Here is a 72089-nt window from a genome sequence, read left to right on the forward strand (position 1 = left end):
TCCTTTTAGAAAGGTAACAGTAAATTTCCTCGATTGGTAATGAATCCAAGAACGATTCACGGAAATGAGAGAAAGTGAGCAATTTAAAATGTACGTTTCTTATATCGACTTTTATGGTTGTTTTCGAGTATCAAAGTCGAATGGCAAACCGATTGGTGCTTGTGAATTCAAAATACAATGTGGTTTTGAGATCATAAAGCATTGAGTTTAAACGCTCAGCTTTACCAATGGTTAACAACCTAAAATCCTTTTTCCATTTAATTCTCGAATGAGTCTAGTTCCTAGACATTCGAATAGATCGATGCTTAGAGAACTTTAGAAGCTTCTGGTAAGATCATCTAGTTGAAACAGAATATTCAACATAAATTAAAATGGTAAAGAACCTTGTTGGTGACATTGGACATATCTAACAAAGTATAAAAGTCAACACTAAAGAATTCAATTCTTAAGACTATAAGAAAGGGTACAAGAAATAGGAAAACGAGGAACAAATGAAAGGAATTTACGATTCCGTTTGTACCTATAAATTTATGTTTAAAGAGAAGTGACCTAGCAATCAAACTTCCTTGGTATCATATACCGCTTGAGGTTCTTACTTCGGTAATAACTCAAATAATGGAAGCTAGGATACACTAATGACCTACAAGTGGGAAATGAAGCATGGCAATGCTACATTAGTTGTAGGGTCATCTAGTTTGTTTTAAGTCCTTTCAAAGGCTGGAACTTAATGGCTATTTTGTTCCATAATCAGCATACCTAAATTTCTGCTTCAAACACAGAAAGACTCACATTCAGAAGAACAAAAACAATGCTTGTTTGTTTGTTTATTTGAATGAAATGGTCAATTACTGGTTGAGTCAATATGCTTGATTAAAACAAACAACTCTTTAAAGAACTTTACTAGGTTCAAATCAAACCCTTGATTTGAGTTCCATTAAATCTTTGGCATTGTTGCTTAGACCATATCAACAAGTTAACATTCATAAGCTCTATTTTGATGGACTTTTGAAAGTTGGTTGATTTCTAGATCAACTTAAGACAAGCTAGTCTTACTTGTTGAAAGTAACAAAGAATATGAACTATTGTTAGAACGCCTAGACGATAGAGTTCAAAGCTAAAGAAAGGTTTTATGACTTTATTATTTCACATGGATTTGAGTGAATATAGGTTTATTTACTCAAATGTGATATAAGTTGAATCTGTTTGGCTAGTTCAAAGATTCAGAAGTATAAAATCCACTCGGCAAGAAATCATAAAGATCTAGGTTAGATCATGTTGATGATTACTTGAGACCAAATATGATCATCAATGATTGTGTGTTGTAATTTCACAATCTAGCTCCATAAGATATGGCATATCTACGTTGGAATGATCGAAGTCAATTAGTACTTGATTCGATCAATGATGAATCATAAAGACTTTTCCTATAATTTCTAAAACAAAATGCTCAACTACCACCAAACTAAACCAAATTCGTCAAAGCTATTGAAAAGTAATTTCAGGATATCTTTTCAATTATATATATCTAAAGAGTTGCTAAACTCAGTGGGAGCTTAGTGTTTGTTATTCAACAAACTAAGGCCCAAGTCTAGATATATGTTTCATTGTGATTTATTCAAATGAGACACAAGGGTATTGTTTCTACCACGAATTTTTGAGAACATAATGTTTGTTTGCTCGAAATAATGTCCTTTTGGAGATTCGTTTCCAAAATGACAAGTGGGAGAAAATAGACCTCGAAAGTTTTCGAGGCGAACAACAAACATAAACGGACATTCCGGAGGCTTTTCGAAGTGCTTCAGAAAATCCGAACTTATTCTGAAAGGACTTTAGAAGTAGCTTTTAAAGAATAGACATCTCTTAGAAGACTTTACAAGTGCTTCAAGGAGAATAGAATATTCAAAGGACTCTCAAAGTGCCTGTTGATATTCTATTGTTTGATGTTCTATACCCAAGTAGGCATAGAGTTCAAGTCACTGGAACTATGAGATTCTTCTATTAGATAGTAAGGAAACATAGAGTTCTGGTCAATGAAACTATGAGATTCTTCTATTCGATAGTGAAGAAACCTACAACTTGCAGTCAAACTATTATCATGTAGATTAATGAGTTTATGACTTGTAAGAAAGCTATGACGAAACCTAGATTCCCTAAAATGGTTAGAGGCCATATATAGACTCAAATGTTTAAATGGTTAGAGGCCATAAAACATACTCAATGTTTTGATGACAAAATTAAAATTTTGTTGATTTGCAAGAATAGTTTCACACCTATTGGTTGCAAGTTTGTTTTAAGGATAAAAACCATCAAAACATGGAATTGTGTTCACACACAAAGCTAGATTAGTTGCTAAAGGTTACAAGCAAATTCATGGCATGGATTGTGTTGAAACCTCATGCAAAATCGTAATGCTTAAGTCTATAATTCAAGCAATGATTTCATATTGGTACATATGGCAATTGGATGACAAAACGTATTCCTCAATCAAATGTTGGAATAAACTATGTACATGGTATGTCATAGGATTTGTGGATCCAAATAAATGCTTGAAAAGGAAAGCTAGCTTATAAAATCTAAGTACAGATTTAAGCAAGCAATTGGGAATTTGAACTGTATTTTAAGTGAAGCTAATAAGCATTTTAGTTTCATAAAATATACATGATTCTTATACATATATAAGAAGTTTAGTGGGAGTACCTAAAAACTTAATTGGTCCTATGTGTATTGTAAAATAACATTCAAATGCTAATGACTTAGATTTGAGATTATTCATCAATGATGGACCATGGCGAAACTTAGTACATACTGGGTATTAAGATCTATTTACAAAGATCTTATGATATTGTTTTGGATTAAGTAATGGCATTTACTAAATCAAACACGAAAGTCTCCATTGGAGATATTCGACCCATGTGAATAAATCTAAGAAAAGGATGTTTGAACTATGTATAAGCATTTACTAAGTTAAACATCAAAGAGTCTAAATGAGATTCTTAACCTATATCATATGTCAAAGAATTTAGCTGGATTCAGTATCTGCTGAAATTGAATAAGCTAAAGTTACATGAATAGAATTCAATTGGGAATTATTCTGCAAAAGAATTTATCATGTATGATATAATATGAGGATCGCCAAAAACGTATCGTATGACTTTAGCCATGACGAACATATACCAATCTCTATTGATCTAATTGAAGATCAACTAGATTGAGATCAAGAATACTTATGGTACTTGAAAAGGTACATAGGAATAGTTCTTGATTCAAGGAAATAAAGATATGCTAAATATTGATGCTACACGCATAAACACTGGCAAAGGATCAAGCAAAGACCCTTTGGAGTTAACCATTGACAAGGGCGAGCTAAAGAGCATCGTGTTTCGAAATGGCAACATGGATTGGAGACCATGAGTTGTTGCGTGGGAAATTAAAATATTAATTTCTATGTTCTAAGATACAGCTGGAGAGTCTTCCACATATCTATGAACTGCTTGGATAGGTAAATCCAAACAAAGCATCACTAGCAACCTATACAGTTGAAGTAAAAGTACTTATTGCCTAAGAAGCAATAAAACAGGGTTGTTTGTTTATGTTAAAGAGTTCTTCACTGAACTTGGATGGATCATATGTCTTCTGACTTGATGGTTCTTCATTGCAAGATGCGTAGAACTACTCTTGTAGCTAGAAGGAATAGATCACAAAACAAACACACTCAAAAGATCTTATCATCATATCTCGAAGAACATTCGATGAAAAAGATATTAAGATTGGCAAAGCATGATAACTAAACCTATGCAACAAGTGAGAAGCAACACTCACGTTGTAGCACTGGAAATCAAGCATAGCTTTGAATTCCATGAACTGTTTTAAAGATGGGTTTGAGGCCCATGGTTATAAAACATTGGTGTTGAACATTTATCATATATGAAATGTATTTTCATATTCCATTTAATCTTGGTTTAGTATTAAATGATGAGTCCCTTCAATTTGACAATATATTCAAGATAGACTGTCAGGACCAGTCCTGTGACTAAGAAATGTCTATCAAGTGAACTTGAATGTCAAAGGTTGAAAATGGTCCCTAGTCGGAGTTTTCTATAAAATCGGACGCATAGAAAACGTTAGACGACTAGAATGCAAGATGACTAGTAGTTCTGTTTCTTGAACTATGTGGACATGGCAATGTCATAATCATTTGCATAGATACTTACTTTGGGAAGACTAGTATCGGACAAGACCTATGAAACTTTACTGTAAGAGATGAAAATCTGTCATAAGTAAATTTCATTAAATTATTAGACACTAAATCCTCAATACCTGAGTGATTTGAGATTACTTGTTTGAGAACTGGTTGCTTTGACGTTGACCAACCGTCGCACCGTAAAAGGAGGCTATAAAGGCAACGCTCAGGTAATCACCTATCAAACGAAGTCTAATCTCAAGATCGCAAGATTGGGATTGTCCTCCCATAAATCGGGAAGAGATGCTTAAAAGTTGTACAAGGCCACTCGGAGAGCTAGAAACTGTGAAATGCATGGCCGTGCTCGGATGAATCATAGGCTATGATTATCTGTTTATTTGATCAGTTGAACTCTGAAACCGAGGAACACCTCTGGACATAATAAGGATGACAACTCTTACCTTATGTTCAAGAGCAAGCATCGAGCGACAAAGGAATTAGGAAATGCACACTTGTCCCTAAGGACAAGTGGGAGACTGAAGGAAATAATGCCCTTGGTCCAAGTATGCATTCTATGTTAAGTCTAATAAATGCGGTTCAGTATTAATTAACAAGTTAATAATTCAGTGAGATCAAGTGAGCTGAATGCCTAGCTAGAGGCCGCTTCAGTTCAAGTGGAATTAATGATATTAATCCACAGCTTACTCTTGACTGAACCCGTAGGGTCACACAAATAGTACGTAAACGGATCAAGTATTTAATGGCATTAAATACTCCATCTATGAATATTCGGAACCGACGGATCTTGGTTTCAGTGGGAGCTAAGATCGTCACAGGCAAGAAATGAATACTCCGGAAACGATGATATTGCCGGAAACGGAAATATGGATCGTATCGGAAATATGAATATTATCCAAGTCGTAGATGTTGCCGGAAACGGAAACATGGTACGTATCGGAAAATATTATTGGAAATGGAAATATTACCAGAATCGGAAATATTGCCGGAAACGGAAATATTGTCAGAATCGGAAATATTACCGGAATCGGAAAATAATTCCGGAAACGGAAATATTAAATATTTGTTCGAAACGGAAATTAATTCCGGAATCGGAAATATTAAATATTGTTCGTATCGGAAATAAATTCCGGAACTGGAAATTTAATCGGAAGCGTATCGTACGAATTAGCATCGGACGAGGCCTGCCGGACGAAGGCCCAGCACGAAGCCGGGCCATCGCCCAGCAAGCACGCGCGCCACAAGCCCAGCCAAGGCATCGCCCAGGCCTACCGCAAGGCAGGCCCAGCGCACGCCAAGGCCACGGATGCGTGGGCCGCGCTGCGTGGGCTGCTGCTCGCACGCGCATGGGCAGCCCTTGTGGCTGCCGTGTGTGTGTGAGTTTGTGCTCATGCGTGATTCCTAAATCTACAAGAGTCAGTGTATGATTAAATTTCTATTCCTAATTGGATAAATTAATTAAATAGAATTCATGTAGGATTCTAATTTCAATTAATTCGTATCCTACTAGGATTACGATTCCTTTTCCATAACTCTATAAATAAAGGCCTAGGGGTCATTATTTATACAACAAGTTTTAAGTATTCAAAACTAAGATTTTTAAGCAGAAAAATCAGCCAATATTCTTGCCTACCTAACCGAAAATATTAGAACCTTAAGGGCGATTCTAGTTGGTCAATCTTAAGGCGGATCCGGACGTGCTGTGGACTATCTACGGAGGGACGACACTTGGAGTCCTAAAGACTTGTTCTTGTTCGGTTCGGGCGCAGCTAGGGAAGGCACGCAACAAAGAGTATGCATCTAAACTATGCTAAATGATTATGTGTAAATAATATGTTTCCTGGCTTTATGGTTTTTCCGCATGATTTATGAACTGTCATATGAATCATAACCTAACAGAATTTAGGTGAGACTTCCGACTTAATGCATCAGCAACAACGTTAGCCTTTCCGGGATGATATTGAATATCAAGGTCATAATCTTTAAGAAGTTCTAACCACCTATGTTGCCTCATATTGAGTTCTTTTTGGGTGAAAATATACTTAAGACTCTTATGGTCGGTGAAAATTTGACACGAAACTCCATACAAATAATGTCTCCAAATCTTAAGGGCGAAAACAACAGCTGCAAGTTCGAGGTCATGGGTAGGGTAATTTTGTTCATGGACTTTGAGTTGGCGTGAAGCATAAGCTATAACTTTTCCGTTTTGCATCAAGACACATCCTAACCCATTCTTGGAAGCATCACTATAGATTACAAATCCGTCGGTTCCAGATGGAAGGGTAAGAATAGGGGCAGTGGTGAGACGTTTCTTAAGTTCTTGAAATGCACATTCACAATCATCATTCCACACAAATTTGGTATTCTTTCTAACTAATCGGGTTATGGGTAAGGCAACCTTAGAAAATTCTTGAACGAATCTTCGATAGTATCCAGCTAAACCCATAAAACTCCGTACTTCGGGTACATTAGTTGGTCTAGGCCATTCCACAATTGCTTTTATTTTCTCAGGATCAACAGATACACCTTTCTCAGAGATAATATGTGTAATACTCTATATTTTTATAACTTTAAGTTTCTGGACGAAACTTATTTTAAGGGGGATAGATTGTAATAGTCCTATATTTTATAATTTTATAAAAATATTTTATATTCAAAATATAACTATTTTCGTGTTAATTAGTCCCCTTTAATATTTTCGGAAAGTTTAAAACCCTATTTTATTGGTTATAGGACTCTATTATATGGAAAACCTATATATATATAACCCTAGTAAATTTGACAGCCGCTTTTTCAAACCCATTGATCATTATCATACACAAGCCTTGATAATCTTCCATTCTCTCATCAAAATAAATCAATGCAACAAAGCAGAACCTCCATGATCCTTCATCTCCGCACCAAATTGCCTCAGTAGTATCAAACCATTGTCACAATCATTAAAGTTTCTTGCGCCTTGAAGCAACAACATGAAGGGTTGTTCGCGTGTTGATTAGCAATGTAGGTTACCATTATTTGTTCCGAGAAGGTAATCACGCGCACTCGTTACTTTGGAGATGTTTAATTATACTACTTATTATGTATATATTCGAATTGTATGATGTATTGTATAGTATATTGTGATTTTATGATCGCTTTGTTGATCTGATTTATAGTGATATATTGGGTTATATGAGAAATATGTAGTTGTTATATTGATTAGCAGTGCGTTTAATGGTTGCATGTTTATGGTAGTGTAATTTCTTTTGTTGTTACTAAAAGTCAAAGTAATGAGATTTGGATGAATTATTTTGGGAGTATTACTTCTATCAAGAATGAATGTGTTGGTGTGATTATTATTATAGTAAATCATATTATTTATCGTTTGGGATTTTAGGCCTTTATTTTGATAAGGCTCGGAATTTAGGTCGTTGTTGTTACGGGCCTAGTTGATAATCCGTATAATGATATTTTGGGATCTTATTCTGTTATTGAGAAGTATAGATCTTTAGCTTAAAATGGGTGTTGATCGTTTAATTTTGATCAAATGATGAGTTATACTTCGTATTAGTCCTTGGTGATGTTTATACTTTGTATTGTTTTTATCATTTATTATTATACAAACTGATTGAAGTTGATTGTATATTCTAATTGTCCAACTTTATTTGTAAGTTGTTTAGATTACAACTCATGTAGTATATATGCGTATATCTCCGACGCTATTTAGTTTTTATATTAGTTGATGCATTAATTGTAGCGGAGGGGTATGAAAATCGAGGTCTAGATTATTATCTTGAGTTGTCTAGAAGAATTATACCATACGATTTGGATTAATTATTTTGGGATGACAATCGATCATCTTGTAGTACATTTCCTCCTATGATAACATAACCGGTTAAATAGCACATTGTGCTTTATTATTTGGTCGGAGCCATGAGCACGACCCTAGGCTTAATCTACTCCTTTGAGTTAAAAACACTCACAGGGGGGTGTGCACACTTAAGGACTAAGACCTATTTGGTGGTTACATCCAATAGTCCAATACTATTGGGTGGTGGACTAGATTCACATTTTTCTGGTGGTTACATCCAATAGTTTAATATATACTAATGGGTGGTGGGCGCGATCCACATCTCTCTGGTGGTTACATCCAATAGTTCAATATATACTATTGGGTGGTGGACTCGATCCACATTCCTCTAATGGTGAACTTATAAGAAATTAACAATAAATCCTTGTTACTTATGGTTATAGGTACTAGTTTTATAAGAATTGTTTATCAATTTGTACCTATGTGTTTGTTAAATTATTATTATTATTATTATTATTATTATTATTATTATTATTATTATTATTATTATTATTATTATTATTATTATCATTATTATTATTACTATTTCTATATGTCGGGTTATTAAATAAGCTTTGATTACTCAGCTTTTGCTGACGTGTGTGTTTATTTGTTATGTGTGTTTGTGGCCATGTCTTTTTCTTATGGTGGCCCTGCGACGATCCTTTTGGAATTTGTCCACTATGGTGAGCAGTCAAGATTTACTGGAGCAGATTGATCGTAAAATGTCGTAGTTCAAGTTGAAGGAGTTCAAGTGTTACCGTTTAGTCTTCTGTAACAGTTGTACAGTTGTAAATAGATCACCTAGTAATGGAGTTGTAATAGTTTGAGTTTTGTAAGCCTTAGCACTTGACAATGTGGTCAAGTGTGGCGGTGATACCTCCGATCTAGTTATAAGCTTCCGCAATATTTTTATAAAGTATATATATAATTCTTATTTATTTATAGTCAGTATATCGGGGGTGTTACAAAATGGTATCAGAGCCTAATCGCTCTCTGGGTTAACACAGGGATCTTCATATCCTAGTGTTTGTTTGAGTTGTCTAGGATTAAAATGACTGATTAAGAGTTAAGTTAAAAGTTATAGGACAAACCGTTTAATTGAAGAGAGTGTCTCTTTCTATGTGTTAGTTAAGTGATTCTTGTTATGTTATTATGTGGCTGGTTTTGAGTTCGGGGACGAACTTTTTTCTTTTTTAAGGGGGATAGAATGTAATATCCCTAATATAATATCAATAATAGTTTAACTCTATAATCATATTTTATGTAGCAAAATATTGTAGAACCTTTTTTTTAACGTAAAGAGTTTGAAAGTAATAAACATTTTTTTACTTTAAAGTTCCGGGACGAAACTTCTTATAAGGAGGGTAGATTGTAATACCCTATATTTTTCTAACTTTAAGTTTCGGGACGAAACTTCCTTTAAGGAGGGTAGATTGTAATACTCTATATTTTTATAACTTTAAGTTTCTGGACGAAACTTATTTTAAGGGGGATAGATTGTAATAGTCCTATATTTTATAATTTTATAAAAATATTTTATATTCAAAATATAACTATTTTCGTGTTAATTAGTCCCCTTTAATATTTTCGGAAAGTTTAAAACCCTATTTTATTGGTTATAGGACTCTATTATATGGAAAACCTATATATATAACCCTAGTAAATTTGACAGCCGCTTTTTCAAACCCATTGATCATTATCATACACAAGCCTTGATAATCTTCCATTCTCTCATCAAAATAAATCAATGCAACAAAGCAGAACCTCCATGATCCTTCATCTCCGCACCAAATTGCCTCAGTAGTATCAAACCATTGTCACAATCATTAAAGTTTCTTGCGCCTTGAAGCAACAACATGAAGGGTTGTTCGCGTGTTGATTAGCAATGTAGGTTACCATTATTTGTTCCGAGAAGGTAATCACGCGCACTCGTTACTTTGGAGATGTTTAATTATACTACTTATTATGTATATATTCGAATTGTATGATGTATTGTATAGTATATTGTGATTTTATGATCGCTTTGTTGATCTGATTTATAGTGATATATTGGGTTATATGAGAAATATGTAGTTGTTATATTGATTAGCAGTGCGTTTAATGGTTGCATGTTTATGGTAGTGTAATTTCTTTTGTTGTTACTAAAAGTCAAAGTAATGAGATTTGGATGAATTATTTTGGGAGTATTACTTCTATCAAGAATGAATGTGTTGGTGTGATTATTATTATAGTAAATCATATTATTTATCGTTTGGGATTTTAGGCCTTTATTTTGATAAGGCTCGGAATTTAGGTCGTTGTTGTTACGGGCCTAGTTGATAATCCGTATAATGATATTTTGGGATCTTATTCTGTTATTGAGAAGTATAGATCTTTAGCTTAAAATGGGTGTTGATCGTTTAATTTTGATCAAATGATGAGTTATACTTCGTATTAGTCCTTGGTGATGTTTATACTTTGTATTGTTTTTATCATTTATTATTATACAAACTGATTGAAGTTGATTGTATATTCTAATTGTCCAACTTTATTTGTAAGTTGTTTAGATTACAACTCATGTAGTATATATGCGTATATCTCCGACGCTATTTAGTTTTTATATTAGTTGATGCATTAATTGTAGCGGAGGGGTATGAAAATCGAGGTCTAGATTATTATCTTGAGTTGTCTAGAAGAATTATACCATACGATTTGGATTAATTATTTTGGGATGACAATCGATCATCTTGTAGTACATTTCCTCCTATGATAACATAACCGGTTAAATAGCACATTGTGCTTTATTATTTGGTCGGAGCCATGAGCACGACCCTAGGCTTAATCTACTCCTTTGAGTTAAAAACACTCACAGGGGGGTGTGCACACTTAAGGACTAAGACCTATTTGGTGGTTACATCCAATAGTCCAATACTATTGGGTGGTGGACTAGATTCACATTTTTCTGGTGGTTACATCCAATAGTTTAATATATACTAATGGGTGGTGGGCGCGATCCACATCTCTCTGGTGGTTACATCCAATAGTTCAATATATACTATTGGGTGGTGGACTCGATCCACATTCCTCTAATGGTGAACTTATAAGAAATTAACAATAAATCCTTGTTACTTATGGTTATAGGTACTAGTTTTATAAGAATTGTTTATCAATTTGTACCTATGTGTTTGTTAAATTATTATTATTATTATTATTATTATTATTATTATTATTATTATTATTATTATTATTATTATTATTATTATTATCATTATTATTATTACTATTTCTATATGTCGGGTTATTAAATAAGCTTTGATTACTCAGCTTTTGCTGACGTGTGTGTTTATTTGTTATGTGTGTTTGTGGCCATGTCTTTTTCTTATGGTGGCCCTGCGACGATCCTTTTGGAATTTGTCCACTATGGTGAGCAGTCAAGATTTACTGGAGCAGATTGATCGTAAAATGTCGTAGTTCAAGTTGAAGGAGTTCAAGTGTTACCGTTTAGTCTTCTGTAACAGTTGTACAGTTGTAAATAGATCACCTAGTAATGGAGTTGTAATAGTTTGAGTTTTGTAAGCCTTAGCACTTGACAATGTGGTCAAGTGTGGCGGTGATACCTCCGATCTAGTTATAAGCTTCCGCAATATTTTTATAAAGTATATATATAATTCTTATTTATTTATAGTCAGTATATCGGGGGTGTTACAATATGTCCTAAAAATGATATTTCCTTAAGCCAGAATTCACATTTCGACAACTTAGCATATAACTGGTTTTCAATCAACATATCTAACACTTTTCTCAGATGCTCCTCGTGTTCCTCATTACTCTTAGAATATATCAAAATATCATCAATGAAAACAACTACAAACTTATCCAGGTATGGTTTAAAAATACGGTTCATCAAATCCATGAATACAGCTGGCGCATTGGTTAACCCAAAAGGCATCACAACAAACTCATAGTGACCATATCTAGTTCTAAAGGCTGTCTTTGGAATATCCTCGTGTTTAATTCGAAGTTGATGGTAACCTGACCTCAAATCAATCTTAGAAAACACTTTTGCACCCCGAAGTTGGTCAAACAAATCATCAATACGGGGTAAGGGATACTTGTTCTTAATAGTAATCTTGTTTAACTCTCGATAATCTATGCATAACCTCATAGTTCCGTCCTTTTTTTTCACAAACAGGACAGGGGCTCCCCAAGGCGAAACACTAGGTCGAATATATCCTTTTTCAAGTAACTCATCTAATTGTTTCTTTAATTCTTGTAACTCAGCTGGTGCCATTCTATATGGTGCCTTAGAAATAGGGGTGGAACCCGGAATTAATTCAATGCTGAAATCTAATTCTCTTGGTGGGGGCATACTAGGTATTTCTTCTGGAAAAACACGTGGGTACTCACAAACAACAGGTATGTCGGTAATGGAAGGTCCAGAGGTATTTAAGTCAATAACACTACACAGATAACCAGATAAACCACTCTCAATCATTTTACGTGCTCTCAAAGCATGGACAATTTGAATCGTTGGTTTTCTTACTAACTTATGGAATGAAACTCTATCTCCATCTGGCGTTATAAGGGTCACACTTTGCCTCGAACAATTAAGGTTAGCTTCATACTTAGTCAACCAATTCATTCCCAAGATTACATCAAATTCAGATAGGTCAAAAGCTATTAAGTCCGCTCGAAACTCAACTTTCTTTATTATAATAGGGCAATCCTTATACATGGTTCTACATTTCACAATTTCTCCACTAGGAACGGAAACACTCATAGCATGAAAGTCACAACATGGTTTCAAATTTAAATACTTTGCAAACAATGGAGAAATAAAGGAATGTGAAGCTCCAGAATCAAAAAGAACACGGGCTGCTAAAGAATGGATAGAGAAGGTACCGGTGATAACATTATCATTCTCATCTGCCTCATCCTGTCTCATCACAAAAACTCTTCCAGCTGGCGGTGGTCGGGGTGGGTTGCAGTTTGAACCTCCTGTGTTGATGTTGTTCCGGCCACGATCGTTGTTAGTTGAAACTGGTCCTCTCGTGGTTGGGGTTACCTGCTTCGGACAATCTCTGATGTAATGATCATGGCTCCCACATCGAAAACAAGTGTTCGATCCTACACGGCATTCACTCTCGATGTGGCCTCTTCTCCCACATTTGGCACATTCTTGCGCCCTATTATTCTGGTTTCCACGATAACCTTGTCCTTTGTTTCCAACATCGTTCCTCCTTTGGTTTCCCTGATAGCCTTGGTTAGGCTTCTTTGCTCCTCCTTGACTCTGGTTTTCATTTCTCCTTTTATACCCAACATTCTTCGCTTCTCGAAGCAGTACCACTCTCTCTACATTAGCTGCAATATCAACCATATCCTGGTATGAAGTAAACCTCTGAGTGGACAACCTATCCTGGTACTTAAGGTGCAGACCTCGCTCGAAACGGTTCATCCTGGACTGCTCTGTCGACACCAGGTCTGGTGCAAACCTTGATAACTCCATGAACTTATTTGCGTATTCCAACACGCTCATTGTTCCTTGTTGCAAGTGTAGAAATTCATCTTCTTTTTGTTTCCTCAGGGATGGTGGATAAAACTTGTCTCTCATTAACTTTTGTAGCTCGTTCCAACCAAATCCAGGCCCATTCTTTCGTTCCTTGTTAACTTTCCACCATAATCCTGCTTGACCCGTCAAGTAGAACACTGCGAAATCAACTCTCCATTTCTCAGGGCATTGCAGGGTTTCAAACAACTGATCAATGCGACTTATCCAATCCTCGAACTCAACTGGATCAGGCTTGCCATCATAGGACGGTGGGTTGAGTGACGAAAAGTTCTTGAACATCGTTGCACTCTCGTTCCCATTAACATCTTTCTTTTTCCGAGAATCATGGACTAATTCGGCCAACATTGCACTCACATTTTCCAATCGTTCCATCCTTTCCTCATGGCCATTAACATGGACATACTCCCCGTGAGTAATGTCGTTATCATCGTGAACATGATGCTCGTTGCGAGCTCCGTTGGTAACATCGTTGATAGCATCAATGGTCGACATTCTGCATAACATATCTTATCAGATTGAAGCGAAATAATAATATAAAATAAACCCTTTGATCCCGTTCCTACACTCACACTCATATTCATTTTAACTTAGCAAGATTTTAGAACATTCTTTTTAACTCATTCCTTAAAATTCTTCACTTAAAGCCTAATGAATTCTATTCGTGCCAAAACCCGTAAGGTTTAGCACTTATGGTCCAGAACCTTTGCTCTTGAAACCAAACTGTAACGCCCCGACCTCTAATTCAATAATTAAAGCATAATTAGCAGCGGAATTAACCTAATTGGTCAGGGCATTACCAGCCGTAACTTCCTTTTCGAAAATTACAAGGCAACCATCAATCATAAGCCTTTAAATACTCCAATATATATATATAATCCTTTATATTATCAAAATAAAAGTGCATAACCTACTAAAGTCTTTAATTAAAATTATTAAAACTATTAGAACCGTAAACATAAACTAGGTGGATAATATTAAAGGAAACTCCTCGCCACTACTCGTGTCCATCATCCCCCGCAGTACCTAAAACGGAAAACAAAACGGTGAGCCGAAGACTCAGTAACGAACTATTCTAGCAGCGTAAATTCATTTCAATTCATTTTATTTAATAACACAGGGAGAATAGAATAAGTAAAACATTTAATAAAACATCATATTCACTTCATTCATAAACTTTGCAATTTAACATGCTAGTTGTCGGCAAGTACGAACCGTGAAGGAATTCTCCACTGGGCCTGGGCCCTGAGCCTGGGCTCATCGTAACATGGGGCCTGGGCCCTGAGCCTGGGCTCATAAACCATGGGAGCCTGGGCTCGTAATCCATGGGTGGACAGGTGTCCGTGGTGCATGCATGACCGATAGATAGGAAGATGGTAGTTTATATACCGCCAGACAAACCAGGTCTTTCACTTTCATTTATCATGTTGTATGTAATTTTACCAAGCCTTGGCTTGTATTTCAATTCGAAATAACATAACTCTTTCATATCATAAAACATCATTTTGATCCTGGGATCAAATAAAACATCATTTCTTTCATAGCATTGCATAAACATCATTTTATGAGAAAACTCAATCAAATCATATTATAAGAAACAATTCAATCAAATCATATTTCATTCCCACAATCCATAAAACATGTCAAAACATTTAATTCATAAATCCAATCATAACGTCATAATTTCATAATACATTTATAAGGGAATTGCGGGTACTAGCAATAGCCGTTACCTCACTTCCGCGATTTGCTAAGGGTTTTCGTTGGTTCGTTCGTCCTGAGCTCCGAGTCCAATTTCTTTAAAAATATTAAATAATTGAATTAGTACCAAATTGATAAATAATTTAACTTAATAATTTTGAAACTTTATAATTAACCAATTTTCTAATAATAATGTTAATATATATATATATATATATATATATATATATATATATATATATATATATATATATATATATATATATATAATTTCATAGTTTTAAAGAAAATATAATAAAACGCCAATTTTAGTGAAGAATATAATTAATTGAAATTTCAATCGAAAAATGTATATATTTTCCTTAATCAATTTACACGAAAATCTTATTTAAATTTTGTCCTTGATAAATCCATTTAGTAACTTATTTTAGTTAAATCGATAATATAATTTAAAATCAATATTTTATAAAATCATAAATTTTATACGTAATGAATTTTATAAATAACGAGTTTTAATATAAATAACGAATTTTTAATTAAAATTATACTTTCGAAATTTAACGAAAATGTTATTATTAATCGAATTTTCAATCGAAATACATATATATTTGATAAATAAATTTCCATGTAATTAATATTTAAATTCCATTTGAATAAATAAAACTTGAATCTTTACTCTCATAAAATTGGTTATAAAATATGAAAATAATAAATAATTTATTAGTAATTAATTAGATTATAAAAGATATTTATTAAAACGTAAATATTATAGAAATTCTGAAAATAATAAACAATTTTTATTAGTAACTATATATTTTGTAAAAATTATTAAACCATAAGTATTGACAAATTAAAAATCTGAAAATTCAGATTTAGCCTTACCAAAGGCCCAAATGGAATTGTGGCCCAATTGTATGGGGGTTTGAGGAGAATAAAAACAAAGCCTTATAATCTGATTTATGGTTTTGGGTTTTGGTTGAGGCAAGAGCCGCACGACAGGGGAAGGGGAAATGAAGGAAGCAGGGGAGGAGGGAGCACGGTACAGGGAAGGAGGGGAAGGGAGGTGGCTGGCTGGGCGACGTGGTCTGACGCGACCGTGATGGCGGTGGTTTGCGGCGGTGGTACAAGCGAGAGAAGGAGGGAGTGCGAAAATGAAGGGGTAGCAGGGGAGGGGTTGTGAGGGAGAGTTCTGGCGATTTTGGGCGGAGCACCGGGGGTTTGTGTGGCGGCGGAGGTTGGTGTGTGGGTTGGTGATGGTGGGCGGTGGTGGAGTGCGATGGGGGTGATGCTGCGAGTTGGAGAAAGGAGCAGGAACAGGGGAGGGGGCAGGGGTGTCGTGAGAGGAGGGGAGGGAGCAGGGGAGTTTGGTGGGGGGTGCTGCGGTGGCGGGTGGTGTTGCGATTGGTGGTGATAACGGTGGTGTACGGTGGTTATTGGTGGTGGTGGTTCGAGCAATTGGAGGAACAAGGAGGGATGATTTTTTTTTCTCAGTTTCGTGAATTGATTTTGGTAATGAAATTTATCAGAATTTGAATGGAATTTGCAAATTCTGAAATGATTCTAGAAGGGGAAGGCCTTGGGGCTCAAGCAAATGTATGGGGACTGATTTGAGGGAAGGAGAGGAAGTCAAAACTTCCTGGTTTGTGCGTGGAGAGCAAGGAAGAAAAAAAAAAATTCTCTTTTTTTTTTCTTTTTTTTTTTTTAATAATTTCACAATATTTGACAAAAATTCAGAATTTGTAAATAAATTTTCAGAAATAAAAATCTTTAATTAAAATAATTCCCTAAAAATAAATAAATTATCGTTAACGAGAATAAATAAATAATTTCAGTTTATAAATTCGTCGTTTAAAATAAATCGTAAAAACGATTAAAATAACAAAATTTGATTATTCGTAATTTAATTAAACGAAATCAAGTTAATAAATATATTTAATTTTAATAAATCGAAATTAAAATTCCGGGGTATTACATAGAAGCTCTAACCAACTGAGCTATCCATCACTCTCTCTGGATAATTTGTTATTGGATACTTTGTTTCTTATTAATATTAGATAAATAGTTTATTATGTTAACTGGTTTGTGCGCCCGTTCAATTATATAGTTGTTGTTAAGTTGTCTTTTAAAATGCTACTCCCTCCGTCTCTTTTTGTTTTTTACGTTTTTCTTTTTAGGTATTTCAAAATGTTCTTTACATTTCCTTTTATATTATCACATAAATAACTTAGTATTCTATCAAATTTTGTGTCAATTATTATTTTAACCAATTAAATTCATTGGGTCATTTAATCTCTCACACTTTTCCATTGGGACATTAAATTTTTCTCATTTCCCAATATCAGAATTTTGATAAAAGTGAAAACATTATAAATAAACGTAATTTATCTTGTTTAAATAAAAAAATTGAGGAATCTCGATGCAAATTAATATTCGTTAAAACGCGTGAAAAATATCAAACGTAAAAAAAAAAAAAGAGACGGAGGGAGTAATTTTTATTGAGGCTTGTGATTTTAGTGGGAATATATTGATTATATAGATGTGGAATTTGAAAGTTGAAAAAATTTAATTTCTTCGTTTCTCATTAGATGACACAAGTTGATTTTGACACTATTCACACAAACTCCTTTGACTTTCTTTTGTGATTTATGCTTAAGAAAAAATATAGTCATGTGGGGTTCTTATTATATGAGTTTCAACTATTTGTTCCTAATATCAACTTTTCAAAAAAAAATTCCTATTCACAATTGAAGATATTAATGTTTGAAACCGTGCATTGTCAAACGTGTCTACAGAATCGTATCATCTAGTATTGGGTGTTAAGGGGGAGATGAAATGAAGAGGTTGAATGATTATCAATTAAATAGTGAATTGATGTTAAATGGAGAATATGAAGTGAAAGAGGGTTTGAAGCATTTGTAAAATCATTCGTATAAAAAACAACAAACAAAATTGTAAAGAACAAAAATAAAATTATGGATGAAAGATGAGGGTGATATGTGTCATCTAATCATACATGGTTTTCTTTTTTAAATACTACTAGGTATAGATTATCTTCTCTTTGTTTTTGAATAAATAAAACAAATTTTCCTTCATAAAATATTTTTTTTAAAAAAGTTTTCTTAATTAAAATTTTAAAATTCTTTATATGCAAATAGAAAACACATTCATAGTTCCTTCATGATTGCAGTAGTTTTTAGTACTTCAAAGTACTACTGTACTAATCCCTCCATATTTTTTAAGAGTCACATGTTGACCACCACAAATATTAAAGAAGTATAGTTGAATTTTATATAACTAGTTTTATATGCATGCAATGAGTGTGAGAATATATAAAAAATAAATAAAAATTATGTTACGTAGAAAAAAATATTTGCAAACTTTCTCTATAAAATAACTAGACATCAATATTAATAGAGGATGTATTTTTTATTATAGTATATTTTTTTGATTGAATTTTTTAAAAAATTATAAATTAAAATATGATTTATTTGTGACAACACAAAAATGTGGCATAATAAAATACTTAGAAAGAAAAATTAATTTTTGTGATTAATAAGGAGTATATTTGGCCGTTAATAATTAAGTATTTGATTGTGACTTCTTTTTTTGACTTTTTGTCTGTTGAGATTAAATATGATTGACTGACTATTTTTCTTTTATGCCTTTTTATTTTATTTTACAATTAATGTTAATATAATTGGCATTAGTATTAATTGACTAATTTCCTTTTATGTCTTTTTTAGAGAATGTATGATTCAATCCATGATTTGCATTATACTTTCTTAATTGGTGATTTGCGTTAAATAATCAGTTTATAAATTAATTAAGTTCAATGTCATAAAACAATCAGCTATTAAAACTAATTCAATTTGTTGATGAAGTTATGGAGGGTGTTTTAGACTATTCCATAGGGGGGCACTAAAAGGGCATTTACGAAAAATGACCTAAGGAGTTTCCTTATAAAGAAGAGATAATAATCCAAGTGGGGGTGATTGATAATAAAGAAATATAAAAGAAATAAGTGGGGTAGATAAGTTAACAAAAATGAAATTATTTATGATTTAAGTGGGCTAATTAATACGGAAAAAATATTATTATTATTAATAAATCAATTTTTTTTTTGGCATTATATGATTGACTACTTCGTATTTAAGAACTTTGACAAAACCAATACTTATTTTTTTATAAATAAAGTTATACGAGTATTCCCTGCGTACCTTTTTGTTTGCTTCAATTTCTTATTTGGTGTCAAATGAAAAGTTTTCTCACTTGCTTTCTCTCTATCTCTTTCATTATGGGGTCACTTTATTAACCAATATATAAATTTCACACCTAATTTTTAATAAAATGAATTTAGCTTTGGAGCAAACAAAAAGGGACATAGCCAATCAACAAATGATTTTATTTCATAACATTTATCTTTATTCATCTGATTAAGCCAATGAACAAATAATATTTCATTTTTTATCAAATAGTTTATCCCTCTAAATTGCATCATATGATGCCATAGTGTGAAAGATTATTTTGTAACACCCTAATAATTTTTGCTTTAGTAACACTATTTTCTTGCTTAAATAAAGGAATACTAGAATATTACTGTCATCGTAATAACAGTTAAGGCTAGTACGGTAGTACCAGAATTACACATCAGAACTAACTAACTTCAAAACATAACAAAATATGGTTAATTACAACTTGGAACCATAAAGGCCCAAACCAAATACAACTTTAAAACAACATCCATTAACTACGAGCAATGTCTAGACATTTATTAAATAAAGTTTAAAACATGCAAACAAACTCTCAACATCCCAATCTCGAATGCTGACTTCACTTGCAAGTCACCTTTAATAGTTCTACTTAAGATCGATTTACTACTCAACAACAACGCAAGTGCAATTGATGGATCATCATAGGGTCATTATGGAATAGGCCATGACCGAACACATGAACGCACGTAATCAACAAAGCTGAGTACTTACAAGCTAAAGCAAAGTCTAACACTAAACATGCTTCACTCTAAAGTAAATAAATAATTTTCACATGCATAATCCACGTCTATAAACATTTCAACATCAATATGACAAGACTTGACCCGACTCTTGACTTTACAATTTAATTAATATTGGAATAAGCATCGAACGAGTTTCCTTACTCTTGTGTCCAAAATGGACTAGTGTTGGGAGCCAACCAAACACTAAATAAAATAATAACCTATGTCACCATGGGTGACAGATTCCAGCGGCATAATAAAATAATGCAACGTCTTGTATTACAATTAGAAGTAAACGACACTGAGACCGAGTACTCCTTGTTGTTCATACTCGAGGTGCATATGTTCCAAGAGTTTTGAAACTTATCCTCTTTCACTTTATGTTATTAATATTTTATTTTAAAACCCCGACTCAAGACTCAATTAAATAAAACAACTGTCAATTAAATAAACAAACACTTCTTCTTTTAATACCCTTTAGGACTTGTGATCAAAGAACCCCCCGACTCTCAATTATTAATTTCTTTCTACTCCTTCTCGACATGATTATATTAACATGTGAGTCCCGTCATAACCAAGTTAACATGAGGGTTGTGTCATGAAAGACACGAATAAATCCTAATCCTTTCCTCCTCCTCACATGATTAAATTAACATGTTAGCCCGTACCCTCAGGCACGTAATACTTTAAGCTCTCCTTAATGCTTGACATTACTTACCACTATAAATAAACCTTAACATGCTTGACATTACGTACTAAGCATAAATAAAACTAGCTCCTTGCATGCATATAAGTAATACATACATAAACCATACTCGGAACACATACTTGCTCCACCAATTCTACAAACCTTGATGTGGCTAAAATAATATTCCACCTTGGACCAATTGTAACGCAACATGTGGAACCCTCCATGCCAAGTGTCCTACACTTTGGATATGATATAAACCTTGTAAGCTGGATCACAAGGTAAGAATGGCCCAAGATAGGAGGAGGCCCAAACGCTACTCAGCCCACTGGAATCCCCTAACTCCATATTTTATGAGGACACGTGTCCTCATCTCCAAGGTTAGCCAATCAGGTAAACTAGGGTTTTAAGAACAAATCCCAAGGGAAAAGGGACAATTAATTCATTCCCACTTACCTTAATTATTCTTCTCTAACTTCTCTCTGAACAAGCTAGTTTCTCTCTCTATCAAATACTTACTTAGACATTGGAGGGAATATTCTTTCTGGAATATTCATGTTTTGCAGGTTGTAAGAAGACAGTACGTGCCAGCGCATACCTGAAACCTATGTAGAAAGGGTGACACGTCAACACCGACAAAAGTTCTCACGTCAAACCTAAACTCTTAAAAAATATGATTTCCATACAATCAAACACGAACCACATCTAAGTAACATGAACCACAAATCAATTACATACTTAACATGCACAAATATGGATACTAGGTTAGCCCTAAACTCGTGATTCAATCCTACTCAATTAAAAGGCCCCTCATATAGTAAAATAATAATCCTTAAATTAATCACCATGTTCAATAAATTTTCAGTAACATATTTTAATTCTAAATTGCTTTAATAAATTAGGAATTACTACGGAGTAGTTGTTAATGTAAATAATCATCCCAATTACTTCCTTGAAACCCTAGCATGAAAGTTTATTAATTTCATGCATAAACCCATAAAAATTAACACTTTAATAATTATAAAGTAATCCGAAAATTATAGTCAATCATCATAATTAAAATTTTCGTTTAATTGTTCTAATCAATCAATCATACACTTTTAATTTAAAACCCTAATCATAAAGCATAGTTAAAACATAAAAAACCTAAAAATTCATGCTTTAATTAAACCAAATATGAAATTTCAACTCCCCAATCATAATTTAAATCATCAAAATAATCATACAAAATTCTGATTTTAAAAATATAATTAACAACAATCTCAAACTAATTAAATTAAATAACGATAATTTAAAATAGAGGAGAGATAGGAGGAACGAAAACACATCGACCAACCACAATAAAGGAGCACGGCAAGACGGGTGGAGAGAAGAGAGGAGCACGGTGGTGCATGAAGGGAGGAGCAGCGGCGCGAGGCATTGCCTCGGTGCTGCTTCGCTGCGTTGGGCGACACATGAGGAGAGGAGAGGAGAGGGCGTGGCGTTGGGCGCGCACACAAGGAGAACGACGAGAGGTGAGGAGACGCGGGGTGTTTCCTTGCTTGCTCTCGTGCGGGTGGGCGTCGAGCATAGAAGAGAGGAGAGGCCGAGAGGGGAAGTCGGGCAAGGGAGAGAGGGAGAGATAAAATTTAGGGCTTTAATGATTTGTGGGGAATTGTGAGGGAGTAATGAAATATGTATTATAGGTTATGAAAATCATAATGGGCAAGGATTTGGATTTTCCTTTCGGGCTTCATTAAACACAAACTAGACTTGCATAAATTCGATTGGACTTTAATTTAAAACTGAACTGGGCTTGGCTCGTTTAAATTCGTTTTATTTTCTAAAATCCAATTTAAATTTCTCAAGTTAAATTAATATCATTTTCTCTCCAGTTAAAAATAATTAATATTTTTAATTAATAAAAATACATTTAAATAAATATTCAAATGTAACTGTAATTTTAAAAAATACTTTATAAATACAACAAATATATTTATAATTTAATAAAAATACGGGGTATTACATTGCAACATCAAACAAACAAAAAAAAAATCTCAAATTTTCACATAACAACTATTGTTTCTTTTTTTGAAGGAAAACAAATACGGAGTAATATTGTTGATTTTATTATATCTCATCTTTATACACCGTAATACGGAGTATGAACTAGTTTTTTGGCTCGGGCAATGGTCCGAGTCATTACTTGGATAACTTTAACTATACCTTTTTGCAAATAAAAAAACATAATTAACTCCTACTCTTATTAAGTTATTGATTTTATCATCACTAACTATATTTCATTTGCAAAAAATTAAATAACACCTAGCATGACATAGCCAAGTGGATAAAGCATTTGCATTTGAACCAAGTGGTCATGGGTTCAAATCTTGTATAAATTATACACGTGTTTCTAATTGATTTTGGAATTTTGGAATATATAGATGACATGGAATGACATGTGTCAAATTGGAAGAGGAGAGCACCACATGGCATGGTAAGCTTTCTTGTAAACGCCTTTTAATATATAGTATAGATAGATAGTATGGAATTTCCTTCATCTCATTTTACCTATTCTGTTTTATTCAACAAACTCTTACAAAAATAGGTCAAATGATGCAAGTTAAATGAAACTAAAAGAGTTAAACTATAAATACTTGAAAACATTTAGGCTCCGTTCTATACAATTTATTTTATCTGAATTTGTCTGAAATAAACTTATTTGTGTGTGAAAATGGCTAAAAAAAACTTATATTTTCTACTTTTTTTTTGAACTTATCTGAACTTATCTAAACTATTCTAAACTATTCTAAACTTAATCAAATTTAACTAAACTTATTTTGTCTGAAATAAGTCAAACAAAACAAAGGCTTAGTTGATTGATGTCAAAAGTGGGCTGATATGTGTCCAAAGAAACAGAGGTTGTGACTTGTGAGTTGCGAGGTCCTCCGTTCAAAATTCGGTAGCTAATATGGCTGTATATACGCGTCATCAAATACAACCAACAATCACGGAAGACTTGCTGTGCGTTACAGCTTTCCTCACCACCATATTTAAACTTGTGATTAGCAAATGTAATTGCAGATTAGTTGTTCCATAAATGCTTAAACAATCATTGGTTATCATCACTATAACTTTTTTTAAAAACCAACCTAAACTTTAGAAATATCGATAATTGAATCCTTTATCCTTTCTATTTTTCATATATTCACGATTTGCACAATAGATGTGCACGACACTCATATACTTCTTCTAGTTCTTAAATTTGCAATACTTTAATTTTTGCCTATTTTTACATTGAAGGTATATCATCTTTCTCTTATACGGCATGTACTTATCTTATGTTATCTAAATCGAATTTATAGGTCATAATCAAACTTGATTTAGAATGCATTCACTTCACCCTAAGAAAATAAGTTTCAGGTCCAACAAGTTCAGATAATTTGTCATCGACTCTATAATATATAATTTTTTTCTCATAAAATCAGGTTTGATCAGATTTAATAAGTTTCTATCAGGTCAATCAGGTATAATGAGATCCCATAAGGGAGCTTTCTTTTCGCCGGGTAAAACACTTATCTAAACTGATAAACATGATAGGACATGATCAAATCTGTTTGCACCTAATTAGACCTGATTGCATGAGAGTGAACTTATAAAACCTAATTGAAACTTATTGAGTTGAAAGATTTGATTATAACTTATTTGAATTTTTTGTCAACTACTACGCATATAAACATTTTAAAATATTAGACCGGCAAGTATTAATTTTCACGAAAATCAGTTCAGGGTGATGTTACCGTGTTATGTTAACAAAACGTTTTTATAAAGTCGTTATAGACAAAATAAAAAAATTCAAATGTAAGTTTATCTATTTATTTACAAACATAAAATGTGGTTATCGAACAAATTTTCCTACATATTTCGAAGATTCCCAAATGATGAACATAAAATTTATTAGCGGGAAAGGGAGTATAGAATAAAATATAGAATGATAGATTACAGTATGTTGCATAAATACCACATACTACGTACTTAATTCGTATCTAATAATTGAAGAAGGCATTATTATCTACTAACTCACCAGCATAAATTAATTAATTAATAATTGGCGTAAGTTAAGGGGGGGCTCAAATAACAACTTATCTTGATGCAAAGGTGCACTTATAAATCAGCGTAAGTGTCGTATGCGCACATGCATGATGGAACATGTTGATGATGAGAAGTTGTTCTAAGCAACTAACCATCTACTACTTCCCCATTATTTTTCCATTGTCCATAGAATGATTTTAATACTTATTAAATCTCTATACTTTCTCATCCATAATTAATTTATGTGTTGCATTATTTTGATCAAATTAGCTATTTGTATAATAATAATAATAATAATAATAATAATAATAATAATAATAATAATAATAATAATAATAATATAATAATAATATAAATAATAATAATAATAATAATAATAATAATAATAATAATATAATAATAATAATAATAATAATAATAATATGTTGTACTATTTTTTCAATTTAGCTATTTTCATTTCATTATTATTGGGTAGTTTATTAGGATGGGTTGGAGAGACTAAATTAGGAGAACAATCTAATTAGGGTTTGACTTGTGAGTAATAATCACAAGCTAAAGAAGAAGAAAAATTATTCCACATGAAATAGTAATAACAAGTCTTATGTAGAAAATTGTGCCTTTGGCGGTAGTAATTTAGACAACAATTAGTGTTATGACTATGTCAAATCACTACTGGTAAAAATTCATAGCGTTTGGCAAATTAGTGTTTTAGATAGGCTTGAGTGGTAAAGGTAGTGTTTGAGTAGCTGTTCTCGAACATCGAATATGCAGGAAGTGTTTCATAGGTAGAAAGTAGAGTTTGATATCTTCCTTCCAAAGGCAATTGTATTTTTCTATTAGCTTCCCAAAGACCCAAAGTGACACACAACACACCCTAGCCAGTAGAGATGACAAACATGTGTTTTGTGTTTGGTGTTGTTCTCATTTCGTGTTCTCACAAACTTTATCAAATACTATGTGAAATATAGGATAAGTGCTTAATATGACAAATTGATCAACATGGGCAGTGTTTGGTTTGGTTTCATGTCATGTCAACTTTGCTCTCTCTGTAATTTCATATTCATGTAGGTCAATTTTTCTGGTGTCAAAATTAGGTTTATGTTATTAAGCACGACAACATAGTGGCATGTTTGTACCCTTTTGAAATTCTTAATCTAGCCAGCACGACAAAGAACCGGTAGTTTGATCCTAGGCCGAGGCTATTCAGACCAAGGCATGCGAGATTAGCATGAGACACAACCCACAATCATCTTTAGTGACACATAAAATGAGTGTTATGTGGTTAAGGATTTTCAAATGGGTGGCAGGATGCAAATAGTTAGTTTTACTCCCGGCAAGAATCTGGCATTTCTCGTGTCACCAAAATATCAACTAAAAACTTCCATCAAAAAAAAAAAAAAAATCAACTAAACCCAAATTAGAAGAGAAAAAAAAAAACAAATTTGGTTTCTATCATCATTTACAATGTTACCTTCAATAGATCAACTAAATAATGCTCATGAAGATACTGTACAAAAAGGATTACAAGAGGGGGAAATCTATAACAAAAAGCCTGACTAACAAAATTTGTGGATCAAGTTGCTACAATGGCATGACTGAGCATTGCTATGACCCCCTAATAAACATAAGTAGTACGTTTAAACTGATTTTCGGGACAATGAAGCAGCAGATTTAATTTGGATGTCCTTGGTGTATATATTTGTCAATGCAAAGAGCAAAAGCACAAACACGACTTGCGCACTCATTATACCAAAGTGGCTAATGCTGTTCCCAATTTCCATCCAACTTCCAGTATTTCGTACCTGATCCATTGAAAAGTTTCGTCATCAGCAGAATTTCGGTGAGTCACAGAGTAGCAAACAACTTTCTTAAAGCAATATGAACGATGATCATATCGAATTTAATCTAGCACCAAGTTCTCATCTAACATACTTGAACATACTACAGCAGTTCTCACTTCTCACAACTAAAACTATAAGAACAAGATTATTTCCAAAATGTTGACTGCTAAGTTACAAAAGGTTGTCACTGAAGTGGAGAGTGAAAATCAAGCCGGGTTTGTTCCTGGTAGGGAAATAGCTGATAACACTATTGTTGCAACTAAGCTAGTTAAGGGTTATAACAGGAAGCATATGTCTCCTAGATAGTATACTCAAAGTAGACCTTCAGAAAGCTTATGATTCAGTTGAATGGTGCTTCCTTGAAGATGTTTTTAAAGAGAGGGGGTTCTTTAGGGTGTTTGTTTTCAGTGGAGTATGAATTGTCTCATTTCAGTTGCTTACAGTTTTCTAATTAATGGTTTTCCAGGGAAACAATTTCCAGCTAAGAAAGGTTTGAGACAAGGTGACCCAATGTCAACTTTTCTCTCTGCTTTGGGCATGGAATATCTCACTAGAAGTCTGGGTCAACTCTCTAAGAATCCTGATTTTAACTTCCATCAAAAGTGCGAAAAATTATTAGGCATCACTCATGTTCTTTTTGCTGATGACTTACTGATATATTGTAGAGCACATCTGGTGTCTACAAGGGTCAATAACACTGATGTTCGATGCTTTTTCTCAGCTTCTGGCCATATTGCTAATATGGACAAGAGTGAGGAATTTGAAGTTGTTGTTTTGGATGAGTTTCAATTGTGAAGAGGACTCATCCTGTTAAATAGTTGGGTATTCCCTTTTCATCTAAAATGTTGTCTTATAATCAATGCAATCCTCTTGTTGAGAAACTCACTGCAAGGGTGAAGAGTTGGACTGTAAGAAAGCTCTCCTATACAGGTAGGCTTCAACTTATCAAATCTATCCTTTTTAGCTTTGCAAACTTATTGGAGTCGACTCTTTATTTTGCCTAAGAAATTGCTATATGAAATTGAAAGAATCTGCAAGAGATGTTCTGGCATCCAGGAAAGCAAGCTCCTGGGAGAGGATTGGTTTCCTAAGGTTGCAGGGGGGTGCGGAGTGAAGAACATGGTCCTTTGGAATAAGGCTTATGTTGGTAAGCTTCTCTCGGCTCGTACAAGTCTGAAAACTGTGGGTGATATGGTTGCATAGATATTATGTCAAGCATCATGACATTTATACCTTAACTATCCCTAACAATAATATATCCTGGATGGTGAAGAAGATTATAAGATGCAAAGATGTGGTGGAACAGGGGGAAGGTTGGGCTACCTTTATACACAATATTTCTACTCTAACAAGAAAATATATAACTGGATGTTTGCCACTTTCCCTAAAGTCCAACGGAGGAAGATTCTGTGCAATAATTCAGCCTGTCTGGGTCCTGGAAGTATTTTTACAGTTTGGTTGACCTTACAAGATAAACTTCCTACTGCTGTTCGTTCGTCTAAATGGAACATCCCTTGTTCTTTGTGTGGAAATTACAATTTGTGATTATGCAAGAACACTCTGGCATGGAGTTCTAAGTTACATTGGGAATGGCTGTGTTCCTGGGTCCTTTGATGTTGACGTCCAAAGAGCATTGACTCACTGCAGAAAAAAGTTTAAGGTACACAAGGCGTACTTAGTGGTCTTCACTAAGACTTTTTACAGCATATGGAAGCAGAGGAATTTCGAGGCTTTCCAACAAGGGTGTCTCCCACCTCAAGTTGAGAGTAAGGGCCTCTTGTAGAAGTTTGTTTAAACTGAATTGTAATTTGTTGGGGGTGTAGCCGAGCTCTCTTAGCTTAGGTTGCTGTTGGGTTCTTTTGTTTTTTTTTGTTCTGGTGGCTGTTTGTATTATTTTCTCACCTGTAAGGATGTTTCTCTTTGGTTGTAGTAAAGCAATAATAAAAAAAAAAGAACTACAACAACTCTTGACAACTGCACGAAAATCATGGGAGAAAATCAAATTCATCAATCATGTGATAAAGGCGTCAGGCACCGTTTACAGGTTAATAGAAAAGCAAAGCATGTCGCCACTTCAACACCATGAAATTGCTAGATAACAAATTGAAAAACATTCATCTGAAGGTTGTGCTAGTATCAAACATGGCTTTCGGGATCCTTCAAACTGTTCTGAACAATTATATTTAGTATGAGATTCACGCAATTTTCAAAGCATGAGACCTTGTAATAAGAAAAAAGGTACTTGTAATAAATTTGGTGCTAAACAAAGGAGCAAGCATCAACTGCAGTTTGAGTATTAATGTCTCACATTCATGTCATAGGGCAAATAAAATCAAAGAAAAGGGTCAACAGGTCAACATACCAGGAAGAAGAAATGGATAGTCATGACGTCTGAAAACAGTATGACAAGAAAATACAACCCCAGACGTGGGACTCGGATCAGTTTGGTTATGGCACTGAAGACACATCTGCGTATAAGATAAAAACTATCAGTGCCAAGCCAGAATAGTTGACAATAGTAAAGCAACAAAATACGTATACATTATTTCAGGATTTACAACTCCATTTCATGGAGGTAAAAAAGTTTGAACGCATGATAATGCAATTCTTAAAGCCCACAACACAAGCAGGAGGCCCCCTTTGATTCAAGGATAAGACGCTTAAGTCCAAGATGCTTCTGTTCCATGAATATCTCAATAATACTGAGCATAATTAATAGTTGGAAAAGTCATTCTACAAAAGGTTCACTAATGTCTATTTGCTGCTTGATCTCAGCAGGTCAAATACTCAATACAGTTGTTTGTGAGAAAAAGAACACTACCACCACCATGGAAAAATGTGCTATCATGTAACACTCTTCAGAAACAGAAAGTGCAACCAAACATGAAGTCTCAAAGTAAATGGGGCCAACTGATTTTTCACAAGTTTAGGCAAAAGGTTAACCTGAACTGGAAAATTTCAGAAAACATTTTCTTCTGAATATATATGAACAAATTTGTAACCGTGCAGTGTTGTACCCTGGACCTTCTCTAACAACTCCTACGGCAATTATCACAGCCAATCTCTTCACATTTTTCATCTTATATGCACATTTCCATGAGAAACCCGAAAGAAGTAGCACATATGTAACACTATCACGAGTCAACACTACCAAGTCATTTTTGGGTAAATAGATTAGACAGAAAGCAGCAGGCCATTGCACACGGAAGCACGACAGAGAACGGTAAGGAGAGGAAAAGATGTGATGTGATATTGACTTACATTACAAGCATGAAGGGAATAAAGAGCTTGAAAATCAGAAGGGCTGCCATCAAGAAAGGCTGCAACACATAAATATTAGCAAAGTTCAAACTATCGTCGAGAAACTTTAAGGATGTTCATTTCTTCACTTACACTGAAGATGGTGATGAACCGGTACACAGATGATATCTCAAAACTAGCGATACTTGCGAAGTTTCCCGTGCCAAAAAATGCAACATTGAACAAGACCATCTGGAAAGCATATCACTATCATTTTATATGGTAGAAATAGCTTAAAACAGAATGTAAATTTGACCAAACCAACTGAAGTTGGTAACATAGTAGAAGATACTCTAGCAAATGTACAGAATAAGCCATAAATATCTAGAATGGGATGCTGTATTGATCTTTTTGATTAAACAGGCACACTTGTGCAGTTATGCATCAATGACAAGCAGCCAGGAGTAGGCCTATGTTACTCGAGGTCAGGTTAGAGAGAAATACTGCCAGAGATTGAGAGATGAGGTAATTTCCCCCCCCCCCCCCCCCCCCCACCCCACCCCACCCATTTAAGATGTCGCTAGTCCACCAAGTCACATGTGTCTGACACAGGGAACTGAACACAGAGAGCTTGAACATTATAAGACTGGTGCTGAGAATTATAATTTGTGAGGGAGGTGAGATTATCTTTAAAAAAAGTCTCTGAGATGGTTATCTTTAATTTATGAGGGATTGATTACCTTGAATAGTCTCTTGTTTCCAGTAAAAAAATACTTAGCAAAAATATTTGTACAGACTGTTCTGCTGCCAGAAGAGATTAGCATTTCACACATAATTAAAGTTGAATAAACGGCAACTTGCATACTATGACTCTCTAGTCTCCAATCTTTTGAAATTTGGCAATAATCCAGAGAGTATAAAAACACAAAGCATCATATTATCTACAGATAAAATGTAATAATCAATGACAAAGAAAAAAGAACTGCATGCCCTGCATAAGGCTGAGCTGTTTAATTATAGAGTTGAGTCACTAAACAGCTTTGAATTTTCATGATAAGCATGAAGGAGATTGACTTACAAAGATCAACGCAATTCTCGCATCTGATAACTCCAAAGATCTATTTCCATTCTCATTAGAGGCCTTCTCATCCACACCCTTTGCAGAAACTGAATATCTACTCACCTTACTCAAATAGAGATTCGTATTTTCAAACAGTATCCATGCCATAAGTACTAGACCAAGTGCAGCATAAAACAGTGCTTCATATCTACATTTTTCAAAATTTCAAAAAATAAATTACTGCTTCTAGCATTGTTAAGTGGCATAACTGCGTTAAGAAACGAAGAAAGCAGACTTACCCAATTGATAAAAGCAAAAATGCTGGAGCAAACCCAAGGAAAATGGATGTCAATCTAGACAAAAGGCAAGGTGCTGAAAACAATGGGAGAACCATTGAAAAGCCTATCAAGTAAAACATGAAAAGTGTTAGCATAAGCCAAAATTCCATAACAACACAAGCAAATGCAGGGCAATTCAATATGTATTTAAAATATCTTAATTCAATTTGGGGACAAATCAGGAAGGCGCGCGGGGTAGGATTGATTTCCGAAATTGCAGGTAAGTCTAATGAGATTTTATGATATCGTCCCTTGTTTTAATTTTTCCTGGCCCCAAATTTTTTTTAAAAAAAACCTACATATAGTATTAAATACCAAAATATATCACTAAATGTTCCTTGCCTTGGTGGTTATTTCTGTTTTATTAACTCATGTGCACTCTTTGGTCAAGGCTTCGAATCCGTTGTACTACAAGATAACTATGCCCTTTCATTTTTTTTCTCCCCCCCCCCCTCCAAATTAAAATCCTGGCTCCGCCATTGGGCTCAAGAGTGTAGGAGACGATGAAAATTTATTAGTGCACATGAGTTATGCTTATTGGGCTCCGCCATTTTATTTTCTCAGAAATATGCTCATCATTCAAGAAAAAATCATTAGAAGGAGAAGACACTTACAAGTTTAAAGATGAAAATTCTCAAACATGCCATAGTAGTAAGCGAGCGGTCATTCCTACTATATTGGTAACATATTGGTCTCCTTAATTTTAATTACTCCCTTCATCTCTTAACCACATTTCTATTTCAGGCCGTTCAAAGTAACTCCAAATAAAATACCACTTTCTAAATTTAGTAAGTTAAAGTTTGGCTTTAGACTTCCCCATATTACCCTTAATGATATTTTAACCAAGAGTCCCAAAGAAACAAGAGATACAAAATTTTGAATAGTGAAGCAATATTATGGTACACCTGATTCAGAGAGTGACAGCACTTATTTTCTTTTGGGCTCAAGAGTGTTTCTAATTTATTTATTTTGGAGAGATTGGGCTCAAGAGTGTAGGAAACGATGAGGATCAGAAGAAAGATCATACCTGCAACAAACCAATTGGTTAACTGATGAAACACAAGTAATTCTTGCTTTTGAGTTCTGTGTGATGTTGACAGAGGGACCATCACTGATGATAAACCCACCAGAACAGCCTATATTTTATGAGAAAAGAAGCATCAGGAGGTCAATGTGACTCACCAACAAAAAAAAAGTACCAGGTGAATAAAATTATAATTCTTCCATTCTCTTTTATTCAAAACGTGTGGGATACACAATTTTTTAGGACAGGAGAGAAATATAGAGAGGTAAACAGAGAATGGCAATAGTATGGTAAATATGTATGTACCTGTAGAGGAAAAAGCATTTGAAACTTCAGCATGGTCAATTCAGGATTAAGAATATGCTGCCAATATTTATTCTCCCCGTAGTGCAGTTCTAGCCATCTTGCAGCTAGTCCGATTAAAATAATCAAAGCTCCACTAACAACACTGTGAACAAGTAAAACAGGCATTAGCATTATTTCGAAGCTCTTGAATCAACCGGTTAAACCAAGGTTTCAGATTCCAAAGTCGATTGTCAAGAGTTATTAATTTACAAACTTTTAATTGAAACTTTCTTAGGAGACTACAGTTACATTTTATGATCAAATAGTTATACTTTATAATTCTTAGTTGCACTCTTTATTGTCAAATAAGTAATGCTTAGTTTTTTTTTTATATGAATAGTTATGCTCAGTTAGTTATCTATTCTAATAAAAAGATGTGTTAACATAAGATTCTCGTTCTAATAGTTATAGGTTTGGGTTAATAGTTAGGAAAAATTACCTTAAATAATCCAACCTTTCGACGATTTTCCATTAATAATCCAACCTTTCGATTATTATCTAATAATCTAACCTTTACACCCCATTAACTTTTATTGCACCCATATGACCGTTTACCTGCTAAATAAGGTCAACTGTTATTTTTTATTAAAAAAAAGAGACTAAAATCGCTTTGCGTCGCTTATCAAGGCGTCCCCGGCCATAAAACCCTGATGAAATCACCACTGTGAACGGCCATAAAACCCTCAGCCTACTTCCAATCGTCTCAACTGTCACCATGTTGCAGGACAATGAGTCACTGCAAATGATTATCTTAATCAGATAGAAAGAAGAAGATTGCAGAAGAAGATTGTAAAGAAGAAGAAGAAGAATAGAACAAGAGAGATAGAATGAGATTAGGAAGTAATTGTATTATTGATTGATCAACTTGTTATTACAATTGAATATTTATAATACAAGAGAATCATCATTGCATAACTACAACTAGCCTAACAACTAACTGATTACAAAAGTCTGTTATTGTAACAGAAATAACAGAAAGTCAAATGTTTGACTTTTGATCATCAAAGCTAAAAGTCAACGAGATTGACTGTGATCATAATTCTCCCCTAAGAATCCTCTCTCCTTAACAAACTTGTCCTCAAGTTTTAAGGCACTACAAAATTGGGATACTTAGATTCAAAAACATCAGCCACCTCCCAAGTAGCATCATGAGGAGATGTACCCTCCCATTGCACCAAAAATTGGACTTGGGCATGGTTCTAGAACTTAACACTACGTTTATCAAGTATAGCAGCAGGCATGGGAACATCGGAAGATTGTTTACCATGTAACCAGTGGGGGATATGAGTAGCAAGGGGTAAGGTGCCATGGAACCTTTTCAGCTGAGACACATGAAAAACATTGTGAATCTTAGCTGAATTAGAAAGCTTTAATTTATATGCAACTTTACCAATAAGAGCAGCCACCTGGAATGGTCCATAGTACTTAGGTGATAGCTTCTGGTTTTATCTGGTTTGAACAGTAGATTGCCTATAAGGCTGAAGTTTGAGCCACACCCAATCACCAACATCAAAGGTTCTGTCTGACCTATGCTTATCAGTTTGCTGTTTCATCCTAACTTGAGCTCTTTGTAGATGGAATTTGACCAGATTAACCATTTCTTCCCTTCTTTGGAGACTTTTATCCACTTCATCCACTACTGAATCACCAGGAAGATAAGGGAGATGCAAAGGGGGTGGTTGACCATACACCAGTTCATATGGGGTGATTTGAGTGGCTGAATGAAAATGAGTGTTATACCACCACTCAGCCAAGGGAAACCAAGCAGACCATTCCTTTGGTTGATCACTACACATGCACCTTAGATATGTCTCAAGACACCTATTTACCACCTCTGTTTGTCCATCAGTCTCTGGGTGATAAGATGAAGATAATTTGAATTCAGTACCATGTAAACTGAATAAACCCTTCCAGAATTGGCTAAGAAAAATTGGATCCCTATCACTGACAATGCTTCTTGGCCAACCATGCATTTTGAATACATGATCAAAGTAAACCGAGCTACTTGTATGGCAGTAAAAGGATGTGAAAGGGCCATAAAGTGACTGTATTTGCTAAAACTGTCCACAACCACAAAGATGACATCCTTGCCTGCAGATTTAGGTAGTCATGTTATAAAATCCATAGATATATCAAACCAGATAGCTTCAGGAATTGGGAGGGGTTGCAATAATCCAGGACTTGCAGCAGCATCATACTTAGCGGATTGGCATTGACTAACAAACCTTCTCACATCAGTAGTTAATCCTTTCTAGTAGAACAAACTTTGCACCCTTTTAATAGTTAGTTCTCTGCCTGAATGTCCACTCTGAGGGGAAGAATGCAACCAAGTGATGATTTTAGTTTTTAAAACCAAATCAGGTCCTATAACCAGCTTCCCTTTTTTCCTCAACATGTCATCTTGCAAAGTGTAACCTTCCACCAACTCACCAGCTTGTAACTTGTGTAGTACATCCAGCAGAGTATCATCCAAAATATAACTAGCCTTGATTAATGCATTTAGATCAGATTGAACAAGGGAAATAGCCATACAAAGAATAGATGCACCAGACACCCTTGAAAGGGCATCAGCTGCTAGATTCTCCTTTCCAGACTTGTATTGAATATCATAGTCAAACCCCATCAGTTTGCACAACCAAAATTGTTGGAAAGGTGTGGAAACCTTTTGTTGCAATAACCACTTGAGACTCTTTTGATCAGTCTTGATAGTGAAATGTGAGTTCAGAAGATATTGCTCCCATTTTTGAACAGCAAACACTATTGCCAACAATTCTTTTTCATACACTGACAATCTTTGCCACTTAGGCCCCAATGCTCTACTTATAAAAGCTAAGGGATGGTTATCCTGCATTAATGCTCCAATGCCAGTATTGGATGCATCTATCTCTACTACAAATGGCTTTGTGAAATCTGGTACTGCTAATACAGGAGCAGTTACTAGTGCTTTTTTAAGAGCAAGAAAAGCTATGTGAGCTTCATCAGACCAAGAAAAGGCTCCCTTTTTAAGGAGATCAGTGAGTGGTTTACTAATCAAGGAATAATGCATGACAAACTTCCTATAATAACCAGCCAATCCCAAGAAGCTTCTTAACTCTTTGACGGGTTTAGGTACTGGCCAACTTTCCACAGCAGCAATCTTATTGGGATCAGTTTCCACCCCTGTAGCAGAAATGAAATGACCTAAATATTCCACTCTATCAATAGCAAAGCAATACTTGCTTGCCTTAGCAAACATTTGATGCACCCTCATTAACTCAAACACTTGAGCTAAATGCCCCCAATGTTGCTCCTTATCTCTGCTGTACACAAGAATATCATCAAAGAAAACCAACACACACTTTCTGAGTAGTGGTTTGAAAACACTATACATCCAATTTTGAAAAGACGCAGGAGCATTAGTAAGTCCAAAAGGCATCACCAGAAACTCAAAATGTCCTGAATGTGTTTTGAATGCAGTTTTGTATACATCACTCTCATGCACCCTTAACTGGTGGTCAGCTCTTAGATCTAATTTACTGAAAACTGCAGCACCAGCCAATTCATCTATCAACTCATCAATCACTGGTATAGGGAATTTGTTCTTTACAGTTCTATTGTTCAATTCCCTATAGTCAACACAAAGCCTCCAAGTACCATCTTTCTTGCCTACCAGAACAACAGGTGAGGCAAATGGGCTGGAACTGTTCTAGATCACCCCTCTTTCAAGCATATCTTGGACCAACTGCTCAATTACATCCCTTTGTTTCAAAGGATATCTGTAGGGTCTGATGTTAATTGGTCTAGCATTAGGTTCAAGAGGGATAATATGGTCAAACACACCGGGGTGGGGTGGTAACTCTGAAGGGTCTGCAAAAATGTCACTGTACTTGTTTTTAAGAGCTTCCAGCTCAATCTGAATGTTGTTGTTGCTGATCTACATTTTGCAGAGACATAAAAGAAACATCTCTTACTTGCAGCAGACAAAGTTGTACTGCATTATTGATCAATTTTGCAGATGGTGTTCCTTCCACAACCTTCACCTTTTGTGGATGGATGCCCCTTAATATAAACTGCTCCATCTATGGTAAATTTCATTAACAATGCCTTAAAGTCCCAACAGATAGGCCCTAATGTGACTAACCATTGAACACCCAAAACCATGTCACAACCCCCAAAACAATAAGCATCATATCGGCTGTAAATGATCTACCCTGCGTAGTCCAAGTAAACCCTTTACAGACATGTTGACAGGCCAAATGATTGCCATCTGCTACTGTAACAGCTTGAGAGGGGATGGATTCAATGACACAACCCATTTTCTTGGCCAACTCAAGATCAAGGAAGTTATGTGTACTCCCATAATCTACCAAAACATGGAACAACTTGCTATTCCTAGTACCTATGACTCTCATAGTTTGAAAGTTCTGATTCCCAGAAAGTTCATTCAAAGATAAAATAGGTTCAGCAACTCCTGTCCAATTCATCTCCCTCCTCCTCACTGTCATTTGAATCTTTGTCTTCATTACTACTAGATATCTCAACAGTGAATAGCTGGGGTTCTTTAAATTGGCATTTATGGGATCTGTCATATGGAGCATCACAGTAATAGCATAAGCCTTTGGTAACCTTTTCAGCTCTCACATCTGCTGGAATATGTCTAAAGTTTTTAGCATGTTGGAAATCCTTGTGAGAAATACAAAAGAAAATGAGTGGGAAGTGGGAAAATGTGGGAATATGAAAAATCCCACATGGGAAAAACACAAACCATATTCAATGTTTATATTTGGGGACTTGAGGGAATCATTTGTTTAAGAAAGCATGTGAGTGGCATGGGTGGACACACAACACACACACGCGCGCGCGCGGGCGTGGGCCGTGGGCCATGGGCCTTGGCGAATGCGGTTCGCGGGCGTGGGGTGGGTTTTGTGGTCCGGGTCTTTCTTTTTGGTCAGTGAAGGGTTTAATTAATTCCAATTTCCAACGGGCAGAGAATTAATCAAACCACTAATCTCGTAACTGCCCCATTAACCCCCCATAATGACCGTTTTAACTACCCATTAATCTCTCAGTAAATCGTGTAACCTCCCACTACTCCACTACTAGCCGTTTATGGCTGTTGCAGCCTCTCTATAAATACCTCATTCCGGTTTTTCCATAAACACACAACCAGAAAGCATTCTCTACTATTCTCTCTCAATTCTAAACATTGTTCTTGTATTTTCTGGGCAAATATTCTGGTCTCCAATCGAGGCTTGTGAGTGCACACAATCCTTGGTGTCGTGTAAACCCTGGAGGGCAACCGCAAGCGTTCTACTGCATCGGAGGTAGCGCAGAATTGTCTTTTAGAGCAGTGGTCCGGCCACGGCACGACAATCGGTTCAGTTCGTATTACGCAATATCCAGTTAAGTCGTTCCAATTACTTATTTAGCTAACAATCTAAAAGACAATTATTCTGTTATGGCTATGAATATGTCGAAATTTCTTATTCCTGATATGTCGAAATTGGAACCTCTTGATGGGAAAAATTATAAACGCTGGGCTGTTAGGATGAGATTTTATTTGGAGCAAATTGATGTTGCGTATGTTATTTCTGATGTTGTGAAACCTGATGATGATGATGAATTGCATGATTTTGAGGTTAAGTTTGCTAAGGATGATAGAACCTGTAAGGGAATGTTGTTGCATCATATGTCGAATGCTTTGCTTGATATTTATATGGGCTATAATCATGCTAGGGATATTTGGGATGGTTTAGAGAAAAAGTATGGAACTGATGATGATGGTACGAAACGTTATTGTGTCAGTAAATGGTTAGGCTTTCAAGTTGAGGATGATAAACCTATTATTGATCAGATTCATGCATATGAGAATATTTGCATTGCTATGGCTGCTGAGGGTTTGAACATTTGTGATATCACTCTTGCTATTGTTTTAATTGAAAAACTGCCACCTTCTTGGAAAGATTTTAGAAACTAGTTAATGCATAAGAAGAAAGACATTACCCTAGAGGAACTCGTAGGTCACCTAAAAATTGAGGAGGAGAACCGTATTAAGGATAAGGGTCAATCTGTATTTTCTGGTTCTGGTAAAGCTAATCTAGTTTAACCTAAGGGCAATTTCTATTCTGATAAGTTTAAGGGGAAGGGCAGTCAGTTCAAGCCTCAAGGGAAAATCCAGAAGTATAAGTTTAAGGGTAACTGTTTTGAATGTGGGAAGGCTGGTCACAAGTCCAGGGATTGCAGGGTCAAGAAGAAGCCAGATCAGAATCAAGCTCACCTTGTTGAAGCAGTTGCTGATCCTAACAATTTTATTGCTGTTGTTTCAGAGACTAACTTGACAGGTGATGTTGGTGAATGGATCGTTGATACAGGAGCAACCAGGCACATTTGCACCAACAAAGAAATGTTCACCTCCTATGACAAAACTGATGGTGAAAACGTATTCATGGGTAACTCTGCTTCCGTAACTGTCAAAGGCAAAGGGAAGATCGTTCTCACTCTCACTTCTGGAAAAACACTCACTTTAACTAATGTTTTGCATGTTCCAGAAATGCGTAGGAACTTAATTTCTGGTAGTTTACTTATGAAAGCTGGTTTGAAATTGTCCTTTGATTCTGATAGACTAGTTATTACTCACAATGGGGAATTTGTGGGAAAGGGTTTTTGTAATGGGGGGTTGTTTACTCTTGATGTTTCCATTGAAATTATGAATAAGAAAGCTAGTACTTCTTCTGCTTATATTGTTGAGTCTATTGATTTATGGCATGCTAGATTGGGTCATGTTAATATTGCTTCAATTAAAAGACTTAAACAAATGAACATGATTCCAAGCTTTTCTAAAACTGATTTTGTAAAATGTGAAGTATGTGTTGAAGCAAAATTTGCAAAGAAACCCTTTAAATCAATAGATAGACAGACAGAAGTACTAGAACTTGTTCATAGTGACTTGAGGGATTTTAAAAACTATGAAAGCAGGGGTGGTAAAAGATATTACATTACTTTTGTTGATGACTGCTCTAGATTCACCATGGTTTATCTTCTCAGGTCTAAGGATGAGGCCGAGGAGATGTTCCTCGAGTACAAGGCTAAAGTTGAAAACCAGCTAGATAGGAAAATCAAGAGACTTAGGAGTGACAGGGGGGTGAGTATGACCCTAACACTCTTAAGGCGTTTTGTGAACAGAATGGTATAGTTCACGAAACAACAGCTCCTTACACACCCGAACAAAACGGGATTGCTGAAAGGAAAAATAGAACTTTAAAAAATATGATGAATTCAATGCTTATTAGTTCTGGGCTTCCTGATAATATGTGGGGGGAAGCTATTCTTTCTGCTTGTCATGTTTTGAACAGGGTGCCTCACAAGAAACTGGACAAGACCCCATATGAGCTATGGAAAGGTCGAGCACTAAGCCTGAAATACTTGAAAGTGTGGGGGTGCTTAGCAAAGGTTGCCTTACCTAGTTTCAAAAGGGACAAGATTGGTCCCAAAACGGTTGATTCTATTTTTATTGGTTATGCTTATCAAAGTTCTGCTTATCGTTTTCTAGTTAAGGGTGCTAACAACTCCTATGCAAGTGGTAACATTATTGAAGCAAGAGATGCTGAGTTTTTTGAAAACACCTTTCCTTTGAAAATCTCTTGCATTAATGATGTACCATCTTCTAGCACTTCTAATGTTTTACCCATTGCTCCTTCTTCCACTACTAATAATGAGTCTGATTTAGAGCCAAGGAGAAGCAAAAGGGCAAGAAAGGAAACAACTTTTGGTGATGATTTTGTTACTGCTTTCCTAACTGAACCTTTCTTGATTACTGATGATTTTGTGTATGTATTTATTCTAGAAGACGACCCTAGAACCTATGAAGAGGCAATGAGGTCAGTTGATGCAGTTTTCTGGAAAGAGGTCATTGATAGCGAGCTTCAGTCAATCCTAAGTAATAATACATGGGAATTGGTTGATCTGCCTAGAGGTTGTAAACCCATCACCTGTAAGTGGATTTTTAGGAAAAAGTTGAAATCATGTGGATCCATTGACAAGTATAAGGCCAGGATTGTGGTAAGGGGTTTTACTCAAAAACATGGCATTGATTATTTTGATACATACTCTCCTGTAACTAAAATTGCAACCATTAGAACCTTAATTGCTCTTGCATGCATTCATGATCTTGTTGTGCATCAAATGGATGTGAAAACTGCATTTTTGAATGGTGATTTAGATGAAGAGATTTATATGGTTCAACCTGAAGGTTTTGTTGTTCCAGGTCAAGAAAACAAAGTTTGTAAACTGGTCAAGTCATTGTATGGGCTTAAGCAAGCGCCTAAGCAATGGCATGACAAGTTTGACAAGACAATGACTAGTAATGGCTATCATGTAAATGAAGGTGATTCTTGCGTTTATTATAAACATGATTCTTCTGGTTGTGTAATTATTTGTCTTTATGTGGATGACATGCTAATTTTTTGTACTGATTTGGATCGAGTAAATGAAACAAAAGAATTTTTGAGTTCAAAATTTGAAATGAAAGATATGGGTGAGGCAGATGTGATTTTGGGAGTGAAAATTATTAGAACTCCAAATGGCATTTGTCTCAGCCAAGCTCACTATGTTGAAAAGCTTCTTAAAAAGTTTGATTCATTTGATGTCGATCCAATCAAGACCCCTTATGATATAAGCATTCATTTAAAGAAAAACAAAGGTGATCCTGTCTGTCAATCTGAGTACACTAAAATTATTGGTAGTGTTATGTTTCTCGTGAACTATACTAGACCTGACATTGCTTATTCTGTAAGTAGATTGAGCAGGTACACTCATAACCCAAGCACTGAGCATTGGGGTGCTTTAAGGCGATTGCTTAGGTACCTAAGGGGTACTATGGATTGGGGATTGCACTACTCCAAGGTTCCTGGAGCATTGGAGGGTTATTGTGATGCCAACTGGGTATCCGGAAATGATGAAGTCAACTCCACTAGTGGTTATGTCTTCACCCTAGGGGGTGGAGCTGTTTCTTGGAAATCCTGTAAGCAATCTTGTACTGCTATGTCTACTATGGAATCTGAGTTTATTGCTCTTGAATTGGCAGGTCATGAGCCAGAATGGTTGAGGAACGTGCTTGCAGATATTCCACTGTGGGGGAAGCCAGCTCCCTCAGTTGCACTTCATTGTGATTCGCAATCTGCTATTGCCGTGGAAAACAACCAAGCCTACAATGGGAAGAAAAGACACATTCGTTTGAGGCACAAGGCTGTCAAAGAATTGTTGTCAAGTGGAGTGATATCACTGGACTATGTCAAGTCCGAAAAGAACATCGCGGATCCGTTAACGAAAGGCCTATGTAAGAAACTAGTTTTGAAAACGTCGGAGGGGATGGGCTTTAGGCCCATTGGATGAATTGTAAGGTAATGAACTCCTACTCACTATGAGTTCAAAGGGGAACATTATGTAATAATTCAGAAGCACAAATTTTATTTTTTGTCCATCCCTTATATGTTTATGATGTGCTTGCTATTATTGAACGAGGTTGAGCATACGGCTCTTAATGAACCCATATCCATATTTTTGGTGGTGTGATGTAGCTCACACTTGATGGGATTCACCTACTTAGGTGTGGAAGTGAGGCCGCTTCCTATGAGAATTGCATGGGCTATTCTCTAGAGCACCTATGAGCATCCAGGTTATGGACGTATGGCCAGTATAATGCGTCACTTTTATTGGCGGAGATTCAGAATATCATATATGTTCAATTGTGTGCTTTGAGTAATGAGTTTCTAACCTCCTATTAAGTTCAATACGAAAGTCACTTGGTAGGAAAGAGATTCTAGCTTGAATGTCACTAAGTGTTAATTCAAGTCGCAAGACATTGACACCTATTCAATTGTTTGTTTTGCCCAGAAATTCAATTCTTTTATTTCTTTCTTTTTCTTCTCATCTTCGGACCTGTGGGGGATTGTTGGAAATCCTTGTGAGAAATACAAAAGAAAATGAGTGGGAAGTGGGAAAATGTGGGAATATGAAAAATCCCACATGGGAAAAACACAAACCATATTCAATGTTTATATTTGGGGACTTGAGGGAATCATTTGTTTAAGAAAGCATGTGAGTGGCATGGGTGGACACACAACACACACACGCGCGCGCGCGGGCGTGGGCCGTGGGCCATGGGCCTTGGCGAATGCGGTTCGCGGGCGTGGGGTGGGTTTTGTGGTCCGGGTCTTTCTTTTTGGTCAGTGAAGGGTTTAATTAATTCCAATTTCCAACGGGCAGAGAATTAATCAAACCACTAATCCCGTAACTGCCCCATTAACCCCCCATAATGACCGTTTTAACTACCCATTAATCTCTCAATAAATCGTGTAACCTCCCACTACTCCACTACTAGCCGTTTATGGCTGTTGCAGCCTCTCTATAAATACCTCATTCCGGTTTTTCCATAAACACACAATCAGAAAGCATTTTCTACTATTCTCTCTCAATTCTAAACACTGTTCTTGTATTTTCTGGGCAAATATTCTGGTCTCCAACCGAGGCGTGTGAGTGCACACAATCCTTGGTGTCGTGTAAACCCTGGAGGGCAACCGCAAGCGTTTTACTGCATCGGAGGTAGCGCAAAATTGTCTTTTAGAGCAGTGGTCTGGCCACGGCACGACAATCGGTTCAGTTCGTATTACGCAATATCCAGTTAAGTCGTTCCAATTACTTATTTAGCTAACATAGCATATCTTGGGTTAAATTTGGTGATTTGGTTGGGTTTTGTGTTTGGTGTGGGTAGCAAAGCAGGAAGGCCAGAATTCATGGGCTTATTTGTGTTTAAGGGTACAGCTTCAATGGCTTTCTGTGCATAGGAACTTGGTTTGACTGTATAAGTCTTTTGTGAAAAAGCTACAGTTTGTTCTTCTTGAAGCCTAGCAAATTCAACAGCTTCATCTATGGTAGTAGGCTTAAAAGCTCTAACAAAAGGTTTAACAGTTGGATTTAAGCCACCAATAAAGCTTACCAACACAAACTCTTCAAGCAGTCCATGGTGAGTATTCAGGACATCAGACTTTAAATCTTGAAAGTTGTCTAAGTATGACTCTATGGAATCAGTTTGTTGCAGTTTATTGAATTGTTCTACAGTATTAGTTCCCCTTACATCCTTAAATCTTGCAGACAAATCAAGAGAGAATTCACCCCAGTCAACATTTCTTTTAACTGAAAAATAGCTTGTTACCCAATTTTCAGCCTTGTCAATCATATTCAGTGATGCCAGATCCACTTTATGTTCATCACTCACATTACACAGGCTAAAATATCTACTGCACTTTTTAATCCAGACTCTACTATGTGTGCCATCAAATTTTGGAAAAGAAATTTTAGGATTATACCCAAAAGATTTAGAATGATTACCATCTTTTGTAGCTTCATTATACTTGTTGTTCTCAGAGCTAGAATCTCTCATTTAATTCTTCATCTCCAGCAGCAGATTCATCAAACCATCCAATTTCCAACCATCCAATTTCCAACCACCCAATTTCTTGGATTGATCTTCAATTTGAGCAGATTGACTCTCCACTCTCCTTGATTGCTCAACCATTTTTTCCTCCAATTGTTTCAAGTGATCATCCATTGCTCGTCGAGTTGCAGGAGCCAGATTGCTACAATCAATCAGTTCCAGTATTCCTGTTGCTCGATTTAAACCCAATTTCTGTGATCAATTGTCCTAGTAGATTACACTAGACTATCAAGCATCGAGTGCAATCAGAGTAGCTCTGATACCAATGTAGCAGGACAATGAGTCACTGCAAATGATTATCTTAATCAGATAGAAAGAAGAAGATTGCAGAAGCAGATTGAGAAGAAGATAGAAGAAGAAGAAGAAGAAGAAGAAGAAGAAGAAGAAGAAGAAGAAGAAGAAGAAGAAGAAGAAGAAGAAGAAGAAGAAGAAGAAGAAGAAGAAGAAGAGAACGAGAGAGATAGAATGAGATTAGGAAGTAATTGTATTATTGATTGATCAACTTGTAATTACAATTGAGTATTTATAATACAAGAGAATCATCATTGCATAACTACAACTAGCCTAACAACTAACTGATTACAAAAGTCTGTTACAACAGAAATAACAGAAAGTCAAATGTTTGACTTTTGATCATCAAAGCTAAAAGTCAACGAGATTGATTTTGATCATAATTCTCCCCTAACACACCACCGCCGCAACAACCCCCACAAACAACCTCCTAAAACCTCTTTCTCTCTCCACTGACTTCTCCCCAGCTCCAATGCACGGAAACACCCTCCGCGTCGCTTATCAAGGCGTCCCCGGCGCGTACTCTGAAGCCGCCGCCGGGAAAGCATATCACGGATTCCCGGTTACGAAGCCATCCCTTGCGATCAATTCGAAGTGGCGTTTCAAGTAGTGGAGCTCTGGATCGCCGATCGGGCAGTTCTAGTTGAGAACTCCCTCGGCGGTTCGACTCACCGGAATTACGATCTTTTGCTTCGTCATAGGCTCCATATTGTCGGGGAGGTTCAGCTTCCGGTTCATTGTTTGTTGGCTTTTCCTGGGGTGAGGAAAGAGTATCTGACGCGCGTGATTTCCCAACCGCAAACGCTAGCCCAGTGCGAGCACACGCTCACCAAGCTGGGATTGAATGTTACTCGAGAAGCCGTTGATGATACTGCTGGCGTCGCCGAGTATGTTTCTACTCATGGGTTGAGGGATACCGCCGCCATCGCAGGAGAGGAGTGGACGTGTTGTTGAGGTGGAAAGGTGTTTTGATGGTGGGTTCATTATGAGTGTGGTGTTGCAGGCATTAGTTGGTGTTGATGGTGGGTGAATTGTTGCCGGAGGCAGGAGGGATGAAAGAGGGAGGAAGGATGAATGAAGGGGAAAAAAAAGGGAAAAAAAAGTATTTAATTTTTTTTATAACGAATGGTTACATGACACGTGTATTAGTTACCTGTTGTATCAGGTTGGTGACCGGTTGAGTGCAATAAAATTTAATGGGGGTACAAAGGTTGGATTATTAGATAATAATCTAAAGGTTGGATTATTAATGGAAAATCGTCGAAAGGTTGGATTATTTAAAGTAATTTTTCCTAATAGTTATGATTTTATGTTAATAGTTGATAGGTTTCGTGTTAACAGTTAAGGTTTTTGTTATTAGTTAAACTTTGCTTGTTAATAGTTAGCGATATTATGGGGATAAGACGGTCTTACACAAAACTTACTCTTTAATTTAAGATTCTGAGAAATGTAGTTATAGAATAATGTCTTTCAAATATATACCATTAACATGTTAAACAAAGTCTGTTATTTAGCTGGACAATTATTTCCCAATTAACACGTGTTGAAATAAAATTCAAAAAGATGCCAAATTGAAGAAAATATCTACTTCCTCTGGTTTTTTTTATTATTATTGCACCATTTGATGTTTCACGCTTGCCAATGCAAAACTTTAGCCTTTAATACCTCTTATCCGGAAATAATCTTAACTTCTGTATTTCTCCACTTCCCTCCCTCTAAGGCCTAAACACAGAGTTGGGGAAAGATTATTCTTCGCCAAAAATACAAGCCAATATTGGTTTGTCATGAACGCAAAAGTTTACAAACACACACAAGGCTGCTAAGGTGGATCAAGAATATTAACAAACAGATAAGAGAGAAACTTACACTAAGAATGTATTGTCAGGAATTTCTGCTGGCATCAATGTGAAAATCGATAAAGACCAACATGATATGCACACAAATCCTGGTATCCATGATTTCCATGGAATTGCACGATGAAGATATAAAGGAGCAACGATACCAGCAATTAGGAAGCACCAGGTGTACAGCCTTCTTTCTGTAAAGCTGTATACCTACCAAAGAGGCAAACAATTCAAAATCAAAATTTGGAAGTTCCATTAATAGCTCAACACTTCAATGAATAGCATGATCAAATTGTTTAGTTCCAGAAATACCAGAAATTCGAGAACAATCAGTGACACAGCGCAATAAGCTAGAAGTTTGATGACGTAAACAAATTTCTCCTTCTGAAAGCTTCTCAGTAAAGCATTTAGAAACTGGTATTGACTAAAAATTTGTGTCCAAAGGAAAACAGTCATAGCAGTGTAAGCATGGTATAGAGGAGGAGAACGCTCAATAAACAGAACTATGCAAAATGCCCCCATTAGCAAACTTCCAAATATGTAGACCTGCAAAAAGAGATATTGTAATATGTCATGATATGATGCAAAAGCAAGGTCCAGACTTAGATCTATACATTAAGAACATAGCATTTTTATGTAATGAGTAAAATAACTTTCCTACTAAAAATGACTGCCTGCCTAATGCCTACAATATTGCTAGTCGCCTACACACCTGATAAAGCAACTGTCATGTGACTCATACCACTGTTTCCTTTTGCAGAATGTCATCACACATTCTGATTCTTTTTATAGCCTGATTCTAAACGATACGATTACCAGAGTTGGATAATTAATCATTATGAATTATGCTTAGTTGCTACGTACTCATAGTATTTTTCTACTTACTTGTTATGGAATATAATAAAGGCTAATTGATGACATCTATTCATCTAGACTATAATTTCAAATATAATTGAAGTAGTTGAGTTTTATTACAGAGTATTATGTTTATAACCGACTCGAAAAAAGCAACCATCTGACTTAAAATCTTGGCTCCAGTCCTCTTATAGGTAACTAAATGATTTTTCTGTTAATGATTTGCCAACCGATCGTCATATCATCAGTATTAGTTTTCTCTAATTGTGAATTATCCTTTTATTAGTCTATTTGTGAAAATTTATAGCTTAGATAATTGTCTAAATTATGTGCAAATTGAATTTATTTGTTGTGATAATTCCAAAAAACAAATACTTCGTATAGAACCACCATTTTAGAATTTCTAGATCCGCCCCTGGTTGTTATGGAGTTATGGTAGAGCCAAGCTGAATTATTGAGTGATGCAACTGACTCCTCAACCTATAAAATTGGGACATTACTCTAATTTACATATCCTACAAAATGGACAGGTAGCTTGTCAATAAATGCAATTAGACACAAGCCTAATGACATTTCTTTCTTTTGTCACTGTTTATTTTCTTCATGTATAATATTCCTTACCAGCACAATTCTTCCCAACTCCACACTGTCCTTAATTCTCCTTGCACAGATCAGTTCCTTGCAAAAAGAGTTTGACTCTTACATAAACAGCAGACAATCTATGGAAGCACGAGTGCTCTATGAGTAAAAAGCAGTCACAACTCCACAAGAACAGAACACATTCTGCATGTACCACAGAAATTCAGAGATAAAAAACTACAACAGGCAACAAAATAAGGTTACGAGTAGTCGAGTAGACATATTTTATCCATACCTTTCCCATCTTGTTATCCGTTTGAACCGCTTCCTCTTTGTGCATCATCTGACTAGGCAAGCCGGTATATGATTGCAACACGTGGACAACTAGATAAAATATCCAGCCAATATATCCAAGAATCACTACTGTCATGAGCATCATCCAATCATAAGTTTGAAAATAATGGAGTCCTTGAAGTGCCAGTTTTCTGAGATTTTCAGATAGTTCCATCGCACTTTGATAGTCTTTAGTAGAGATGAGCTCTTCAATTTTGTCCAACACCATGGAATAGTTGGCCAGCGGCTTGAAAGTCTTAAAGTACATAGAGTGGGACTGTTTTATATCTATTTGTTGTCAGGAAAATAACACTAGATATTACAATTCACTACAAAATCATAAAGGACATGATGCATAATCCTCATAAAAACATTCGAAGTCTCACTTTCAAGGTACTCTTTGTTTTGGGGATTTGTAATTTAGGAGATAATCAATGAAAAGACAAGCAAAAGATAAAACTTGAATCGATAATCACATACAACAACAACAACAAAGCCTTAGTTGTTGTTGTTGTTGTATGTGATTATCGATTCACGTTTTATCGATAATCACATAGTTAAATGAAATTAAGAGTTCAATCTTCAACCGCACGCATTGTTTGATTAAGATTGAACAATCACATAATTAAAGCTCAAAAAGATGCAAATAGGAGAGAGAAAATCTCATTTTAATGGCAGGCAAAAGTTACTTTTACAAGATAAATTCTCCCCTTTTGGTAGCTACCAGCCTACCACCTCTTGGGTTACCCTAGATAACTACTAACTAGAGCCCTTAGATTACATCTGAATGGCCAGGATTAACTCGTTAAATACAAGGAGAATTAAAAACATCCCGTTGCAGATTTGCGCCGATGATACAATCACAGGACCAAAAAGATGGAAAAGGAAGAAATCAGCAAAAAGGAGGGAATGGCAGTTAATTCTGTTACTACTGTTCCATTGAACGAGAGTGGCATTATGACATCAGAAAAGCAATGACATCAGGTGAAGAAAAGAATGTGGAATATGACAGCTATGAGGTATACATAATTACATATACCTGACTGAGGCAGCAGGCAGTAAGAAAGTTGGAGAAGAAGAAGAGAGAGGCACCTTACAGCTGTCATTTGACTCTCATTGTATTTAGCAATTTTGTCCTTTTCCTTATTTCCAGAATTATGCGTTATAACTTATAAGGCTATTTAAGCCGAAACTCTGATGTATTTGGATCTCTTTTGACTGAAATTTACCTCCCCTTTTATCTCTCTCTGACTCTCTCAATACTATTCTCTAATGTTTTAATAATACTCTAGTTATTTTCCTCAAAAAATTGCCCTTCATTCTTTAAGGATCATTTTATGGGATTAGCTAAATCAATCTCCATCTTAGCTAGCTAGGGTCCGATTGGTCTAACATAGTATAAAATGAGCCTTATTTGGTCAAAATATGTCTACTCGTAGCCTTATTTTCCTCAAAGTAGTAGATTGTAACAGCCGAGCGGGGTAAAGATTCCCCGGGCAGGTTGAGGCAACATTCATCTTGAAAAGGCTAAAAATGAAGATACCCTGAACAGAACCCGGAAAGGGGAGCCGAATGCCCCAGGCAGGCGCTGCCCTGAGAACAACTTCTGTGTGAAATTCCCCGCGACCTAACTTTTGACGTTAAAATCTTCACTTTTCCTTACACTTCCACTAATATCCCTTTACCCTCCAAAGTAGTTTAGGCTCTATTCAAAGTACCAAGAGAGATTACTCTGAGGATCAGGACGGTCAAACCCATAGGTTGACCACCAAATTATCCTCTACTAAGGCCGAAGAAACCACCATAGGGCCAACTAGCCATGACAAGTGGCACTTCCCTGACTTATAAATCCACCAAGTCTAATGCTCCTAAACACCAGGACAAACAAAAGAATGAATTATTGTACAACTAAATGTAAGTAATATAACACCCGGTTTATACAACATCATAGAATTCAGCAACAAACCACCACAACAGAAACCATGCATAACATAGTAGAATAAAAAGTCTGACATGGGTACAAACGTTCACAAATACTATTGATTCTGACCAGACTAGGAACAATACTCCTAGCAGTAGAATACAACTTTCCACATTTATATGAAATTGACTGTCCTAGATGCAGTGAACAAAACTGAGGATTAAGAAGAAACGATGATGGGACGACAAATATTTGAACTTTCATAACAAATCATATCGTTGACAGCCTACATAGTGCATACAAGACAACCCTTTCCCACTTGTACAAGGTACATTGTCAGATTGTCACCTTCTTTGAAGGGCTATTTGGCATATTGATTGACAAACCAGATCTTGGCTTGAAATCCGGAATTAGAAAGGGAAAGGCCAGATTTCAGCTGGTAAGTTTGTCTCTTCACCAACTTCTAAAAATCCACTATATTGCATACATCACTTTTATAAACCCGTAGATTTCTTTTCCCCAAATTTTGAAGCACGTGATAATTTTTAAAATTATGAGACTGTGGTTTATGAGATTTTGTATTAGATAACAAAATGGAATTAAGAAACATGATTCCATTGATTTTTTATGGTCATCATCAACAAGGAAAAAGAAAAGCATCTAGAAAAGATAACTCATTTCCTAGTATGAAATGTTCCAAAACAACAGAAAGCCAAGTAATCCTAAAATTTATTTTATCGAAAATCCAGTCTTTCTAAAAAAAAGTAACTAATGAGTGAGATGAAAGAACAATGTATTATGTGCAGAAAATGCAGGACAGTTGGCATCGTGAGCGGTGAGCCTAAACTTGGAAATTTTAACAAGAAGGATACATGACTTGCGGAGAAACTGGTTCAAAATCTGTTTGGTATTAGCAAGCACAGCTTCAACTTCTTCAGCCTGGAAACTTTCAGTTAGTGAAATAAAGTTACATGAAGAAATGACAAACAAACAGATAACAAATAATTTTTAAGAGGTAAACTTCTAACAAATAACTGTTGAAAAGTAGTGCTAAACAACTAATTTTTAAGCTTACCTCATTGAAGTCAATGTAATCAAGAGGTAAACTTCCAACTGAGTTTACAGGACATGGCAGACCAAGTAGAGTGGACTGTTAAGAAGCCAAATAAGAAATGAGAACTGTACATTATCAGCTGTAAGGGAACAAAAAGGGTATTAACGGATGATCAAGGAAGACAAAAAACCATCAGTGGCGAAATATCAGCCTGATTGACATCCACCCTCTCTATGCCATCAAGACCCCATTCATTTGGTGTTGGTGTGTCATGAGAATGTTCATCAACAAAACGGAAACCACAATCAGAATGGTTACCGGAGATAGGCTTGGGAGTTTTCACTCCAGCTCCCCAAGCAACAAGGGGTGTATCAGTATTTGAAGGATGTCCATCACCATGACTACCTATGCATCAGCTCCAGCAAGTCAAAGAAAAAGTATAAGAACAAGAAAATCTGATAACACTACGCAGCACATCAAAATTATTGACTTTGCTGGAATAGCAGTTTAACACATCCTAGTATGTCTATGACTATTCCCTTCTTTTTGGGAGGGGGAAATCAACTCAAGTACCTCTTATATTTTTCTAGATCTTGAAACCATCATATTTATTCTATTTACCAAGATATTATGAGGCCTGATTAAGACTTTTGTACATTATCATCCAGTTCAATAATTCAGTTTTTACATTTACCATCCGTATTCATAGAAGCTCCTCATGTAAACACCAAAAAGATACAGCTAAGCCATTTGTGCAAACAGAACAAAGTGTAGGTTCCTTAGCTTTCATATATTACCATCATCATCTTTGATACATTTTAGTTGATTCCCTAATCTCAAATGACTAATTTATTAGTGAACTTCATATAGTGACAAGATGGCTGGTTATTTTCATGCTATGGCAAGGTTGAAGTTTCCCAATATTAATATGATAATAACACCATTCCAGATCCTCTGGTTCAGCTATCGTTAACAATAATATGTAGCTTGTATGATTGAATAGCATTGAACAATATAATATTCATTCCATGGAAGTCAGAAATTTTCATGTCTTTGGTTCAGAGGAGCACAAAAGCACCAGGAACGTTGGAGAACCTATGCAATTATCACTTCCTTTTCCGTAGTGGAAGTCAAGGCATCCCCGGGAGAGCTTCATTCAGACATCCTAAGTCATTGACAAATGACAGGTTAATTATATTCTCTTACGAGCTTACATCAAGAACTTAACTGTTTTGGAGATAATTGCAGTTGAATATAGAGGGGTTTCAACTCAACTAGCAGGTGCAGCTACATAGTAATTCAAGAAAATCTCTTGCCTGAGTTGCTTTTTTCATGTGGGGGTGATGAGATTGCAAGGTAGATTTCATGAATATGGAATGCCTCAAACTTTGGGATGATGTACTCTACTGCTCTCTTTTCTACCAACATGAAAGGGAGAAGCCAATCAAGCCATGGAAAAGGAAAAGAGAGGAGAGACAAAATGCACGATAGGGGGCTTTATGGGTTTTATTTGAGCTGTCATTTCTTGGCAGCAAGCTGATGTACAAAAATAACCACTATGAGAAACACAAACAGATAACCAAACCATTTTATTGCTGAATTCCTTGGAAGGGAGGTCTAGGGGTTCACTTCCTTGTAATTTCGAAGTTCCAATTAGAATTTCGTGTCAGGAAACCAACCGAGGTCTAAGCAGATTTGACATTCATGCATCTATTTTTCCATTGTTTTTGTATCCTTTGAGATGAAGTGATCAACAGTTAGTCATTGCATATAGACTTCTAAATAATTTAATACTTCAGAGAAAAAGAAAACACAGGCCATTGCACGCACTGCAACCTAATAAAACACGAAGCAAGAAGCGAAAGAATAAGTCAAGCTTTTGAGGCCATTTCACTCGTATTTCTACACAGGATAAAGGAAAGAAGTCTATAAGAGAAAATACAAGTTCTTTTGTTTAGTTCAAGAGGAAACTAGCTCCTATTTATTCTATTGATTGTTTGGGTTTTAGAAGTTTTAAACTATTTAAAAAAAAAAGAGAGATAACAAAGCACCACCCCGTCCTTACCTAACTGACAACCACCTCAATGTCCAGCGTTACAGTGCCTGCTCAGCCACTTCTCCCTCACCACTGCCACCAACACCACCATTCTCCCCTATCACCGTTTCACCGCAACGTCACCTTCCTCTTCATCTATTGAAAATATTACTTGAGAATTGCAGAGATGGCCTTTAGGTGGGAGGATTCAACCACCAAAGCTCCACGGCCTTTATTGGTCAAATTCAAGCACCAAAGTTCATAATTGTGGAAATTCTTTCAACCTTATCTTAATGTTAGTCAACTGGTGGCTTGCTTCAGAAGTTGGGGGGAGACACCAATTTCCACTGAAGTGCCACCTCTAGTCGTCACCAAAAGTAATGACAACATCAGGATTCAATGATTGAGACTGTGCAAGGGAGCTTGCTTAGGTGATAAGGTTGCTTAGGTGACAGACAGGGTGGCGATGTGGGAGTACGGGTGATGATAACAGTGGAAACTGGAATAGTAAGGTTTGGAGGGTGGTATTTAATTATATTCATAACGATTCAGTTTCGGCCAGGTTCGCTTTTTTTTTTGTTCAAATGAAGGGAGTTAAGCCTATGGGAGTAGTGAAATTCGCAACACCTGCGCTTGGGGTGACTTCAAACAAGAGGAACAGAAATTTCTTAAGTGGTCAACTGGTCAACCAAGCATCAACTTAGGGAAACCAGGAATTTGGTTTTCTTTCTATTTCCTTGTTCCAGTAAACCAAATGGCCTCTTGGATAAAACAGAAGGGAAATGAAGAAAAAATAAGGGCAGATGAAGAAGAGTAGCAATAGAAACCAAGTTCTAAGAGATCAAATAGTCTCTTACCTTTGTCGCTCATCCCATGGTCAGCTGTAAAGATGTATGCAGTTCGGTTGTCCTTGAAATGGCCCTCAAGTAGATTATACACTCTCTCAGCAATGTGGTCCACAACCTTAACATTATTGAGATAGATAGATGAGAACGGGCGATGAGCATGACCATTTGAATCACAACCGAGAAGATGCAAAAATATAGCAATGCCGTCCTGCTTAAGTAAGTGCTCCAAGTTCTGGTCTTCCTTAGAATTGTTCAAAAGACTTTGAAATTGATCAAAGGACCATTCATCCAAAAAGGACGCATCTGCATGAACACTTAGAATTATTAAAGCATCCTCATGAATAATAAGCAGTCATTACAAATTACTTTTAAGACACAACTCACTAGTCATTAGTTTAAATGGAAGTTCATATACATCAACATAACAAATCTCATCAGAGGCTTTTACTGCAAAGATTTTACTCTCTCAATAGTATGCATCAAGTTAGATTAACCAATATATCAGACTTTAACCTCCCCAATCAAATGACGATGAGTGGCAGAGTTGTTGTGAACTTGTAACTTCACCAAACAAATGAAATATGACCTCAGAAAGTTTAATCCTTTTTTGTACATAAGTACGTGTAGAACTATCTTAAAACAGACAACCGCAACATGACACATATCAAAACCTTAGATATCAGGAGTTCAGGACCTTCAATCTTCTCAGGACCAGAGGTGATTCCAAGCTTAATAACCAGTGTATAAAAAAGCGCAAAGCGCACTAAAGCGATATGAGTCCTAGAGCTTAAGCGCAAAGCGCAAGCGCAAGGCGCGGGCTTCATCGAAGTGAAGCGCACTTTTTAAGAATTAAAGATTTTTACTATTATGAATATATATCTTACTCAAAAAACCACAAAAATATATAAACATCAGATTTGCTTCCAAAAATATATTACTCGCTTTAACAAAAATATATTACTCCTTGCTTTAACAAAAATAAAGCATATAACATAGTGTTTATCCAGAAGCTAGGGTCGGCTGTTGTGACTGTTGTCTTCTCTTTTCTTCTTTTTTGGACTGTTGGTATAATGGTATACTCTCTATTGTTAAGGATTAATAAGGAGTGGTCCAAAACACACTAATAACGTATAAAAAAGATTTCAACGTAAAGTAATAATAAAAAAAAGAATTTCAATGAAGCACCAAAAGCGTGCTTTTTGCACTTCGCGGGCTTCATGCGCTTAAGCGCGCTTCGGCGGGGCTTAATCACAAGAGCTTCGCTCAGACCTAATTAAGCGTTTTGCCCTAGAGCTTCGAGCTTCAGGGCTTAAGCGTGCTTTAAGGGCGCTTTTTTAAACACTGTTAATAACTAATGTAGACATCAGTTCTTAGATATTTTGACACGTGGGAAAGAGTCCCCAGTAGGAAACAACCAGCGATAAAAACTACAACAGACATTACCGAAACAGGTAGAAAAGTACCAGTAGCAAAGTCCTCAAACTCATGAGGATACGATTTCCATGTGCTGTGGGGCAACGCACCACAGAATATAGGTACAATATCCGGGCTGCCATATGAAAATGTATGACGGCTGCGGTTAAATACTGAATCGAATTCGACTGGATTAGCTTTCCACCCTGCATAATAGAATAAAGTAAGCTTCAACATACAAAGTTGTCTAAAAAATCATCTCAGTTATTTTAAAAGACAGAATTTCTTCACAGAGGTCACTTTGAAGAAAGAAACAAATTCCATCAATAAGCTGATGAGATTTCAGTAATAACACCTTTTGTAACAGCACTAGGATCCTCGTAGAAACCAGCTATAATAGAGACATGACCAGGCCTTGACTCTGTTGGAGGCCTAGCATGGGACACACCCCAACGCCCTCGTTCTTTTATCACACTTCTAAGGAACGGTGCTCGGTAATTCCCTTCCTCATCCGGCTCAAAGAATTTGTCAGCTCGCAAACCATCAGCTGCCATTATCATTACAATATTTTTAGGGTTTCAATATATTATCAAACATCAAATGAAATACATTATACACCATCCAATGTTTCAAGCCCTAACTACCAAACACTCATTTGTTTTAACAACTAGTAAATAAAAAATAGACATAAAATTGTTCTTGCATGATGGAAGCTTGCGTAATCAGCAACAAACCCCCAGATCATAATTCTGGATGTAGCTCTATAGAAAAGTTAAAGAGTAATTAAGGAAACCGCTTCAAATTAATGCAAACAAAAATCATAATTTCTACCAAGATAACAAAAAGAGCTACAAACAGGTAATTATTGATTTTAGCATAAAAAATACATCCCATTATAAATGTATAATCAGCTACATTGGAACATGATTTTGCTTCAAACCATAAATTATTACAGTTAAAGGAATGCTACTTCAAAGTAAAAATTAACGCAAACCCAACTCATAATATCAGACAAAATACCAAAAAATGAAGCAATAAACAGCTTCTAACTGATCTAGCATAAAACATTTCACTATAGTGGATTACTGCAATAGAAGCATAATCAGCTACAACAGAACATGAATTTTCTTTAATCATAAGTTCCCCCAAAACCCAGATCATAATTTATACCAAAATATCAATAAAAGCTTAAAAATCATCAGATTAAAGGGTAATAAAATAGTGATTACCAACAAGGAGAACAAGGCGTTTAGCCGGAGGCGAAAAGCGGGGTTTGACTGGATCCATGCCATGAACAATGGGAGATTTGAAGTAAATATCGAAAATGCTTAACATGTATACAGCATGAAGAATTACTCCCAGAACTACTAGCCATTTCTCTCTCCTCTTCACCCAAGTTTTGCTGTTCTTCCCTAATCCGATGCTTGCTTCACTGCTCACATTATCACCAAGTATTCCATCCCTCCTCATTTCTGTGTTCTTGACTTCGTCTCTGTTGGATTTTTGGTACAGATCTTTGGTGGGCGGGAGATTGAAGAGTTGGTTAAACACTTAAACTTAAACCTCTCTTGCTGTTTTTGCCATTTCATCAACGATTTGGCGATGGAAGAATGATAAATCCAATATGACTATGAGAGAGTATTAGTCATGGCTATGGGCCGGGACGGGGGCGGCCCGGTACGGCACGGCACAAAACAGCACAGTCCGGAAAGCCGCAAATTTTTTGCTATACCCGGGTACAGCCAAAGCCCCCATCTAAAACGATGTCGTTTTGTGTTATTTAAAATAAACATTAATATACTAGTACAAAAATGAACATTTACTATTTCGGAAAAGAACATTTATTTATTTATTTGGAATGAACATTTACTATTTTGGAAATGAACATTTATTTATTTATTTGGAAATAAACTACAAAAATGAACATTTACTATTTCGGAAATGAACATTTATTATTATGAACAAAGAAATAAACAAGAAAGAACAAATAATTCAACAAAAAAAAACAAACAATATAAAAAAGAACATAAAATTCCAGAAAAAAGAACAAACAATACAACAATTATGAACAATTTTATGATAAATTTTAAAGCCAACATGAAAGAACAAACAATACAACAATAAGTTTGATGAATGAATTTAAAAAACAACAAGAAAGAACAAACCGTACAACAAGAAATAACAAACCGTACAAAAAGAAAGAATAAAATATTAATGAAGAGTTTAATTATGAACATTAACCATATGATTATTATAAACAAACAAATAAACAAGAAAGAACAAACAATATAAAAAAGAACATAAAATTCCAGAAGAAAGAACAAAAAATACAACAATTATGAAAATTTGATGATGAATTTGAAAAATAACATGAAAGAACAAACAGTACAACAAGAAGGCAAATTTGTCAAAAACTACCTTATAAAATATGATTTTTGCGAAAAACTACCTTATAAAAAAAATGTTGTAATAAACTACCTTATAAAATTTTTATGTTGTAAGATACTACCTTTGGCCATATTATGAGCATTAATTTAAAATTACGACGTTGACTTTACTAGGTGCATATTACGCGACATCTAACGGGAAAGACGTAATTAAATGGCACGTGACATATATATGGTAAAGTCAATCCCGAAATTTCGATCAAACGTTCATAATTCGGGAAAAGGTAGTATCTTACAACATAAATTTTTTATAAGGTAGTTTATTACAACATTTTTTTTATAAGGTAGTTTTTCGCAAAAATCATATTTTATAAGGTAGTTTTTGACAAATTTGTCCAACAAGAAAGAACAAACAGTACAACAAGAAAGAACAAACAGTACAATAAGAATGAACAAACAGTACAATAAAAAAGAACAAACAGTCGACAAGAATGAACAAACAATATAAGCGCGTCGTTTTTGAGGGGTACAACCAGAGCTGGCTGTACCCGAGTACAGCAGTTAGCGATTGCCGGAAAGCATAAAGTCGTAGGTCATGGGCTGGGCTCGAATCGCCTTTTTGGAAAAACGCAGCACGACAAAGTACATTAAATTGAGTGAAATTGCGTTTAAGCATAAAAGCATGGCCCGTCTTAGCACGAGGGTACGTAGGTTTGGTCGTGTCTGGGTCGCCTTTTTAAAATTTTCGGCATGACTCTCCCCGACACTGAACAATTGGGCTTGGCATGGGTCTGACCGTTCAAGTCCAAGACACGTAGGCTCGACACGAATCACATCCCGATCTGACCCACAACCATACTTGTGAGAGGTTGATCGGTCTCTCATCCCTATGATATTGAAAAGCATTTATTGTATATGAAATAGTACAAATCGCATGTCATTTTCATATTTAAATCAGTAAGAAAAACAAAAAAGTTAAAAATAAAGTAAATTAAAGGATAAAATAAAACTTAGTTTAAATGAATAAAAGTTAAGGTTAGGACAATAAATGTTGAGTTTAAATGAATAATATGGTGTCAATTAGAAGTCAATCTATTTACAATTATATCATGGATTCACAAATTCTATTTATAAGTGGTGTACGATAAATATTGTATATCAGAGTAAAAGTTAACTCAAAATGCTTAAAAGTTACTCTTATATTATATAAAAATTATCTGTTTTTAAGTGATAAAATTTTTCATTTAATAAAAATTATTTCTTCAAAATCACCCGATAATGTGTAAAATTAATCATTTAACCCGTTAAAATGTTTATCTATCAACTTTTTTATATAATATAAAAGTTAATCTAAACATATAAACAGTTATAAAAAAAATTAGGTAAAAAGTTACGAAAAATAAAAGAATTTTAAAAGTAAAAATAAAAATAAAAATAAAAAATAAGAATAAAAATAAAATAGAGAGAATCAGAAACAGTGAAACGGTATAAGTCAAATGAAGTCATCAATGTATATTTTCTCCCTCTACTCTGTCCTATCCAACGCCATATTTTCCTCAATCTCAAGAAAGCTCATATTGTTCTCAATCATCTTCCTTCAAGTTTTCTTAGGTCTTCCCCTACCCCTTGCAATTCTATCACTTTGTCACCCTTCTATCCTCCTAACCGAGGCATCACTTGATCTTCTGCTTACATGTCCAAACCATGCTCTTAAAAACTTCTAAACAAAAAGGCCTAAAATGTTAAAATCCTATTTACCTAAGATACTGCGGCCTTAACTTCCATTCACGTACCTCATAAAGTCATAACTCATTTTCTCTCTACATAGTTTAAGAAACATAAAAACCCATTCACCTTAATCTTCTTGGTTGAATAGTGTAAATTCATAATTTTCTAAGTTTAATTTATTTGGTTGTTCATTCTTTATGATAAAATGTTGTTTTGAGTATAGTTAAAGATCATTTATCGCATTTTATTGAATTCTATCTTTAGTTCACTGAGTTCAATTTCTCACTTTGTTTTTTAATCTAGGCATTTTAAAATTTAGAGGTTACTTGATGCTAAAGTTGCAATTTCCCGATTTTTTTTTTAGTGTTTACTCTTGACTTCTGACTGATAACATTTTTTGTTTAGTTTTTTAGAGAAATATCACAATCAAAAAATTCTCCGGCATCTAGGTGATGATTTATGAAGGTTCTCATTTCATAGAATACATGTTTTAATATTTTGTAGATGTCATATATTTTATGTTTCGATTCTTCGCATAATTCAAATATTTCATGTTTCAATTCTATAAAATATAATATGTACATGTTCTTCTTATATGTTGAAGTATTTCTATTTCTTCTGAGTTGTAATTGTTTGTGCGTTGCATACTAAGTGATTAAATTGTGATTTGTAACCGACAAGTGTGCCTTTAATTGAATTCTTCAATGATTAACAGGTGATTTGTCACTCCCTTAAGAAAGAAAAAAAACAAATGATTGGTCACGTATTACACATTCCAGATGTTTGTCCCTTTGGCAATTCCGTTAACTTAAAGCACAAGAATTATGAAATTCCATGATATTTAATTTGTTGGTTTTGATGATTTGATCTTGATTTTGCGTTACGTAATTTGTATAAGAGGATCAAAATAGAGGTGAAGTAACAACAGATAGATAAGCATTTTTAGTTTCTACAACATCTATACTATATATTAAAAAGCGTTTGTAAGAAAGTATGCGTGATACGTGGCGCTATGTTTACGATTCTTTCACCCCATGTAATTTTCATATACATAAAAAATGTTAAACATGGTTTGTATAAGGTTCGAACCCCCAACCTTGAAATTAATCAATAAAGCTTTTACCCTTAGGACATGATATGTTTCATGTTATTATTGCAAAAGAAATCTAACTAAATGTGAAGTTATTAATGTAGTAACCCGGGGCATCGCGCGGGCCCAAAAACTAGTTGTAGCTAAAAGAAGAACAAAGAATAACGGCGAAACAAACTTCTATGATTTGTTTTATCTGATGCAATTTATTTATTTTTCCATCTTAGTTTATAAATATGAAATTGAAATATGGAAATGAAGGTTAATGTTTATTAAAGAGTATAGGTTATGTGTATCATTTCCACGGCCAATTTCAGAACCCATGAGGTATTTGACCGTTTGTTGCTCCCTGATGAAATAACTCTAATGCCCCTTTTACTACAAATTATAAATTAAATTAATTGCAAATTTAGCTTTTATTACAATTTCACACGCATTCAATGTATATAAGAATAGTTGTATACGAAGTATTATTTGAATATGATGGACTAGTTGAGTCAAACGGACCTTTACCCAGCTCAGTCCATTTACCAAAATATCTTGACCTGACCCGACTCGTTTAAATATCAACATGACCCGACCCTGACCCAGCCAATTAAACAGGTTCATGGAATATATTAGTGCTTATCAATTTTATTTAGGGAAATGAGGCCTTGGGCCTCGAAGTCGGACAAGCAAAACAAGAGATGGGCTCTGAGCTAAAACGAACACGAAAGACATTGGCCTGGCGGTGAATGGCGCCAAAACACTTTAGGCTAATTATGACTCTTTGTCAAGTGAAGATTTTTGTGACAAAATTACAGAATTTTAATTTAAAAAAAAACAATAATGCATAATCAAGAAAGCATACAAAAGTTTTGATTTATCGTATGGGAATTTGAACTTTGGACTTCGTTATTTTTTGAGATTGTAAGTTGTAACTGCATCAAAATTTCTAATTAATTTATTGAATTCTTAATTTATTTTAATTATACCTTAGATTTCATTATTGGGAATAAATTACAATAAATTAGCGGACCTTGATCCATTAAGATTTAAGATATTACGTTTTAATTAAAAATTTGGTGAAAACACTATAACCTCGAAATCAAAATTAGTCTAAAAATAATTTTTTCTTAGTTAGAAAAAATAGAATAATTTTTTCTTAGTTAGAAAAAATAGAAACATAACGCGTTTATAGCTCTTATTCCCAAAACTGACACTCCTCATGGGTTCAAGGATTACAGGCCAATAAGCATGGTAGGTTGTGTGTATAAGGTTATTGCAAAACTCTTGGCCCGAAGGCTCCAATTGGTGATGGGGGAATTGGTTGGGCCGCATCAATCCTCCTTCATAAAAGGAAGACAGATTTTGGATGGGGCGTTAATCGCTAGTGAACTCATAGAATCGTGTAAAAGAAGCAAAACAATGGCCACAATACTGAAGCTAGATTTTCATAAAGCATTTGATAGCATCTCATGGAGCTTCTTAGCATGGACACTTGAAAAAATGAATTTCCCACCACAGTGGTGCGGATGGATAAAAACGTGTGTGATGTCAGCATCGGCGTCCATCCTTGTCAATGGATCCCCGACACCTCCCTTCAAATTGCAGCGTGGGCTTAGGCAGGGCGATCCCTTGTCACCTTTTCTCTTCGACCTAGTAGTTGAACCTTTAAACCTCATCATTCAAAAGGCCACCTCACTATCACTTTGGGAGGGGATTGAAATTGGCCGGGGCGGGTTGAAAATTTCCCACCTACAATACGCGGATGACACGATTATCTTCTGCCCCCCGGAGATTGAATACTTAAAAAACATCAAGATGGCATTAATTTCTTTTCAATTAGCTTCTGGACTGCAAACAAACTTCCACAAAAGCTCACTCATGGGTATCAACATTCCGTCACCATGGATCATAAACGCCGCCGAAGCCCTTCATTGCAAAGTTGGCTCTCTGCCATTCACATATTTGGGATTGCCCATTGGTGGGTCTGTTTCTCGGATGAGTCTATGGGATCCAATTATATCAAGAATGGAAAACAAACTAGCTCTATGGAAATGCAACACACTCTCTATTGGAGGTAGAGCAACACTCATCAAGGCATCTCTTTCTAGTCTCCCCATTTACTTTATGTCACTTTTCCCCATTCCAAAAGGGGTCATAGACAAAATTACCAGGATCCAAAGACGATTTTTTTGGGGCGGGAATTCGGAAAAAAGCAAGCTGCCTCTCCTTGCTTGGAAACACCTTGAGCAGCCCAAGCCATTCGGTGGACTAAACTTCGGGAATCTACGCAACAGGAATATAGCTCTGCTATTCAAATGGATATGGTGATACTTCCATGAGCCCCAATCCCTATGGCACGATGTAATCCAGCATAAATATGGGTATGACTCATCTCTCACCATTCATAATTTGTCCTCTCCAAGTGTTGGAGGTACTTGGAAGTCAATATGCTCCTCAATCTTTAATCATGAAACTGCAAAACGCTTCACGACCGAATTGGTAAGAAAACAGATTGGTGATGGAAGGAAAACTCTTTTCTGGCATGATATTTGGGTGGGGGAATCACCCCTAAAATCAATATGTCCTAGGTTGTTCCTCATCAGTCAATCCCCTAATGGTACAGTAAAATCATGCGGACAGTGGGTGGGGAACTATTGGCAATGGAAGCTTGAGTGGAAAAGGGCATTGAGGCCCCAAGACCTCCAGGAACTCGCGACTATCAATAATATTTTAGACAAGGCTGCCATTCTTGATGAAGGACTAGATAGGCTCATTTGGAAACCGAACAAAACTGGGATTTTCTCGGTTAAATCTTGCACTCATGAACTTGCCAAATCCCAAACCCACTTCCATCTCGACACAGTGAAAGGAATGTGGCGTGGTCTAGTCCCAAACAGAATCGAAATTTTCAGTTGGTTTGCAATCCTTGAGAAGCTGAACACGAAAACAAAACTTGTGCATTTGGGGATTATTGCGCCAGAAGATGCGAATTGTGTCCTATGTGGAGATGGCCAAGAATGCCATGGTCATCTCTTCATCCATTGTGGCCTTTCATGGAAGCTCTGGACATGGTGGTACTGAAGGAAATAATGCCCTTGGTCCAAGTATGCATTCTATGATAAGTCTAATAAATGCGGTTCAGTATTAATTAACAAGTTAATAATTCAGTGAGATCAAGTGAGCTGAATGCCTAGCTAGAGGCCGCTTCAGTTCAAGTGGAATTAATGATATTAATCCACAGCTTACTCTTGACTGAACCCGTAGGGTCACACAAATAGTACGTAAACGGATCAAGTATTTAATAGCATTAAATACTCCATCTATGAATATTCGGAACCGACGGATCTTGGTTTCAGTGGGAGCTAAGATCGTCACAGGCAAGGAATGAATACTCCGGAAACGATGATATTGCCGGAAACGGAAATATGGATCGTATCGGAAATATAAATATTATCCAAGTCGTAGATGTTGCCGGAAACGGAAACATGGTACGTGTCGGAAAATGTTATCGGAAATGGAAATATTGCCAGAATCGGAAATATTGCCGGAAACGGAAATATTGTCAGAATCGGAAATATTACCGGAATCGGAAAATAATTCCGGAAACGGAAATATTAAATATTTGTTCGAAACGGAAATTAATTCCGGAATCGGAAATATTAAATATTGTTCGTATCGGAAATGAATTCCGGAATCGGAAAATTTAATCGGAAGCGCATCGTACGAATAAGCATCGGACGAGGCCTGCCGGACGAGGCCCAGCACGAAGCCAGGCCATCGCCCAGCAAGCCAAGCGCGCCGCACAAACAGCCACGCCAGGCCCAGCGCAAGGCCAGGCCCAGCAGGCTGCGCGCAGCGCGCAGCGCGCACAGCGCGCACAGCGCGCACAGCACGCGCAGCGCGCAGCGCGCGCGGGCGCTGAGTGGGCTGCTGCTCGCGCGCACGCATGGGGCCCATCGTGGCTGCCGTGCGTGTGTGTGCAAGTGTTTGTGTTCGTGCACGTTTCCTAAAACATGCAGAGTTCGGTTAATGATTAAATTCCTAATTCTATTTGATAAATTAATTAAATTAGAGTTCTTGTAGGATTCTAGGTTTAATTAATTTGTATCTGAATAGGATTTCGATTCCCTTTCCATACCGCTATAAATATGAGGCTAGGGCTCACAATTTATAACACAAGTTTCAAAGTATTCAAAGTGAGTTTTTGAGAGAAAAAATTCAGTCACACATTTGCCTATAAAGTGCCGAAAATAATAGTACCTTAAGGGCGATTCTAGTTGGTCAATCTTAAGGCGGATCCGGACGTGCTGTGGACTATCTACGGAGGGACGACACTTGGAGTCCTAAAGACTTGTTCTTGTTCGGTTCGGGCGCAGCTAGGGAAGGCACGCAACAAAGAGTATGCATCTAATCTATGCTAAATGATTATGTGTAAATAATATGTTTTCCTGGGTTTATGGTTTTTCCGCATGATTTATGAATTGTCATATGTATCATAACCTAACAGTGGTATCACGAGCCCCTTATTATTTTCATAATCTAAATTGCATGAACATGGTTAAATATTACAAATTTGCAAGAATTAAAAGGGTGATTAATTTTCGTAATTGTTAATTAATTGCAAATTGCGTTTATTTAATTATACGTACGCAGTTTTTCGGCAGTTTCTTCGTTACTCATCCGAATTGAGTGATTTTTGTGTCAATTCCGCATGTAAAAGGCATTCTAAAATTTTGACAAAATTAGTATTTTTCTGCCGAACCCAGAATTCTCAAATTCGAAGCCTAACTATGACTTTTCGAAGGTTTTAGTTTTTCGAATGCAAAATTTCGTAAATTTAAGATGTTAAATTAGATATTTGCGATTCTTGTTGATAAATCTTGAATTTTTGATTGACCTACTGCATATGTTTAACAAGTTTGAATGCCTAGTCTTGTTAATTATGCAATCTAATTATTAATTATGATTAATTTGTTGAAAATTAGAATAATTTAGAATTAATTTGATTTTCATAATTAATTGTAATTTAATTAGAAACCTATGATTAAAAACCACCATAAAAATTGTAAATTTACGATAAATTTTAAATTTTTATGACCTAGACTTGAATCCATAACAATCGGAAATCAATTGGATAATAAATTTTCGATTTTTCGCCCTAAAATTATGAAATTAATATTATTTATTAATTTGTCATTAATTTTAAATATAAATTTTAAATTTTTATGCGATTCGTTCATATAACTTGCACGCACGAAGCAATGGACGCTTCGTGTTACCCTTAAGGGGTGTTGTATAATGCGGGCATGCGACGACGAGCAAGGGAGCTCGTCGCCCGTGCGGCACGAATGCAATGAGCAAGGGCGTAGTGCACGAGCACAAGGCAGCAGCCCTGCCTTGTGTCGTGTGCCACGACCAATGGACGAATGGGCATGGGCGTAGGGCGAGCCAAGGCAGTCGCGTGTGGGCAGCAAGCGAGCTGCGCCACAACGCGCGCTGCCTCGCACAAGACAGCGCAGCCTCGCGCGCAGCGAGCGCAAGCTCGCGTGCCACGAGCGCTGCGCCAAGCATTGCTCGCGCGCACAGCGAGCGATGTCGCCCGCCCAGCGAGCGATGTCGCGCGCCCAGCGAGCAATGTCGCGCGCCCAGCGAGCGATGTCGCGCGCCCAGCGAGCGATGTCGCGCGCGCACTGCGAGCGATAGCCCGCGTGCGATGAGCGCCGGTGCGCGCAGCGAGCACCAATGCGTGCGGAGGCTTGCGATAGGGATGCAGCAGTTATGCGACGAGCGCATGGGCTGCGCGCGCATGGCCAGCGATGGCTGTGTGCGTGCGGCCCATGGGCGTGCTACGCGTAGGGTGTTTGCGTTACGATTAGATCGTTTTGAATGTTTAATTTGAAAATTTCAGTTCACGTAATTTTAATTAATTTTAAAATTAATAATTTAAATTATTTTCTTGGATTTTAATTTTGAATATTATAATTATAATAAATGTTATTTATTCTAATTATTTTACTAAAATTAAAATCATGAATTAATTTAAATGCGACTGAAATTAAATTAAACTTTTTGGATTCAATTATAAATTTATATGAGCTTTAAATTTTAATTAAATTTGTATGTTTCCGGTTAGACTAGAAATACATTTTTATGTTTAAAATTGGTAAAGCATATGAATTTATTGGTTTAAGTGGGAGCGCTTTTTAGTCATAAACTCTTGATTAGGTCTACAAATCCTTAAGGTTAAAACAACTTGATTAGAATTAATAAGGACTGAATAATTGGTAGATTATTGGTGCCCTTGATTAATTGCTGCAAATGTTTACGTGATGCATAATGTGTTTTACTAACCAGCTATGTGGGCCATTCATGATAATGAATGGGTGAATGGTATATATTGTATATGTACTGTTTTGCAGGTTATGAAGTGACTAGTATGGCCCAAATAGGATAGAAAATATGGTCTGCGTACCATTAATTTGAATGTAATTGGTCTAAAGTACCAAAGTTATTTTTCAATTCAAATATGGTCTGCGAACCATCAAATAGTTGTAATTAGTTATAGCTTATCCTATTTGAAGAAAATGGTGCCTCCCACGGAGATTTTCAAGACGGACTTTGAAGTCAAAGCTTCAAGATGAAGTCGGGCCATACTAGATCACAAATATCTTATGCATGTTTTAAGTTATTTATTGTTTTAAATATGTCTTAAAATGCATGAGATCAAAAGCTTGATTATGTTGCATGATTAAGGATTTTAGTTCACTTAAAATCTAACCAACATAGTAAGAGCCTTAAGTTCCAAACTTAAAAATTGAGTTAAAAGGTGCCATGCCAAAATATACACTTGCTTGGATATCCTTTACATCAATCTAGTAATAGTTTTCGCTCAGCGAGGTGTTACTTATTGGTCCTAAAGGGGCAAGGTACACAAATAATTGTGAGTACATGTTAGTTTTGGTGAAACTCAACGATATAAGTAAGGAGTCCTTTTATGTCGTGGCAAATTCGATAGGTTTACCTAATAAGTTCTTAGACGTACCTATCAACCAAGAATAGTTTCTAGACTATTAGCAAAAGGCTTTTGCTTACCTAAGATGTTCTAGGATTAAGTCGACAAACTGTGCTTAGTTCTTCAATGATTTTAGGATCTTGGAATCATTTTATTCACACCTGCCGGAACACATAATTTGAATAAAATGCTTAATAAACATTGAATTATGCATGTATGCTAGAATTTAAGTTTATTAAGAGAAACTGTGAATGGTTATTTATTTGTTTATTCTTTTCAATTGTAGTTTTTAATATGGCAAACAACAATTCATTCAACATTCGATCAATTCTCGAAAAGGAGAAGTTGAACGGAAAAAACTTCCTTGACTGGCAAAGGAACTTGCAAATAGTTCTTATGCAGGAAGAAAAGGAGTATGTCCTAGATGAGGCGATGCCCGAAGCTGCAGGCGACGGGGTCACTCAGGCAGCCCTCAATCGTTGGATTGATGCCAACAAGGATGTGAAATGTCTAATGCTCGCCACCATGAGTGCGGATCTGCAGAAAACGTTCATCAACTCAGATGCTTTCACAATCATTAGTGAGTTGAAGAACATGTTCCAAGATCTGGCTCGAGTCGAAAGATTCGAGACTCATAGGCAAATTCTTGAGACCAAGCTTAAGAAAGGCGAGCCCGTAAGTCCACATGTTCTCAAAATGATTGGACTCATTGAGAATATGAGTCGGCTGGATCAGCAATTTTCTCAGGAAATGGCTATAGACACTATCCTCCATTCTCTTCATAGCGGGTATGATCAGTTCAAACTGAACTACAGTATGAATAGTCTGGACAAAACGCTCACTGAGCTTCACGGTATGCTGAAGACCGCTGAAAAGACGCTCAAAAGTGATAAGCAGGATGTGCTTATGGTGCGTGGGGGCAAGTTCAAGAAATCTGGAAAGAAGAGGAATGCTAAGAAAGGTGGCAACAAAGCCAGCCCAACTAAGCAAACTGGCGCCAAATCTGCAAAGAGAAAGGTCAGTCAACCCACTTCTGAATCCGAATGCTTCTACTGCAAGAAGAAGGGGCATTGGAAGAGAGATTGCTTGAAGCTAAAGGAAGATCAGAAGAACGGAACAGTCGTTCCATCTTCAGGTATTTTCGTTATAGACTGTATACTTGCTAATTCAACTTCTTGGGTATTAGATACAGGTTGTGGCTCACACTTATGTTCCAATCCACAGGGACTAAGAAGAAGTAGAAAGTTAAGCAAGGGTGAAGTCGACCTACGAGTGGGAAATGGAGCACGGATTGCTGCATTAGCTGTAGGAACTTACTATTTGTCGTTGCCCTCCGGGCTAGTTTTGGAACTGGAAGAATGTGTCCATGTTCCAAGTCTTACTAAAAACATCATTTCAGTTTCTTGCTTAGATGCTAAGGGATTTTCCTTTATAATAAAAGACAATAGTTGTTCGTTTTATTTTAAAGAGATGTTTTATGGATCTGCTAGATTAGTCAATGGACTTTATTTATTAGATCACGACAAACAAGTATATAACATAAATACCAAAAAGGCCAAAAAGGATGATTCAGATCTCACCTATCTGTGGCATTGTCGATTAGGCCATATAAACTTGAAACGCTTAGAAAGACTTCAAAGAGAAGGAATTCTAGAACCATTTGACTTAGAGGATTATGGTAAATGCGAATCATGTTTACTTGGAAAAATGACAAAGCAACCTTTCTCTAAAGTTGGAGAAAGAGCAAATGAACTATTGGGTTTAATCCATACAGATGTATGTGGACCAATGAGTACAAATGCTAGAGGTGGTTTCAGCTACTTTATCACTTTCACTGATGACTTCAGTAGGTATGGTTATGTCTACCTAATGAAGCATAAGTCTGAATCCTTTGACAAATTCAAGGAATTTCAGAGTGAAGTAGAGAATCAATTAGGCAAGAAGATTAAGGCACTGCGGTCTGATAGAGGCGGTGAATATCTGAGCTATGAATTTGATGACCATCTGAAAGAATGTGGAATTCTATCAGAATTGACTCCTCCTGGAACACCACAATGGAACGGTGTGTCAGAACGGAGGAACAGAACCTTGCTAGACATGGTCAGGTCAATGATGGGTCAGGCCGAACTTCCATTAGAATTTTGGGGACATGCACTAAATACATCTGCACTCACTATAAATAGAGCTCCGTCTAAAGCTGTCGAAAAGACTCCATACGAATTATGGTTTGGAAAGCCTCCAAATGTGTCTTTTCTTAAGATTTAGGGATGTGAAGTATACGTCAAACGATTAATTTCAGACAAACTTCATCCAAAATCTGACAAATGTATCCTTGTGGGCTATCCAAAGGAAACAAAGGGGTATTACTTCTACAATACATCTGAGAACAAAGTGTTTGTTGCTCGAGATGGTGTCTTTTTGGAGAAGGATCACATTTTCAAAATGACAAGTGGGAGAAAAGTAGACCTCGAAGAAATTCGAGTCGAACAACAAACTCTAGAGAATGCTCAAGATGACATTCAGGATGAAACTCAGAGATCTTTAGAAGAATCTGGTGAGAATCATGGTCAATCTAGAAATGTTACCCCGCGTAGATCGCAAAGATATAGATCTCAACCGGAAAGGTACTTAGGTATTTTGACGAACGAGAGCTATGACGTTCTATTACTTGAAAGTGATGAACCTGCGACTTACAAGCAAGCTATGACGAGCCCTAGCTCCAAGCAATGGCAAGAAGCCATGCAATCTGAATTAGACTCCATGTCTGAAAACCAAGTATGGGATTTGGTCGATTTGCCAGATGGCTACCAAGCCATTGGAAGCAAATGGGTTTTCAAACTGAAAAAGGACAAGGATGGGAAACTTGAAGTTTTCAAAGCTAGATTGGTTGCAAAAGGTTACAGGCAAGTCCACGGTGTGGATTACGATGAAACCTTTTCACCAGTTGCAATGCTAAAGTCTATTCGAATAATGTTAGCAATCGCTGCATATTACGATTACGAAATATGGCAGATGGATGTCAAAACTGCTTTCTTAAACGGCGTTTTAACAGAAACTGTGTTTATGACACAGCCTGAAGGTTTTGAGGATCCAAAGAATGCTAAAAAGGTATGCAAGCTAAAGAAGTCAATCTACGGATTGAAGCAGGCATCTAGGAGCTGGAATATACGTTTTGATGAAGCAGTCAGTGACTTTGGTTTCATCAAGAACGCGGACGAATCTTGTGTATACAAGAAGGTCAGTGGGAGCAAAATTGCTTTCCTAGTATTATATGTCGACGACATATTGCTTATCGGAAATGACATTCCTATGTTGAACTCTGTCAAGATTTGGCTTGGGAAATGTTTTTCGATGAAGGATCTAGGAGAAGCACAGTACATATTGGGCATCAAGATTTACAGAGATAGATCTAAAAAGATGATTGGACTTAGTCAAAGCACTTATATCAATAAGGTGCTTGATAGGTTCAAGATGGCGGACTCCAAGCGAGGCTACCTACCCATGTCTCATGGAATGACTCTAAGCAAGACTCAGTGCCCAAAAACACTTGATGAGCGTAGACGAATGAATGGGATTCCATATGCATCATTGATTGGTTCAATAATGTATGCTATGATATGTACACGCCCGGATGTTGCGTACGCACTCAGTGCTACGAGCAGATACCAGTCAGACCCAGGAGAGGCGCATTGGACTGCTGCCAAGAATATTCTGAAGTACCTGAAAAGGCGCAAAGATGACTTCCTGGTCTATGGTGGAGATGATGAATTAATTGTTAAAGGCTATACGGACGCAAGTTTCCAAACCGACAAAGATGATTTCAGATCACAGTCTGGGTTTGTCTTCTGCCTCAACGGAGGAGCAGTAAGCTGGAAAAGTGCTAAGCAAAGCACCATTGCGGATTCTACAACTGAAGCGGAGTACATTGCTGCACATGAAGCAGCAAAGGAAGCTATATGGCTAAGGAAGTTCATAGGAGAACTTGGTGTAGTCCCCTCCATTAAAGGACCAATAGCCCTGTATTGTGATAATAACGGAGCTATTGCACAGGCAAAAGAGCCTAGACACCACCAGAGAGTCAAGCATGTACTTCGTAGATTTCACCTTCTACGAGAGTTCGTTGAAAGAAAAGAAGTCGAGATAAGCAAAATTGGAACTGATGACAACATATCAGATCCATTAACTAAACCTCTGCCGCAGGCGAAGCACAACTCGCACACTGCAGCTATGGGAATCAAGCATATTGGAGAATGGCTTTGATGTCTCTGTTTAATGTTTTAAAGTTTTAGAGTTTAAATCTTTGTAAAACATTATCGGTTAATCATTCACAATAAATGAAAAGAATTCATTTTTCCATTTAATTTG

General features: G+C 36.1%; 1 protein-coding gene across 2 annotated transcripts; it reads right to left on the bottom strand.

The window, feature by feature from the left end:
* Positions 1–26445: 26445 nt before the first annotated feature.
* On the bottom strand, positions 26446–57148 carry LOC110796676 (uncharacterized). Of its 2 annotated transcripts, XM_022001750.2 has the most exons (18): positions 56749–57146; positions 55875–56066; positions 55570–55725; positions 54116–54409; positions 51414–51628; positions 51245–51319; positions 51042–51108; positions 48211–48536; positions 46794–47027; positions 46504–46691; positions 32838–32979; positions 32535–32643; positions 31469–31571; positions 31188–31377; positions 30263–30361; positions 30131–30189; positions 29232–29337; positions 26446–26830 (listed from the first exon to the last, which is right to left on the bottom strand). In XM_022001750.2, the coding sequence occupies exons 1-18, from the start codon at positions 56987–56989 to the stop codon at positions 26666–26668; spliced, it is 2961 nt and encodes a 986-aa protein (XP_021857442.2). In that variant the 5' UTR covers positions 56990–57146; the 3' UTR covers positions 26446–26665. The 2 variants fall into 2 exon arrangements, with proteins under 2 accessions (XP_021857442.2, XP_056693379.1); XM_056837401.1 differs by lacking the exons at positions 26446–26830; positions 29232–29337; positions 30131–30189 and having other exon boundaries at positions 30264–30376; positions 56749–57148.
* Positions 57149–72089: the final 14941 nt, after the last annotated feature.

The sequence above is a fragment of the Spinacia oleracea genome, chromosome 1, assembly GCF_020520425.1.
Source record: "Spinacia oleracea cultivar Varoflay chromosome 1, BTI_SOV_V1, whole genome shotgun sequence".
NCBI classification, from domain to species: Eukaryota; Viridiplantae; Streptophyta; class Magnoliopsida; order Caryophyllales; family Amaranthaceae; genus Spinacia; species Spinacia oleracea.

Bases quoted from the DNA above. Each gene is read 5' to 3' on its own strand.
- LOC110796676 (XM_022001750.2), bottom strand. From the start codon at position 56,989: ATGAGGAGGGATGGAATACTTGGTGATAATGTGAGCAGTGAAGCAAGC. The intron at 51,629-54,115 runs GTAAGAGACTAT...GCTGATGCATAG, and splicing joins CCATGGGATGAGCGACAAAG to GTAGTCATGGTGATGGACAT. The intron at 26,831-29,231 runs GTATGTTGACCT...TCAATGGATCAG, and splicing joins CTATCCATTTCTTCTTCCTG to GTACGAAATACTGGAAGTTG.